The sequence below is a fragment of the Ochlerotatus camptorhynchus genome, unplaced genomic scaffold (genome assembly GCF_037179485.1).
Source record: "Ochlerotatus camptorhynchus isolate MF236.1 unplaced genomic scaffold, CSIRO-AGI_Acam_v1.1 ptg000467l, whole genome shotgun sequence".
NCBI classification, from domain to species: domain Eukaryota; kingdom Metazoa; phylum Arthropoda; class Insecta; order Diptera; family Culicidae; genus Ochlerotatus; species Ochlerotatus camptorhynchus.
This window is the reverse complement of record NW_027040953.1, coordinates 2,410,771-2,476,228: the sequence shown is the minus strand read 5'-3', so window position 1 is coordinate 2,476,228 and position 65,458 is coordinate 2,410,771. Positions and strand designations below refer to the sequence as shown.

The 65,458-nt window shown below is 41.5% G+C and overlaps 3 protein-coding genes across 3 annotated transcripts; all 3 read left to right on the top strand.

Moving 5' to 3' along the window:
- Positions 1-4,839: 4,839 nt before the first annotated feature.
- rempA (intraflagellar transport protein rempA) lies at positions 4,840-10,079 on the top strand. The gene is made up of 5 exons (XM_065235230.1): positions 4,840-5,240; positions 5,300-5,673; positions 5,737-5,958; positions 6,021-7,018; positions 7,382-10,079. Exons 1-5 carry the CDS (start codon positions 5,094-5,096, stop codon positions 10,057-10,059), a joined length of 4,419 nt encoding a protein of 1,472 aa, XP_065091302.1. The 5' UTR covers positions 4,840-5,093; the 3' UTR covers positions 10,060-10,079.
- Positions 10,080-12,666: 2,587 nt separating this feature from the next.
- LOC135712264 (uncharacterized) lies at positions 12,667-15,543 on the top strand. Its single transcript, XM_065235220.1, has 4 exons — positions 12,667-12,721; positions 12,870-13,214; positions 13,275-14,921; positions 15,119-15,543. The coding sequence occupies exons 1-4, from the start codon at positions 12,667-12,669 to the stop codon at positions 15,541-15,543; spliced, it is 2,472 nt and encodes an 823-aa protein (XP_065091292.1).
- Positions 15,544-18,723: 3,180 nt separating this feature from the next.
- On the top strand, positions 18,724-20,064 carry LOC135712263 (uncharacterized protein K02A2.6-like). The gene is made up of 3 exons (XM_065235219.1): positions 18,724-18,807; positions 18,885-19,010; positions 19,420-20,064. The coding sequence occupies exons 1-3, from the start codon at positions 18,724-18,726 to the stop codon at positions 20,062-20,064; spliced, it is 855 nt and encodes a 284-aa protein (XP_065091291.1).
- The last annotated feature ends 45,394 nt before the right edge of the window (positions 20,065-65,458 follow it).

Here is a 65,458-nt window from a genome sequence, read left to right as displayed (position 1 = left end):
ATTCTAAAGTAAAAATAAACAACAAAACGAAAACAAACCCTACGCTTGCACGGTAACAGTCTAGTACCGTTTTGTGAGTAAAGGTTAACCCATTTTTGATAAAGGTGGCTTTACTCATTAATGAGTAAATTATTTTAACAACAATGAGTTTCTGCTAACAGTAGCTAACAGTTACTATTTGATTGGCATAATGAATTACTCATTAATTAGTGGTGCCGCTTTTATTGACAATGGGTTCACTTTTACTCATAAATGGGTATTTGATTCTTACCGTGCACATGACAGTATACGCAACAATCAATACGAAACTAACGATTTTAAATTGGCTCAACTTTAGCAGCCTATTGGTCCCAAGCAAACGATTAACGTACCCTATTCTAGTCGAAATTCTAGTACTACGCAATGTTTGTTTTGATTCGCTATGAAAGCTTGACAGATAAAATGAGGGGTTATTGGTTTTTCCTATGTTTCGAGGGGTGATTCGACAAGCTTGAGACCGAAGATAGTACCAGAGGTGAGCCAAAAAGTTGAGCACGTTTCTTCGGGACCTACTTGTCTTAGAGTTACCTCTATGGTATACGCTAGTGTGTGTAAAATTATGTTATTAGTGTAGTGTTCGTAAGATCCTGCTTGGAGAACTCAATTGATTGTTGAGTTCGTATTGTCGAAAAAATATATAACTACAGAATTCGACATTGAAATACCCAGAAAACGATACCGTTACAAATGCTAACCATTTATTGAGATTTTATTTTAAATGAGTTCTATAAATTAGGAACAACAACAAACATTTGGCATCGAGAAAAGCATCGCAGAATATCTCGATAACCTAGAATTAGGAGAATGTTCAAAGTCCAGAAACTAACAATATACTTACTTACGATAGCTGCTAGTAGCATTCGCCATGAAAACAATTCCATATCTGTAAATTGTTTAGCATCAGATTTATTTATTTTGAGCATTTAAACTTTCACTGGCAGCGGAACAATCTCCCTTTTATACCTGCACCATTTTTTACTTTAGGAAAACTTCGATTAGAATTATTTATCCAGAATCGGGATACATTCTACTCATCATAACAAAACTAGTTTACCCAGCTTTTGACAACTCCTTACTGGATACAAGAATGGGTGCCATCCACCCAGTCACAGATTTATAACATGTTATAGCGGTATCTTGATGGTGGTTTCTGTGTTGCAATTATTTGTCAACCGTTATAACTGCTTAGTCTGGACAGTGCTATCAACAATAAATACGAAACTAACTATTTTAAATTGGCTCACTACTTGACTAGCCTATAGGCGAATCCAATAGAAACTAAGCGATTGTTTCAGCCTCTGGCGGTGAATAGGGTAACCCTGAAAAGAGTGATGAGAGTGAAAATTTATCCACCGCATGCGTGCTTGAAATCATCATCCACGTGGAATATTTTGTTTTCTGTATCAGGTTTGCAGTGATCCGGCTGGTGCTTCCATATATTTTTGATGAGAAAAATTAGGATTTATAAAATTGTACCAGCGGTTATGATCTTCCGGATTTTTATTGTGTGGTTATTTCAGCTGCAAATCAGTTCAGATCCGTAGATAATCGAAAAATAAGACCACTCCCGATGAAAATTTGCAAGTTGTGCAATAAAATGTTCATTATTTTGAGTTTTGAAAATCGTCATTATGATGTAAACAAATGGATTGGATGACATTTACTCTCAAAATCGACTAGCGCATTCTACATTGATGGTGCATGAAAAGAGTTTATTGGTCCCAAGCAAACCGACTAACGTGCCCCATTCTAGTATAAATTCCAGTACTACACTATGTTTGTTTTGATTCGCTATGTTGATAGATTGTTTGATTCGCTATATTGATAGATAAAATGAGGTGATCGCGCACGGTCAGTACCCTTTCCTACGTTGTGATTTGATAAATAAAAGACTATGATTTCGACCGTCCTGCCATGGCAGAGGCAGATGATACCATAGAGGTAACTCTAAGACCACTGGGTCCCGAAGAAAATCATTATTATTTTTGGCTCACTCAGTACCAGAACAACGGTCCCAAGCAGTCCCAAGCTATTTCACTCACCCCTGCATGTTCTGCATGAATCCACACACCCCTGATGTTATCTGTCAAACTTTCATAGCGAATCAAAACAAACATAGTGTAGTAATAGAATTTCAACTAGAATAGGGTACGTTAATCGTTTGCTTGGGACCAATAGGCTACTAAAGTGGTGAGCCAATTTAAAATCGTTAGTTTCGTATTGATTGTTGATGATACTGTGTTATATTTATTGTATTCGTAATTCAGAGACAGCACATTACAGATAAACAGTAAGAACAAGTGGTGGTATTGGTGGTATTGTTAAGGTTGATATAATATACTTAGGGTCAAGGCGGTAAATGTCGCTTGCACGAACAGAGGGGTTAGTCGATTTTTCTATATTTCGAGGGGTGAATCGATTAGCTTGGGACCGAAGATAGTATCAGAGCTGAGCCAAAAAGTTGAGCTCGTTTCTTCGGGACCTTCTGGTCTTAGAGTTACCTCTATGGTGGTATCTTGATGGTGGTTTCTGTGTTGCAATTATTTGACAACCATTATAACATGTTATAAATCTCCAGTCTGGACAGCGTTTAAAGCACTGTCCAAATAATCGCACCAAAGAAACCACCATTAAGATAGCGATATAACTACAGAGAACAAACGTCCAACTTCCACCTGAAACTTATGTAATGATAAGTGGAAACGTCGCCGTTACGTAGCGCTAGTATCTTCTGATTTCCTCTATAAATTTTCCACTTTCGACCAATTTGGCGCTAGTATCGATAAATTTTCGGTTGAAAATTACCACTCGGCGTTACCGGCACTTAGTGTCTAGTGTATGTCGAGGCGAAGTCGAGGCACAGAGAACAGACATTGAGGCTCGAACAATTTTTTTCTTAAAACTTGTGTAAAGATTCCTATTCGAATTAAGCGCCACTAACGGCGACTTCCCCACTTAAAAAACCTCTTTGACAACATGATGGCACTGGCGTTGCAAAACTTTCACTAGACACTAAGTGTTGGTAGCGCCAAGTGGCAATTTTCAACAGATAATTTATCGATACTAGCGCCAAATTGACCGAAAGTGCAAAATTTATAGCGGAAATCAGGAGATGCTAGCGCTGTTCTCTGTGGTCGAGGTGTAAGTTGTGCAACGCCAGCGCCATCATGTAGTCAAAGAGGGTGATCGCGCACGGGCGGGATCCCTACGTTGTGTTTATGATCGTTGTGATAGGTACGGAGATGAAACTAATAAAACACACAGTTTGCTTGACCGTCCTGCCATGACGGAGGTATTCGAGACACTGATATATTGTTTATTTGTATTCGTTTGTATAGTAGCTACAGTGGGTAGGGTAGTTGTACATGTAGATGACGTAGCACAAATAGAGGGTTTTTAAGTGGCGAAGTCGGCGTTAGTGGCGCTTAAGTCGAATAGGAATCTTTACACAAGTTTTTACAGAAACTTAGTTCGAGTCTCAACTAGGGTTGCTTCTACTCACTTGCTATAAAAACATATTTTTCGGAATTATGCAATCATTAGATGATATAATGATATGTTGTACTTGTAAGTAACGAGGAGAGGGTTAAAGCACGTTAAAGTATGTGTTTGACTCATAAAACCTGTCAATTTCGCTTTCAGAGCGACACAATAAGCGATCTTATGATTCGTGAGCGTTCACTCAGATTGAGCACTCACGAGTCGTAAAATCGCTGATTGTGACGCACCCTGTGACGCACTGAAAGCAATATTGACAGATTTTATGTGTCAAACACATACTTTACGTCCTCATCTTCTAACTTACAAGTACTAACTATCACTATACCATCTCATGATTTCATAATTCTGAAAAACATTTTTTTAATAGCAAGTGAGTGGAAGCAACCCTGGTCTCAACGTCTGTTCTCTGTGCTATAACATGTTATAACTCTGTAGTCTGTTCTCTAATACAACCCACAGCGGTGCGTTCCCGGAAAAAATAACCATAACATTTATATAAAACAAAATACCATTACAAGCAAATCTATTGCCAACAATCGATCTTATTGTGCGTTTATAGTACACGAAATTTTAACATATATATTGCTATTACAATAGATGTACAATACGTCCCATTTAGTAAAAGTTTTCAACAATAGAACAGCAATACAATTAATGGTAAATGGCTCAAGTTTGTTCGGGAAAAAGGCATTTTTCGAAAGGTTAAGATACATAACAACCCCCTTGTTCTATTGTATATTCCCACATTTACCATAAATTCTATGTAGGAAACAATACATTCTATTGTTATTTTATCTTTGTGGAGAATACGATTAATTGTAAACACAATAAACTCTATTGTATGGTTATTGTACCTCTATAGGTTCTTTTTTTACGGGTTGCTATTCAGGCTGCTAGTTAAAGATTCTGCTGATCACTTTGTTTACTTTTGCTTTGATTTGTTATTGTTGAAGTTTTTACAGCTTGATCAACACGGAGAAACTCTCAAAAACACCCTCCGACTACGGGGCCCTAAATGAAAACAATGACTGTCTTTTTTCAACTTCAGAAAAATATTGAAATGCTCGATGAATTTTCGCGTCTCCCATTCGAAAGCCTTTACTGTAAATGTGGCTGATGCACGTGCATTTGAGTACATGTAGTAGTGAGGTTGCTCATACAGACAGAGTGATGCGGCCGCCGATGAAAGATGTAAACAAGCGAGTGCAACAGGTGTTTCTAGTTCGATTTACCCGATCTAACGGTGAATAGTGAAAAAATCCAATAATTTTATTGAGTAGTTAATCTGTTGTTGTTAATTGCATTAATTGTTGATGGAATAAATCAAATTCAGATTCTAAATATAAATAAACACGACCTTGAACTAGAGACGCCATTCGGCCTTTCGAATGGCTGCCATGGAAACGGTTTGTGTGTAAACAGTAATGCTTTTATGAATGAAAGTACTGTTATCCGTTTCATTCCGAAGCTCCGACCTAACTAGCGTATGGTTTGATCGATAGAATTTTTCACTGTTTGACCAAAACCCGTCCTGGTGGATTAAAAACGAAACAATGACACTCTACTTCGATAGTAAAGTCCAGTTTCTGGACAGTGAAGCGATAAGTACCGTTAGCTGTTGGCATCCGAACGAGGCGATCTTCGCGGTTGCCTCGTACAGCAACGAACGCGGCGGATCCGTCACCATCTTCGACGATACGGTAAGTTCCGGTTGTTTTGCGGAAATAACTCATTTTGAAGGACGAACTATCTCACGCAGGGAATCCCGCTGCGGAACGTGACCTACCCGGTGCACTCGACGTCGCAAGCCACGGTTCTCACCTGGCATCCGGAGAAGAAGATTCTGCTGAGTGGTTGGGAAAATGGTGAGATTCATGCATGGTTCGAGGGGAAGCGGGATTTCACCACCATCAATGGACCGCACAAGTCGCCGATAATGCTGCTGGAGTTTAGCGAGAAGGGTGGACGGGTCATCACGGCGGATGCCATGGGAGTGCTGACCGGTTGGCGGTACGATGGGCACGGGCAGTTTTTGACCATGTTCAATCACGATTTGCGGGATCCGCTGTTGCATATCACCTTTCGGAAGTCATTCGAGAGCGCCAGCAATCGAGAACTGACCAATCTGGCTAAGTGAGAACAAGGGGGTCGTTGTGATGGTATGGATGATTGTAAGGAAAAAATATTTTTTTCTAGGGCGGCAGTGGCAGGGGACGAGGCAGCGTTGGACACTTTGACGACTTGGAGACCAAGAACGGCAGTTCGGAATTTGGGGCATTCAACATTGCAGGATAACTATTGCTTCTATGCTTGCACGCAAACGGGTGTGCTGTACTATATCAATCAAACCGGAACGTGTACGGAAATCGTTCGGGGGGAGAATATTCCGATCATACAGATTCTGTGGCATCCGAAGCAGTATGTAGTATAATTTGGTTGGTGAAATATGCCTTTCTTTGACGAAAACATTTTTTTTAAAGGGATTCCATTGTGCTTCTGTTGGAGGACATCACCATCGGTCACTACGAGGTGGATAATAGTGGTCAAATTATTGAACTGGATCGAGTTAAGCTCTCTGGCTCGGTGAATGTATCTGGCTATAAAAGCGCCATCACTTGGGTGGCGGGCGTTGGAGCCGCTTTGGCTATTCTTACTGGCGATCTATCGGTCAGAATATGGGACATTGAAAGCAATGACAACTACGTACTATCAATGGATCTGAACAGTGGGTTAGCTCCCGCTGGAAGTAACATTCTATCCAGAAATCCTGTGGTTGAAGTCTTTACCTGTGTTTCATACTGTAAAGACAACCAAACGCTGAGTGCGGGGACCAATCAAGGAAATTTATACACCTGGCGACGTTTAAATATCAACAGGTCGTACGACTATCCGGAGAACCAGTGGCAGCTAACGAACGTGACGCCGGTTCGGGGAACGATTAAAAGCCTCACCTGGGGCATTACGGACACAAATCGACCCTGTATGATGGTAAATTGCCTGTCGAATGTGTTTATTCTGAAGGAACAAGCATTGCTGGCCTGCCACACCCGAGCCTTGTGGGCCACCCAGAAAAAGTCAAACGAATTAGTACTGGTGCAACAGCAGAGCGCTTCCCACTCCACTGGCGGTGGCGAAGCCGAGCGGCGACGGACAACCGTGATGAAAAGCGATAATTCTATCATCCATCTTGCGCTGAGCGAGATAAATCTTGTCGTAACGAATGGTCGCACGGTGGCCGTCTATCGGGTGGGTGGCGGTGGCGGCGGTGGTGGTAGTTCAGCGTCGTCGTCCATGGTGGCTGCAAGCGGTGACGAAGACGCCGATGCACTATCCATCACGCATGCTGGCAGCTTCGGCGTTGATTGTGTGGCGATATACCTCTACGAGCAGAACGTGGTGGCCCTTGGGGCGGAGCAGGTAAAGATTTACTCGCTCAGCGGGGTTGTTCTGCAGGAGATATTTTTCAACGACAATGAAGGTAAGAGCAGTGTTGGGTAAGATTGGTTTATTTGGGATTGTTGTAGCTTAGCCTAATAAAAAAAACTGCTCGTACGACACAAGCATCACACATTGTGAATTGTGTAGGTGACCTTTGTTGCTAAAAGGAGAACACGACATTAGTTACACCCGAAATGGACTCAAAGAATATTTCAAATTTTCAAGTTATTTACAGTTGTCAGTAGAGCAAAAAAAAATACCAGCTTTGATTCCATTCCTCCGACTAAATACCGCTTTAGAATGAATACGATTGGCTTAAAAAATCTCTTAAGAAACGCGCTGAAAAACAGACTTTGACTCAAAAATCATTTTGAAATTCACCTTCTGAATATCCCTCCCACAGGCAAACCAATCGGAGCGGATCTGCTCGGTCATTTCCTGACCATTTTCACCCTGAACGGCTACCTGAAGTTGTTCGACATTTCCCGGCACGAAATGAAGCTGGTTCAGCCGCCGAAGTGCGCGTACGATCTGTTTGAAAAGTTTGGCGAAATAATTTCGGCCAAAGCGAACGCCACCGGGACGCACCTGGCTCTGACCATCGCGAACGAACAGCTCCTTCCAGATGGGAAGCTCTACCTGTGGAACTTGGAAAGCAACAACATCAAGTACTACGAATTTTCCAGCCGAACCGGCGGGGACAACGTGATCCAGCATCTGCCAATCAACTTCTTCTGGGACACGGACGATCCGCGGATGCTGGCGTGTGAAACGAAGCCCATCCCCGGACAGGGCCAGAAGGCAATGGGGAAAGGCAACAGTATCCCGGAGTCGCAGATAAATATACTGTTCGTCGACCAGAAGTCGCAAGTCAAGGAGCTGGAGTTGATTGAGTTGAGCAGCGGAGAGCAACTGATCAACCTGTGCATTCCGCAGGTTGTGATTTTGAAACTCAATCAAATCGAACGGATTCCCCTTAGGGATTTCAAGGGTTTGGAAGATTGCGACTTGACTACCAGGAATATGGTGCTGAATTTCAGCTTGAATGTAGCTCAGGAAAATATGGACCAGGCGTTCAGTTGCATTCGATCGCTCAAGTCGGACACGGTTTGGACAAATTTGGCCAAGCTTTGCGTACACACGGGACGGTTGGACGTAGCCAAAGTCTGCTTGGGCCATTTGAAGCGGGCCCGATCGGTGCGGGCTTTACGTAAAGCCTTAGAAGATGTCACCTTGGAGAACGAATGCAGAGTCGCGGTTTTGGCGATTGAATTGGGAATGATTTCGGATGCGGAAGCTCTCTACAAAAAAGTCGGACGGTACGATCTTCTGAACAAGATGTACCAAGCTGCGGGGCGATTCGATGAAGCATTGGAAATTGCCGAACACCTAGATCGGGTGCACCTGAAGAATACCTATCACAAGTATGCCGAATGGCTGAAGGAAAATGGTCAAACGCAGAAAGCCATTCAGTACTACGAGAAGACGAACAACTTGATGCACAATGTCAGTCAGCTGCTCATAGACGACCCGGCAGCGCTGAAGAAGTACATGCAAAGTACGAAGGATCCGGAACTGTTGAAGTGGTGGGCACAGTATATCGAAAGCAGTGGAGATATGGAGGGAGCCTTCAAGATCTATCAAAAATCGGAGGATTGGTTCTCTCAGGTGAGGATCTTGTGTTTCATTGGACAAGTGGGAAAGGCTGACGAAATTGCTCGAAACAGTGCAGATCGAGCAGCTTGCTACCACCTGGCTAGGTACTACGAAAATAGTGGAAAGTTTTCGGAAGCGATTCAGTTCTACACGCGAGCGCAAACATACGGGAATGCGGTCAGGATTTGCAAGGAAAATGACCTGCAGGACGATCTATGGACCGTAGCTTGTACGGCTCGACCGCGGGACAAGGCCTCGGCTGCGGGTTATTTCGAGGAGAACGGTGACTACCGCAGAGCAGTGGAGCTGTACCATCGAGCAGGAATGCTGCACAAGGCCGTGGAAATGGCTTTCAAGTCACAACAACCGGAGTCTCTGCAGGTCATTGCTTCGGAACTGGATGCCAACTCCGACCCGGAACTGGTTACGCGTTGCGCTGAATTCTTCATTGGTATCGAGCAGAACTACAAGGCGGTTCAACTGTTGGCGAACGCTCGGCAACTGGAGAAAGCTCTGCAGGTAGCCGCAGAGCATTCGGTACCGTTGACGGAGACTTTGGCCGAGCTTTTGACTCCCGCCAAGGAAGAGATTCCCGACGAGCTGCGAGTGAAAATTCTAATCAAACTCGGTGAGATTCTCCAGGAACAGGGAGACTACCATTCGGCTACGAAGAAGTTTACCCAAGCTGGAGACAAAATTCGGGCGATGAAGAGTCTGCTGAAGTCAGGCGATACGGAGAAGATCATATTCTTTGCGGGTATGTCCCGTCAGAAGGAGGTCTACGTGATGGCGGCTAACTATCTGCAGGCTTTGAATTGGCAAAGTGATTCGAAGGTGTTGAAGAACATTGTTACGTTCTACACCAAAGGGCAGGCCTACAACCAACTGGCGAATTTCTACGCGAACTGTGCCCAGGCGGAAATTGATGAATTCCGTGACTATGATAAGGCGTTGAAAGCTCTGCAGGAAGCGGGCAAGTGTTTGTCGAGGGCTACTCCGCCGTCGCAGAAGATCAACGAAACTCTACAGGGCGCTATGATGGATGTGAGGAAGGTGATTGACTTGCAGGATGCGGTTGAACGGGGGGAATTCTTGGCTGCGATCAAGATACTGAAGGTGAAGCTGGAAGAACAAATTGCTCCGCCGGTTCGGGTTTGGGACCTGCTGGCCTTGCTGGTGGAGTGTTTGGTGTCGACTAGCCAATACTCAGAGGCGTTGTACTATTTGAAACAGCTGACGCAGAAGAAATCCGACTGGTACCAGCAGGAGTTGATCGAACGGACGCTGCTGGATAAGCTGGTTGCCGAGACCGGGATAAACTTGGAACCGTACGTAAGTGCGGGCAGGGTTCAGCGGCCGCTGACCTCGTCGACGGTGACCATCGACAGCGACGAGGAGGAGATACAGGAGGAGTTTGACCAGTAGGTTTTCGATGGTTGTGTGGATTAAAGGTGTGAATTGCACGTTATTTGTAGGAAATGGATTTGATTGTATTGCTTAGTTGATGACAGCCATGTTCGAGCAGTTTCTTAAGCAAGCACCACACGCACAGTGGGACGAAATCAAACATGTGGGACATGGTCATTTGCGACGAAACTATTAAGTGTAGCATTTTGATGTCTTCTAGAATATGTCTTCATTTTCGAGTACTTTATTTGAGTGGTGATTTTTTTTTATATTTATATACACACAAATAAAAAGAAAATATTTTCTGTTAAAATTGATGAACATTTATGGAAACATTATAGATAAAGTCGTTTTAAGAAAGACAATTGTCTATCTCTCAAGTGGACGAAGTTATAGGGGGAAAATGGAGTACAAACGGAAGTACCCCCTAAAAAACCGTTTTTTCCCATAACTGTTTTGTTTGAATTGATCTATTTTTTAAATGTTCTACAAAGTTGTAGGTGTTTTGAAATCGCTATCTCTTCATTTAAAGGATTTACATCCCTATTTACAATTTTTAACACTATCTTTGAGGGGGTGTTGAACGGTTGTGAGATAACGAAACCTCTTTAATTAATATTTGCCACTAAAAATAATCATATTTTATTATCTAAATTAAACTGGCTGCACTTTTCGAAACGAACAACAGAAAATAAACTGAACATTGTATACGACGGACGCATTCTAGTGTTTCTCTCGCGAAAACCATCACATTCCGAAATCGTATTTTGAACCAGTGAGCTATCGTGGAACATTTTGGTCCGTTCTCCCGGATGACCGGAGGAATGGTGATGGTCCTCGCGATCGAGCGGTTCGGAAAAGTGTTGTTTAGCACCGTGTGCTGAATTCGGCCCAAGGCCAAGAAAAAAAAACAGAAGCGTGGTGCCCAAGGCTACAGCGAGTGTGTGCCCGTGGCATAGGTGAAATCGGTCCGAGACCGAGAAGAATAACAGTGGTGCTGAGCGCAAGGCTACGCCACTAGTGAGAGCGAGTGTTCGTGACACGTCGAAATTAGGTGCAAAGTCAAGAAGAACGGTGGAAAGTGGCCCAAGGCTACGCCACAAGTAACAGTGTGTGTCCGAGGCACGAAGAAAAGTGACGCCATTTTGGCTAAAAACCAAATCGAAACCGTGTGAGCACGAAAATCGCCATTTTGTTGGCTAGTGAAAACATCGTCGCAATCGAACGATGTAAACAATAATAGAACCTGCAAACAAAAAGAAAATAAACAGTGCGTCAGTGCAATTCATATTGCCGTCGGAAAAACAAACAGTACGTGAATGTCCCATTCGGAAACTCCGCGTGGAAACGTTTCGGGAGTATCTCGCCGGAATATTTTGGATGCTCTAACGGGTAGCAGCAGCAAAAATCTACTGCAGTCGGTTGCCGATCAGAAAACGGTGAAGAAGAAGAAAGAAGAGAATATCATCATGGAGAAAAATCTGGAAGTGCTATACGATCGGCGCGATATGCTGGTTGACAAGCTGTTGCGGATGAACGAGACGCTGCGAACAGAGCATGTCAACATTCATTTGCTCCAGCTCCAGTTGGAAACACTTCGTAGGTGTGCTGACGACTACGAGAGAATAAATGCGGATATTTGTGCCATGCTTCCTAGGGATGAACGTGCTGAGCAACGGATAGAGTACGCTACTTTCGAGGAGCTGCACAATCAGCTGTATATTTGTCTAAACACGAAGATCGATGCAGTTTCCTCAGCGACAAGCCAAAACCAGGTTGCTGTACCGCAACCGCCGGTGTACGTGCAACAGCAAGTGCCGCAACTACATGCACCATTTCCCAGTTTCGACGGGAATCCAGAAAATTGGTATAGCTTCAAGAGCCTGTTTTCCAGTATCATGGCTAGGTATGCGAACGAAACTCCGGCGATGAAGATTCTGCATCTGCGAAACTGCTTGACTGGTGAGGCGAAGGACAAGATTGACCAGGATGTTGTAAACAACAACGATTACGACATGGCCTGGAAAATCTTCAAAGATGCGTACGAGGATAAAAGATTGATTATGGACACGCATATCGATGCTATTCTCGACTTTCAGAAGATCAGTAAGGAAAATCGCGGTAAGTCAATCTCGAAGCTGGTCGAAGTTTGTGCTAAGCATGCTGATGCATTGAAGGGCCATGGTTACGTCGTGGAAGGATTATCCGAGCTGATCATCGTAAACGTTCTGTATAAGAAGCTGGACAGAGAGACTCAAGAACATTGGGAGTTGAAATTGGGCACCGGCAAGATGCCAGTATTCAAGGAGTTCATGGATTTTCTGAGGGAAATGGGACGCGTTCTGCAGCGGACTAATCGCTCACAGCAGCAAACGTCACAGCAGTCAACCGTCCTAAACGCCAAGCGTTGAACCAGAAGCAGTCAGCTCCAGTTTCGTCGAGATCGTTCGTCCAGACCACCAAGGAGAACTGCCCTTGCTGCAGAGAAGAGCATACTATATACAAGTGCACGAAGTTCCAGGAGCTTAGTGTGGGGGAGCGCAAATCCATCGTCACTAGGGCGAATTTGTGCTTCAATTGCTTGAAGTCCAAGCACCGAGTTGCTGACTGTCCGTCCGAACAAGGATGCAAAATCCGAGGGTGCGGTCGGAAGCACCACAGCTTGCTTCATCCCAGCGATGTATAGAAAGAATCCAGTGAACCTGAAAAGCCGCCACCAAAGCCGGTGGAGCAACCGGAGTCGTCAGGAAACAGTCCACAGAAAGAAATAGCAACCACGTTGTGCACTCACAGCGGTACGGTTAAGCGACACGTGCTTTTGTCTACAGCGGAGGTGTTGGTGGTGGGAAAAGGAGGTACCACTATCAAATCTCGAGCGCTATTGGATTCAGGGTCCGATAGTAACATCGTAACGGAAAAGCTAGCATCCAAGCTAAATCTGAAGCTGCATCAAGTCGATCTGCCTATCAGTGGCCTCAACGATATCCAGACACGAGTTAAGTATATCGTTAGCACGAACATCGTTTCGCGCGTTAATTCTTTTTCCTCGTCCATTCTAGACTCCCTGGTCGTACCGAAGGTGACATCCAACCTACCAATCACTGAAGTGGATTACCGATCCTGGCTGCTACCAGCAAACGTCAAGCTAGCTGACCCATCGTTCCACAACCCCGGTGAGATTGACCTAATCATCGGCAACGAGATTATTATTATTATTATTTAGCTTTATTTAGGAGGCATCGGCAACGAGATCTTCTTCGATCTGATCAAGCAAGGTCGTCTAAAACTGGGTAAGAACGAAGCGACATTGACAGAGACGGAATTAGGATGGGTCGTAGGAGGATCAGTACAGATCAGGAAGTCCAAGGAATGCTTGCGTGTGTGTCAACTGAACCACCAAGACGAGTTCGAGATGGCAAGCAAACGTTTGGACAAGCTATTGATTTCTTTGGCCAAGGACCCGGCCAAACGCGAACAGTACTTCGGATTTATGGCTGAATACCTGTCGCTCGGCCATATGGAGGAGATCACCGAGGACACCCGATATGGATACTACATACCACACCACGCCGTGTTCAAGGCCACGAGTTCCACAACAAAGGTTCGCGTGGTATTTGATGCCTCGGCCAGCACGACATCAGAAGTTTCCCTGAACGACACGGTTTGTGTGGGACCGACAGTCCAAAGCGATCTGCAGACAATCATTCTTCGGTTCTGCGCGCATCCGGTGGTATTAACGGCAGACGTGCCTAAAATGTATCGCCAGGTTTGGCTGAGCAAGAACGACCGCAAGTTCCAGAAAATAGTGTGGGTGGATAAAAACGGCGTACGCAAGGTGTACGAATTGAAAACAGTGACGTACGGGGTGGTTAGCTCACCGCATCATGCTACAAAAGCGCTAATTCAGTTGGCAACGGACGAAGGCAAGGATTTCCCGTTAGCTGAACAAGTGATCCGGTACGACAGTTACATCGACGATTTCCTAACTGGTGGAAAGTCTGCGGAGGAGGTGTTGAAGATCTATCGCGAGCTAACGTCGCTGTTGCAACGTGGAGGATTTGGCGTCCACAAGTTTTGTTCAAACAATCCCGAAGTACTGAAGGCAATACCAGAGGAGCTGCAAGAGAAGTTCGTTAGTTTTGAGGATACTGGAATCAATAACACGATAAGGACACTGGGTTTGATTTGGAACCCGCTTGAGGATTATTTTGCATTCTTCATCCAGCCGATCAGTGAACATACGTCGTCGACGAAGCGAATGGTACTGTCCGATATCGGTCGCCTATTCGATCCCCTGGGGTTCCTGGGACCGGTAATAACAGCAGCCAAATTGGTGATGCAGAATATATGGCGTCTTGGCTTGAACTGGGATGAAGAGCTACCGGAAGAATTGCTGCAGGAGTGGACTACGTTCAGGCAACAATTGCCTGTCGTCAACGAAATGCACAAACAGCGCTGTGTGATCCCCGAGAACGCAGTACGAATCGAGTTGCATGGATTTTCGGACGCTTCGATGCGGGCCTATGGAGCGGTCATGTATACCAGGTGTGTCACAGCGGATGGCACGATTAGTGTGAACCTAGTTGCAAGCAAATCGCGAGTGGCTCCACTAAAACCGATGACGATTCCCCGGTTGGAATTATGCGGAGCAAAACTACTGGCGGACTTGACAACGAAAGTGGTTGCTTCGATGAGAATTCATTTCGACGATGTGAAGTTGTGGTGCGATAGTTCCATCGTATTGTGCTGGCTCAAAAAGTCACCGTCGGCACTGAATCAATTTGTCTCGAATCGGGTGGCAACAATCGTGGAGTTGACTCAAGGTTATCAGTGGAACTACATCCGATCGGAGAGCAATCCTGCTGACGTGATTTCAAGAGGTGCATCACCGGTAGACTTGTTGGTCTACGATCTCTGGTGGAAAGGTTCACCACATCTACAGCAACTGGAATTGCAAGCAGGCGTAGCTGACGAGGTTCTTGAAATACCGGAACTCAAAACAGCGACAGTACTAGCAACTGTTATAGAGGGCATTGGAATCAGACTGGATCGTGTAAGCGACTACCGTAAACTACAGCGTGCCTGGGCGTTGTCCTGAGGTTCATCGACTACGTGGTGCACAAGAAGCGTGACGTCACAAGTATCAGCGCCAACGAAGTTACCAGTGCAGAACGAGCAATGTTCTTGGTCCTTCAAAAGGAAGTGTTCGGTGATCTACTGAAAGGGCTGAAAGCTGAATCAAGCAAACGGCACGGTCTATCCAACTTAGCACCGTTCATCGGACTGGACGGACTCATCAGAGTGGGCGGTCGGCTGAAATACTCGGCGATACCATACGACGGTAAGCACCAAGTGCTACTGCCGGCAAAACACCATGTCACGGAGGCATTGATCCGGAAACTACACGAAGAAAACCAGCATGTGGGACAAGGCGGACTGTTATCCATCGTCCGTGAACGGTATTGGCCCCTACGGGTGAGCAGTGGCGTCGAGGACGTATAGTGGCGACCCATCCTGGTGAAGACGGAGCCGTTCGAGTGGTCACGGTCCGGACGGCGACGAGCGAGTACAAGCGGGCGGTGACTAAAATCGCTATGCTGCCTTCTGTTGAGCCACAGGCCTCAACGGGGGGAGAATGAACGGTTGTGAGATAACGAAACCTCTTTAATTAATATTTGCCACTAAAAATAATCATATTTTATTATCTAAATTAAACTGACAGCACTGTACGAAACGAACAACAGAAAATAAACTGAACATTGTATACGACGGACGCATTCTAGTGTTTCTCTCGCGAAAACCATCACATTCCGAAATCGTATTTTGAACCAGTGAGCTATCGTGGAACAGGTGTATCTGGCAGGTTAGCTAATCTCAACGTAATTTCGTTCAGCAACTTATACCCTACTGTCACATCCACGGGGATGCCTAATGAATTTTCTAATAAAGTAGCTCAATGTTTTGTTTCGTTTTGCTGTTTTCATGACCATTTTTCCAAGTAGCTACATTAGGGTACAAACTTCATTCATCCCCATTTGAATACCTTCGTTGCTTTGACCTGATATCTCTCTTTCTTGCTTCTTGCGTTTCACAATCTTTAGCTACGTTTATGATGATTGAACTTGATAGCTTGCAGATCGACGAGAATACTGCAGCATCGTTCACAAGATGATCGCTTGATCCGGAATCTAGCTTGAAGACCAGTCGTTCGTCGTGACTTCGATTCTTCCCGAAACGAACGGCGAAACATAAATAACAACCTAGTTTCCTACGGTGGTGTAGGTAGGGATAAATCCGGATTGCTTACTAGATTACAGTCAGATTATTTGTGGATTATCAATTTCCTTTGAAAATTTTGTCAAACGCCTTACACAACAACTTCCAGTGGTAAAATCCTGATCCTTTGATGTGCTTAATTAAATTTAAACCAGTTTTTACTTGCTGTGGAGGTTGGGGAGGTTAAGGAAAAGTAGTTAACATAATAACACCTTTCGTCGTGTTGGTTGATCTTTCCGGAAGCCCCAGAGACGACATTATTTTACACCCTCGGGAGTGTCACCTTTCTAGTCAGACAGACAAACAGGCAGAAGTGCCACAGTTAGTGTACCGTGGAGAAACATTTGCCTTTCTTGCTCTAATCTTACTTTTCAAAAGGAAACCGAGCATAAGATGTTTGCCCAAGGCAGATATGAGTTGATAGTAGGTACCTGGTACATGGTAGGCAGTGGCGCCGAGAGGGGAACGAGAAAAGTTTTTATTTGTCTTAACAGCTCCAGTCTCCCCATCAATTTGCTTCTGTAGCATACTACTCTCCCCGGGTAGCAGTCGTTCTGATGTGGTTTCGGTTGATGATGAAAGTGGAATCTTATAAACAAGTTTTCTTATTTGATGAGAAATGTGAGATTGAATCCACCGCCGCCGGCGGTGGTGTGGCGGTTGGAATCAGAAATGCTGGGAATACTTGCTAAGGGACCCAAAGTGAGCAACAATACTCCTGCTAGCTACGGTCTGTTAGGTAGTTGGGGGTTTTCCAATTTTGGGAATCGCTGCACATGTTCTACTGGGCCCGATGGTTCACCATGAATCCATGAATGGGTTTCACGGACAACGAGAACTATGCGGGTTTACTCCATTAATTCCGCCAATTAGGTTCTTTAATTATGGAGATCGAATCATCCATAAATCCTCCCTACTGCTCCTGCTGCTGCAGTGCTTCAATCAAGAGCGTTGTTGTTTCCAGCATTATGGTTTTCATTGCAGCAACTGAAGCAGCAGCAGCCAGTTCAACGAAAAATGCAGCAAAAGTTCAATGAGAAGCTTTCGAGCTTCGAGTGAAACTATTCAAGCGGATCTCCCCCTCACTGAGTTTTCATTCCGATGTGATGTGTCTATCCACCTAAAAGAAAGATGAGACACAGATTAGAAATACCTATTACTATAAATAAAAATTAAATTATGTCACGCTATCAGGCCTTTTCTGCGCGGCTTGTGAGATTAGGTAAGTCGCTGTCACTAGCGCAGTGACAATGGTCACCTCGGGTGAGGTGAGTCTCCGTACATATCAAACGGAGTGTCACCTCACCATCACTTCACTGTCACCTCACCTCACACGCCGCGCAGAAGGAGTTCAGGATAAAATCGACAACTGAAGCGAAGTACGTGGCTTTAACGTGCAGAGTCAAGAAGGCTTTCTGCAGCTAATCACGTTTGTTATAATTTTAAAATGACAGCAGGGCTGGTAGCGAGTCACTTTTTATTGACTTGTGAAGACAAAGCTGAATCAAATCGATTGAAGAGTCCAATCATAGTAGTCTAGAAAATAAGTTGATATCAATAAACCCTGTTTACATTAGTTACTCGACACCTACGGTTGTCTTTATTTATCCTTTGTACCATCGGCGTACACATCAGAAGAATATGTTGCCTGGTAGGTCATGATTTGTAGCCATACGAAAGTAACAAACTGAAAATATTTTGTCAGTTTAGTTCCAACCACCGAAGAGACAAGTCGAAATATAATTAGCTCTTAAACCTAAAACTAGTTTCCTTCTCTTTGAAAACACAACATATTTTGGCGACGAGGTAAAGTTCCTGCGATTTTCCGGAAGTAACATCAAGCTCTGTTCCTGTTTTACCGTTAAAGCCCTCAAATCACTACGAAATCAAGAATGTCCGACAACTATCTGAAGCAAGCTATTCTCTGGCTGACGGAACTGATTGCCAACCAGCAGCAGCAGATTGGAGCCCTTCAACAGGTCAACGCCAATCAAGTTGGAAGCGAGAAGATCATCGAGTCACTCTCCACCGGAATTGACGAGTTTCTTTATGATCCAGACGGAGGACTATTTTTCGAATCGTGGTACGCTCGATACGAGGACGTATTCAAGGAGGACGGGAAGCTCCTGGACGATAAAGCTAAGGTCAGGCTGCTTCTGAGGAAAATCGGCACGCAATTCCACGAACGCTACGTGAACAGCGTTTTGCCGAATCATCCACGGGATTTTGTGTTCGAAGAAACCGTCAAGAAGCTCTTCGGATGCCAAAAGTCCCTCTTTAACGGATGTTATCAGTGTTTGCAGTACATCTAAAACGACGCTGGTGATTTTTCGTCGAATGCAGCGTCGGTGAACAAGCACTGTGAAGCGTTCCAGATCGAGAAGCTCTTCAGCGACCAATTCAAACATGGCTGAGGAGTGTAACCGCATTATCAACCTCAAGCAGGATACGAAGATGATCGAGAAAGGTTGCTTAGATAGATCTCAACAAGTACGAAGGAGAAATTACCAAAAACACCTTGCTGGTTCTGTGGGGATTTACACTATGTTAAGGAGTGTCCCTATCAGTCTCGTACCTGTGTGAACTGCAAGCGGAAGGGCCACAAGGAAGGTTACTGCTCATCATCCGAAAAGAAGCCAGCAAAGAAGGTCGATAAACCGAAACCTAAAGACTTCGTCAACGAAGAACCGAAAGTATGCCAAGATCGAAATCAACGACTCAACAGCGACATTGCAGCTCGATTGTGCTTCCGACATCACCATTATTTCCAAGCAGACTTGAATTGCCGTGGGTAAGCCTGTCATCAATTCTACGGAAGTCATCGCCGTGAGTGCATCAGGTGACAGCATCGACATCCTGGGTGAGTTCAACGCCGAAATCACCGTTCAAGACGTAACAAAGGAAGGCCACATTTTCGTCACAACAAACCCGGATCTCAACGTTCTCGGTATCGAAACAATCGATCAGCTCGATCTCTGGTCGGTCCCATTCAACTCGTTAGTGAACACCATACAACACAACTCAAACGCAACCATGCAATCCTTGCAACTCAAGTTTCCTGAAGTGTTCCAGACCTCGCTCGGATGCTGCACAAAATAACAGGTAACGCTCTACCGGAGGCCAGATTCTCGTCCTGCGCATTGCCTTAAGAGACCGATTGCCTACGCTGCACTTCCGAAGGTTGATGCTGAGCTCCAAAGGCTTCAAGACAACGGCATCATTTCACCAGTCAAGTTCTCCGATTGGGTTGCTCCCATAGTTGTGGTTCGCAAGTCCGATGTCTCCGTACGCATTTGTGGTGACTACTCTACAGGTCTCAACGTGCCCTCGAGTCAGATCGCCTACCTGCAGGTCGAAGTTGAAGAAGCATCTCGAAAGCTGCTCACTATAAACACTCATAAAGGACTGTTCCAGTACAATCGATTGCCACCACGAGTCAAATCTGCGCCTGGAGCGTTCCAGAGGATCATTGACAGTATGGTTGCTGGCAGTCTAGGTGTCAAGCTATACCTGGACGACCTCTTGATCGATGGAAAAACTCAACAGGATCATGATCGCAGCTTGAACGCTGTGCTTGACCGGATTCGTGAGTATGGCTTCCACTTACGCATCGAGAAGTGCCGGTTCTCTCTTCCGCAGATCAAGTTTCTGGGTCACATAATCGATAAAGATGGTCTCCGCCAAGATCCTGCTAAAACCAACGCTATATCCCAGATGCCACCACCGATGAATGTATCGCAACTATAACGTACCTTGGTGCGATCAACTAGTACGGACGATTCGTTGGCCAGAGGAAGGAACTTCGAGCGCCGCTTGACCATCTACTAAAGAAGGATGCTCCTTGGAAATGGACCGCGGACTGCCAAAAGTCGTTTGACCGTTTCAAAACCATCCTGGTCTCCGATCTCTTGCTGACTCATTTCGACCCCAACAAGGAAATCATCGTCGCTGGAGACGCTTCCAAGAATGGTTTTGACGCTGTAATCCTACATCGCTTCTCCAACGGCTCCGTCAAAGCCGTCGCTCACGTTTGGAGGTCGCTGACACCTGCAGAAGAAAACTATGCTCAAATTGAGAAGGAAGCGCTCGCGTTGGTATTTGCTGTCACCCGTTTTCACAAGATGATATTCGGACGAAAATTCGTGCTGCAGACCGACCACAAACCGCTCCTTAAAATTTTCGGCAGCAAGAATGGCATTCCCGTTTACACCGACAATCGTCTTCAGCGTTGGGCGCTAACGATGCTACTTTATGATTTCGACATCCAGTTCATTTGAACGGCTAGTTGATGAGCTTTCACAGCAAACCAGACGAGGAATACGTGATTGCTGCTCTCCAAACGGAATCTGAGGTGGAAGCAATTCTCGTAGATTCAATATCCAGCTTGCCGGTCACATACGATGGACCATTTCAACAGCGTGAAGAAAGAACCCGTTGACTTCCAGCTTGGCTGGCACCCTACGATCTCTTTTGAAAAAAGAGAGATGTACCATCGGCGTACACATCAGAAGAATATGCTGCCTGGTAGGCCATGATTTGTAACCATCTGAAAATATTTTGTCAGTTTAGTTCCAACCACGGAAGAGACAAGTCGAAATCTAATTAGCTCTTAAACCTAAAATTAGTTTCCTTCTCTTCAAGAACACAACATCCTTCCAACAGGTTATGGACCTTTGCTTGATTAGTGTGATACCATAGCAACCGAAAAACAAGAGTAAACATTTTCAAGTTCATGTTTCAAGAATTTTTCTGTTCATGCTGTTAATGTTTGAAGAAATTCAAATATCAAAGCAAAATGGAACGATTGGGCACTATCAAGCTTAATAGAACCAATTATTCAACTTGGAAAACGAAAGTAGAATTCCTGCTGATCCGGGATGACCTCTGGAAATGCGTAACTGGGAAACGATACTTAAAAGTACACATACTCAATTTATGGGTAAATTAAAAATGAATACATGTTACCCATATTCTCAGCGTTCTCTCATGTAGCGTATTTTTTAGTTACTCGAATATGTTTGTGTTTGTGGGTAACAGTTGCTCATTTGTGCGTTACTCGATTATCCGGAAGCTTGAGCAAAATTTCGCTCCGGATAATCGAGCCATCTTTTTTTTTTCGTTGCCGCTTATCAAGGACAGTTTAATAGATGATGAAAATTAATTACACTGGGCTTATGTGCTCAAATTGAACGTTTTAAAATTATGTACCTCCCTCCCCTTGGCTAGTTTTTTAACCTGGACGTTGGTGGGCGGGCCTAATCTTATGCTTCATAGTGAAGCGTTGGAGACGGTTGGTTTAGGTCCGGCATCGTTGGCTCATGCCGTGACAGGATAGCGTCATGAGCATGCGATGAGGATTACTGAGCTTCCCCTCTCTGATGAACCATTGCATAAGAGAACCAAAGTTCTAGCCTGAAGTGATAGTATCACACTTGTTACTCCTTTATTTGAAAGCCGCGTTGTAGTACGCTTACGTATAGGCACTGACGTTGGGTGCGATACTGGCGGGTTTTGCCGCAAATCACTCTTATTTTATTTATTTTTACGCAGATAGATTTATTTGGGTTTGCAAGGGAATTATACTATTGAAATATCTCAGAAAGTGCCCAACAGTGCTCCTTCTATTTGCGTGACAAGCTTTCATTGTTGTTTTCATTGAGGTATTACTCAGGGAACAATGTTAAACACCATTTTTGTACATGGTATTGCAACTAATCTTATATGTGCTTCATTTTGATTTGGGATAAGTGTTTGAACTATGGCTCGGGATTTCCACTGTGGCGTGCTTCTATTGTGACATAACCATACGTATTTTTGTGGTACGACATAGTGGAAACGTGTGAGCGTAGTTGCAGCATATACCCTATATAATTTAAAAATCAGCTAGGAAACTAACTTCAAAGTGAAGCATTTTAGTCACTTGAAGGTGTCACCTGGGGCGAACTAATATATATTAAATATAGGTCAAAGTCAAAAACAACTTGAAACACGTTAAATTTTAGATTACATTCACAAGTGCAGGTACTTAATAAAGCATGGTAGGTAGATTAGAGATTTCAATTATTTATTAAATTAGACTAGAGATATCATAATCATCAAACGAACTTAAATAAGAAAATTTAGACAGCCTAGTAGCATTAAGTGGATTTCCAGAAGATTAGGATGCGGAGGGTGCGCTTAGGGAGGCAACTAGCCTTTAAAGCAACTGGCAACTAGCCTTTTCATGTATTGTCTGTTTATTTTGATTATTGGTTTAAAATATCAATTTGGTATATATGTGAAAGGATGAATCAGTGGGAGATGGATTTTCGGTTTCTTTACATTTAGCATCACTATGTGTCATTTCCTCAAAACCCCCCAATAACCGACCTCTTCAATCCCTTCCTTTTTCCCATGGCGTTCAAGTGGTCCGCATAGACTATTCAGCCATTACCCGTCCTTTATCCTCGGCTTTGGATTGACTTGCGCTCCCATTGCCCCACCAAACGCTGCAAAATGAAAATGAAAAATGAAATTGAACGTTTTAAAATTATGTACCTCGAAATTAACTTTCGATCTGATTTTTGGCGATCAATTTTCATCTCACCCACACTTTTGAGTGGATCTATGAACACTCTAGGTGCTCATCTGATGCTTTAACACATCCACACCAAGTAATAAGAGATCACCTTGAAAACTCTACAGGATGTTTTTTTTAAAGATTTCAGATTGATCAGGTATCATTCTAATTCTCTCTCATGAAACACGACAGCCTAGAAATTATTCCAATGTCCTTAATGTGTTTTAAGATCTCCATAAAGTTGTCTTGATATTTTTCAAGACTTCAGGTTGGGGGCGACTCCGGCGTAGTGGTTAACATCCATACCTCTTACGCCAAAGTCACGAGTTCAAATCTCACCCCCGGACAAGTCACGAATGACCCAAGAGTGTTAAAGCGACTATAAAAAAAAAAAGTTTCATCAATTTCTATTGCACTGAAGATCTCATCTGTTCATCAATTCAGATCACATGTCTCGGATATTCTCTCATGATGCAAGGTGTGTGTGTGTGTGTGTGTCATCCTCTATCCCTCACCCAGCCGGGGGCGTTGGACAAGTAGAACTGCGAATAATTTGATCAAATCTCATGCTCCGTAATGGTGCCCTTTATGTTGTGAAGACTAGTACTTCAAAAAGGGTAACTTTTGAGGCAAGACAGGGTGTCCTCAACAAGTTAAGGGAACAGGATGCACTAGATGTCCACAACAGGTACAGCAAAACATCACATAGACGCCCTTATTCACACTAACTACTCAGGGGGTAGAAGGTCAAGAAGATGATGCCCTGTGCGTATTTAGTATGTAATATGTTTTATTTGGATACACAAAATGTTTGAAGCCATGCGTCATCTAAACCATAATTTGCATCACCACAAATACACTTGTCAACAATCTTCAACTGGAACGTACTCACCAAATCACTTCATCCGGGAGCACATTCCCGATGCTTCCACGCATATTTTTCTCTCCACTCCAACCACACAACAACCAAATATCACTTTTCTTTTTCAAGACACTCCGTGCACAAAGCAATGCACATCGCAAAACCCTAACAATAGATCAGCGCCGTGCTCATCACCGCGTAAATAAACAGAAATTAAAATTTTCACTCGCGATACCGCAAATTTTTGGTCCGGGAGAAACAATCAAACCACGCAGCGCCAAATCTTCTGATGCTTGCAATTTTGCAAACATGCTGAATCATGTTTTCTTTCTTGATTCTAATGTCGTTTTCGTTTTTACGGTGTAGCACTGGTGTAGTGTAAGCAGGAATAAGCGCAAGTCTTTGACAGATCAACATCATTTGTTTGTAAACAAAGGTGCATCCTATATCTACACCCTAAAATATTTCGGTGTACGGCAGTGTAGCACCGGTGTAGCTACACCGCAAAAACGAAAACGACATAAAACTTCTCGGAAAGCGAGAAAACCACCACATACGTACGGGAGGCAGAGTGCCAGCGCTAATCCGGCAAATGCACCCGAAAACTATGAAAGAGAATGCACGCACAATACAGAGAGCAAATTTAGACACAACCGTATCCAAAGGCGTTCGAAACTCCGCTTTTTTTTCGGTTAGGCGCCTTCCTTACCTTGAAGACATGAAGTCCGGTCCGCTTCATTGTCTGCTGGACGAACCAGACCACGTCCCGAATCGAAAGGTTCGGATTGCGCTTTTCTTCCGCTGTCAGCTCGCCGCTGGGTCGTCTGGGTCTCTTTGAGCGATTCTAACACATGGGACCCGGTCGAATGGTCGATTCCAAACTGTTTCGCGATCCACCTGTTGGGACTGGCCTGGATTTTCCACGACCGCTTCCATTCAATTCTCTCATGATGCAAGGTGACTCCAAAAATATTCCACAGACCATCAGGTGATTACTGATCTCTGTTTTATAGGCGTTTGGATGATAAAGTTTTGTTTTGAAAATCTTCAACTATGCAACTATGAAATCATATGTTCAACGATGCAATGAGTCAGCTGGTATGGTCCTCACAGCTCAGGATGGTACGGTCACCTCACCTTTCTATATCACTTTGTTTATCTCCACCAAGCACAACTTGGCTCAAAATGGCTAAAATGCATCCATGATTGTTGTATTTACCCTATGCTTCTTGATTTTACTCCAGTACTACGGAAAAAAGATACGGCTCCGGATAATCAATCTATTTTCTCCAAATAATCGAGCCCCGGATAATCAATAACATGGGTATCTTGTTTTAGTGTCCACGTAACCAATTTTGTCATTTATTTAAAATACGCTGTACACGCTAGAAACGAGGTACTCAATTTTTGCACTTATTTTTTGATTACCAATCTAGTACCACAGACAAACAGACGTAACTCTTTGAAAAACTTGTTCTTGAAAACATAGTATCTCAAAACATATAACCTCAGTAACGACATCTATCTGGCTTCTCGCGGAAAACAAGCTTGCTCGCTAACTCGTAAACAATATTGCATAAAATTTCTATAGAATATATAAAAACGTCAAAGTGATCCGATGCCAGCGCTGCGGCGAGTAGTTCGCGGAACTGATAATATTCAAATCAACCGTTAAATGCATGAACGAAGATACACAATGAAGAGTTACGTCTGTTTGTCTGTGCTAGTACAGCATAGCTTATGCGATGGTACAATTCATGGGTGGCTATATAATGGTCAACCAATACATTTTGCAAAACATATCGTTTGTTGCCGAGAAAAAGCACTTGGGATTAGTGATTTCCCTACACCACCAAATTTGCAAAACTAACATCGCATTACACACCATCTGCTAATTTGTTAATAACTTTTCACTGTTGAAATTTGTTTTTCTTTAAAGTAATTGGAAGATTAGGATCATAGTTTACTATAGATATGCAAAGAGTAGGTACATTTTAACATTAGAATCAACACCAATGAATTTTTACGAGATATGCAGCGAGCATTCCTCACTTCATTTTTACAACAGAAAAACAAATACAGTTTATTACTAGAACTAACATCTTTTTTTTTTAATGTGTCTATAACAAGCTTAAACTCTATTATATCTACTGCTTCAAAAAGAACTATGTTTCGTCAAATGTGTGCAAAGTTATTAGCAAATGAGCAGTTCGTGACCAAAACTGTGTATGCCAAGCATACCCACCTGGACACGTCTTTACAATCGCAGGGGATGACCACTTTTACGGATAGTCCGGATCTTTCGGTGGACCATCCCGTGGTTCCCAGCAGAGTCCATATTCCGGTCACAACTCCGAATTCATTCTGATTAGACGACCATGAGTGGTTTTGAAAAAAACCGTGGAGTTCTAGGCACAGTTTCAAGAGTTTACTACTTGTACGAAGGTTCCGGATCTTTCGGAGTACCATCCTGTTGGCCCGTGCGGTCATATTTTGGTCACAACTCCGAATTCATTCTGATAAGACGTCTTTAAGAGACGTCTTTTCGAAAATACCACGGAGCTCTAGGATTAGATTCATGAATTCACCACTTTTACGGATGTTCCAGATTTTGCGGTGAACCATCCCGTAGTCCCCGTGGTAACAACTTCAAATTCATTCTGATAAGACGTCTAAAGGTTGAACACGAAAAAATCCGGACACATTAAAAATGCTGCTATTAGGAATTTTTTGAGTAAATTTTTTAAAAATTTCACTAAATCAAGCTAAGACTGTATATAATCACACTACACTCAAAAAATTCCACACGTCATCATCATGTGTCTCACACTTAATTTTGCGCATATTGTGAAACACATCCATTTCATGTGTGAATCTTATTCTATGAACCATGCCTGAACACTATGGATTTGAATTGTGACACACTTGGATTCTATGTGCCTCATTTGGTGATATCAATAGCTTTGCACACCATAGTTCAATATTCTACAATATTCTACTTTATCGAATTCTACTTTACCGACTCTAAAAATGAATCGACAAATATATAAACAAAACTGCCAGAGGCCAGAGCTTTCACATATATTTTTAATGGGTCTGATTTGGGATTCGATCATGGACTGTTGGGGTATGCTGCTGCCGGAGACTTCGTTCGATCTCACTGTGCCACGGTTGTTCTCATATATGAGGCAGGTTGATAGGATAAAGTCACAACTCTTGTTTATCGATGTTTACCTTTCTGAGCAAGCAATTCACATCGTATTGAAATGCAAAACACTTCAAATCCATCTGTTTTGAACAGTAGCGTGATTCAATGTGCAATACACTTGAATAGATAGTGAAAGATTTTCAACATTTCAAAGTTTGAGACACTATAAATTAACGTGTATAACACATTGAACCAAGGTGAAATACACTTAAAGTAAATGTGATTGTGCATTTAGAAAATCAAGTGTTTAAACACTTCGATCAAACGTGCGAAATTTTTTGAGTGTAGGCATTGAATAGAGTTTTCCAGATGCACAAAAGTGTGCGTGAGACGGCGCGCTACCTTTTTAGGTAGTTGTGATATTGCGATACCTTTTTGGTTCTTCTGCTTCTTTATTTTTATATATGAATGTTGGATTTTAGTGTTCGTGAGATTGCGCTTGGAGATCTCTATGTCAGGATAAGTCCATTTGTTTACATCATGGCTTCACCGGAGCCAGCACGGTATGGACGACGCAACGTTTTCCAACAAATTTCGGGGCAGGAATTTTATACCTCGGTTGACCGGAAGAGTGCCCCTGAAGAATGTAAAATCAAAAAGGAGTCGAAATTCCCCAACAAGTTTCTTGTCTGGCAAGCAATCTGCAACTGAGGCCTTAAAAGCGAAACTTTCGTTACTTTTGGGACCATGAACCAGCAAGTTTACCAGGAGGAGTGCCTATGGAAGAGACTACTGCCTTTTCTGGAGCAGCATGAGATAGATTGCCTATTCTGGCCGGACTTGGCAAGCTGTCACTACTCAAATTCCACCAAACAGTGGTACAGGAGATGAATCCGGCCAATACACCGGAACTAAGGCCAATTGAGGAATACTAGTAAATTGTGAAGCACATACTAAAGAAAAAGGGTGTAACTGGAATTGGCCTGAAGGATTTCAAGCGGAAATGGAATTTAGCAGCCAAAAAAGTGGGGACAGGGCTCGTGCAAAAGATGATAGGCTGTGTACGAAGAAAAGTTTGAGCAATTGCTATTGGTAAGAAGAAAGACTGAAACAATGGTCTTGCAATAAGCATAATACCTACTACTTTAGAGGTATCTCGTGAAAACCACGGAGTTCTAGAACCAGTTTCATGAATTGACCACTTTTAACGATGTTCCGGATCTTCCGGTCGACCATTACGTGGTCCCCAGCGTCCATTATCTGATCACAACTGCCGAATTCATTCTGATAAGACATATTTGAGTGGTTTCGAAAATACCACGGAGTTTTCGAATCAGTTTCATGGATTTATCACTTTTACGGATGTTTCGGATCTTTCAGTTGATCCTCCCGTGGTCCCCAGCGTCCATTTTCTGGTCACAACTCCGAATTCATTCTGATAAGACTTATATGAGTGGTTTAGAAAAATCCGCGGATGTTCTGGATCTTCCACAGGACTAGACTTGTGACATACTGGTAATTGACTTTCCCCAAAAGATTGCCAACTATCTTCTTAACAACTTCTCCAAATACATCAGGAAGTTATCTCTTCAAATTGCCGTACAATCAGTGTTTGACCCCAATTAGCTGAAATCCCATATAGCGGAAGTGGCTCTAATGTTGGCCTATGGATCTAAGATTGGGCCCATCGCTAAAAATCTGCTATTCATCAATTTGATCTAGATGAACGTGTCATTGGGACGGTACTAATAGATATTTTTGGTCGCTATTGAAAATTTAGTCAATTTCTGAATTTATGTATGGGCCCAAATTAGGGGCATTTAGGCCGACATTGCATCCATTTCCCCTAGTACGTGTATTCGTTAAGTCCGGATTGACCGTATTATAGAAATCTAGTGGCAACCGTACTATAGGAATCCGGCAAGAACGAATCCGTACTATAAGAATCTTGACTGCCATTCCATTGCAAACCGATATAGTGGTTCTCATAAATTCGTAAAAAAATAGTAGTATTGTTCTTTATCCCAAAATATTAAACCGGTATTATTTAGTTTGTCATTAGGGTGGCCCAAAAAAATCGATTTTTTTTAAAAACTTACTATACCACTTTATCGTTTTGCTATGGAATGGCTGTATATAGGGGAAATGTATGTAATGTCGGCCTAAGTGGCCCTAATTTGGGCCCATACATAAATTCAGCAATTGACTACATTTTCAATAGCAACCAGAAATATCCATTGGACCGTTCATCATTGACGCGTTCATCTAGATACAATTGATAAATAGCTGATTTTTAGCGATGGGCCCAATCTTAGATCCATAGGCCAACATTAGAGCCATTTCCCCTATATACTAAAATTGTGGCAAAAATGATCCTCCCTCTCTCCAAATGAGTGGCAAAATGTATTCAAAGTAATTTGCATATTTATAGACCATACTTTTTTTGAGAGATAGTTTGAACATACTGACAGGTTAGCACATATCATCGGTAAGAGACGTGTGTGTGAGAAAATTTGCGAAAAAATCTAAGGGCACCGATGGGATTCGACACAATTCCCATTCAGTAGACGGGTGCATTGCCAATTATACAACGGTGACCTATATGGTCTATGGATGTATTTGACTAATGACATTTGAGTTTCGAATCCGTTCCCCACCCTTAAGCTGGGTATAGACAGGGCAAGTCAATTGATCAAGTCAGTTGAATTCAACTGACTTGAACACGAATTGAACGTGTAAACCATGCCATTCAACTGACTTGATCAACTCACTTGAATTGAAAAAAAGTTGAACCAGACTCAACTTTTCAAGCCAATTGAATTCAACTGAGTTGATCATTTGATTTGCCTAGTCTAAAACCAGCTTTAGATTTTTTCGCAAATTTTCTCACACACACGTTTTTTACTGATGATATGTGCTAACCTCTCAGTATGTTCAAACTATCTTATAAACAATTAAATTGACTGCAAAGTCGCTAAACCGTAAATCAAACTTTTTTTTTAGAACAACTCCAAAGTTGTAGAATTAAAAAAAAAATGTTTTCATATGTCAAGTCTGTACGCTGTTGGGTCGAATTGGGCATAAGGTTGGTTTAATTTTATCTTTGAAATAGTTTTAAATAATCTAATGAAAAATGGATCAAGTCTAAGATTGTGAGGCTTGAAGCTTTTTTTAGGATTATATTTAAGATACCAGGCTCTTAAATTTATTTTGAAATCCTGGGCCTAGAAACAAATATTTCAAATTTGAAGAAAATTTCAAGATTTTAGGACTAAGTGAAATATTTAAGATGTCGAATTTGTCTTTGAAGTCTTTGAAACATTTTCAGGTACTTCCAAGATTTGCTATAATACATTTGAATGCAAATTAAGAAATCAGTAAGAAGTCTTAAAATAATTCCTCTGGAATGCTGAGAAGAATTACCAATGCAAAAGAACCTTGAGTAGAAAAAGTCTGGAAGAATTTAAAGAAAGTTTAGAGTCTAGAAGTCAAAAAGAATTTAAGAGGCTGCTGCTGGTGAATTCTATGGAGATCTAAAAATAAGTTCTGAGTAGAATTCAAAAATATTTCTATGAAATGTTCCATGGGGATTGTAGGGATAAATTCAGATGATTTCAAACAATTCGTAAAGGATTCTCTGGTAGCATTCCAATAGAACTGTGAGGAGAATTCCATGAAAATTTTAGAGTTTTTTTTGATAGATATAATAGTCCTGAATAAATTGCTATTTTAGTACAAGGCATTAATGAAGTCTGTAATTTCGTCACCATTTCGTACTTTTGCTGAAATCTCATTAAAACTTATTGCCAAGCTGCTCGGCGGTGTCGGAATTATCTAGATTTGGCCAATACAAGGACATTCTAAATCCTACAGGCTATATTTGGAGAAATCATTTACTCGTCAAGGCTTTCCTGGACAATGATCGCCAGTTCGTGAGTACAGCGCTTGGAGACTGCTGTAAGCGTTGTGGTATAGTTATTTATTAGCAAACAATTTGCAAACTAGTATTGCGTCAATGTGAGAGTAGTTTTTAACCTCAAACATTGTATTTTTTACAATACTACAATACTACTACATTTTGCCAACAATATCGCCGCTCAATCTACACAGCGAGAACTATAAAAGAGCTGACCATCACTCATAAAAAAACAACGAATGAAAGAGAGCAATTCGAGTGTTGAAGTTTTGTTGTACTTGTACCATCAGCGCACAGCGTTTTTATAGAACTCTCGATGCAATTCCCATTGAAAAAACCACCTCTTTCTTTTCCCTCATTCCAGCAGATTCCGCCGATTTTTCCGATGAAAAACCAATTTAATCCCTCGTTTTCTTTCCTTGCTCCTGTATGCTCCGAAAGCCACGTGATCCCTCTTTGCTTTCGTCATACTTACCTACTATACAGAACAGCCGGACGGGGCGAGTTCAGGACTGACTGACTGCTAAGGAGCATAAAGAAAGCGGTGGTGGAACCGAAAAAGGAAAACTATTCCATAGTATTATTTTCAATTATTTTGGCATCAGATGTTTTCCAAACAGCCAATTATCGATACCGGGGATCGGTAGGTACGGGGAAAGCATCTTCTCAGCAGGAGATGTGAGTGAAGAATGGGGGCGTGAGTGCACTTTTCACAGGAAGACACCGCTGTCTGCACTTTCTGGGTTTTCAATCTCCTTCGACACAGGAGAGTGCGGGGTGTAAGTGGGCGTGATTGATACCATTGTTCGTCTGTTAAGATTACCGAATAGGTATTTTTTAAATTAAAAATATATTATAGGGTTAACTACCCCATTTCCGGCCTATTAAGCACAACCCGCACTTAGTCTTGCGTAATCTAGCGCAGTTTAGCATCAAACGGAATGTTATTATTACTGACGTATGTATTTACCTTTCCGTATGTACCGTAAGATTTGATAAAGAGAAACCAATCGTTGAGATATTGTCAAAAGTCTAACACTGCTTCTTGACGCCAAACTCGGCCTATGGATTCTAAACTCGGCCTAACGCATTGAAACGCCATTTAAACGCAATTTAAACGCCAATGAATTCACTTCGGCCTATCGGATGAAGATAAAAATTGATTCGGTCCGAGCGCTTCTTTTGTTTTTGGGAATAACTGGTGCAAACCTTCATATCACGCGTTCTCATTGACTTCGTTCCGTAGCTTATTAACTAAAGTGTCGTATCAAACGTATAATTGACTTGTTAACTCTGAAATCGTGGATTTATTTGAAGTTTTCTGCTCGATAGGCCCAAAATGGGCGATTAGGCCGAAGTAGTTCTCTACCCTATTGTACTCAAGAGTACACTGGGTAAAATGTGAATAATGTTGTAATATAAAGACTCCTTTGAAATTTGTGTTATGGAACTCATTTTTTCCCTATAATGAATGCCTGTGGTATATGAGAAGTTAAGATAAAATTAACATAGCAGGTAAAATGAACACTTAATTTTTTTAAGAAGGTATCTAGAAGACACATTGATTGAATTGCCTGTGTACTGAGTTGGTTGATATTTTTTATAAATAAGCCCTTATATACGCAAGGGCTAATTTTACCCCCACTTCTCCTACAAGTACCGTACAATAGAAGAGCATTTCGAGACAAGCATCAAATCTGTGTTTACTCACAATGCTTCGTCGCAGCCATCATCTCGAATAACGACGAAGCATTGTAGAGAGGCGTGCACCAGTAAAACGACAATCGTTACCGTATAGAGGAAATCTTCTTGCACAAAAAAAAAAGTTGTGCAAACAGTATCGTTTTCTTTCTACCAACGGGCAGAAAATGTTGAAAATCCTATCACTCCAACGGTCAATCAACACACAACACAGAACACACTGGACTAAAGTTTTATTGCCAACCATAGCCTTCATCGTTAGCGCCTCGCAATGACCGTTCACATTAGAGCCCGCTGAGAAAAGTTTGCCCAATGCAGAAACGAAATAGTTTTATCATCACCGTCATATGCAAAGCACCTACTCTCGCTCAACTTCAGCTTAAGGAATTTTGATCCTAACCTGGCCAACAGAGTCTGATGGGGGAAAAAAGAGGATACTGCAACATCACAGCAGCAGTAGCAGATGTTATGGCGGAAATGTGTGCCGGATTGTGTTTTCTCTGGGTGATTGTTTTTCTTTTGAAACCCTCTTGAAGTTCGTAACCACATCATATGTGGAAGGTATGGGGTACGATGGCTGAAAAATAGGAATTTGTGGTCAAATTTTCCACGATTCAAAAACAATGGAGGGTTGGCTGTCGAATGCAATTTGGTATTTGAGATACATATCTGGTCTATTCAATTTATTTTGACCATTACAATAGAACGACAGAAGCAGTGTGCGAAAAGGTACACTATACGAAACCAAGCAGTCAAACAATGCAAAAGTTCCCACATACTCATGCTAACTACAATATAATCTGCTGAGTATACTGTTCGCATTAAACCGAAAGAGAGTTGAGCTAATTTACATAATGGACTTATGGAATATCTTCTGTGCGGAATTGTAACTACTGTAGTAGGATGTTGTGCACACTAAAGGAGATACAATCATAATTTTTATGTCCAGTCGAAGCAGGTGTTCCTCGAAGGTGGTTAAATGGACAAATCATTGCATATATGCCAATGACGTATTGTCTGAAAATAGGCTTTATATAAGCCTCACACTTTTGCTAAAACTGATACTATATAAAGCGGACATCCTGCTACATTATCATCCATTCAATGAAAGTCGGAAAACTTGTAGGATCTCCCACCAATTTATTGTGCTTACACAAGTTTCATTAGTTTTACAACCATCCTCTGTCCTTGCCCCCCTTCACCGAACATAAACAATCGATTATTGATTTTCCAAAAACACGACCCATAGACACAAAATAACCCTTTCTATTCTGCCATCCATATGGCCTATTATGCTAGACAAACATGACTAATAAAATAATTTTATAATCCACCACATCAACCGCCCTCCCCCCTCCCATCCGGTAGGCTTGCAATTTAGCTTCCCTTCCATTTCCAAATCGATCCCATTTTCATGCTCATCATCATCGCCGTTGTTCAAAACTAATGGATGATGCTCGGCACTCGCAACCCATCAAACTTCGCCAACTAAGGCGGCCGTACATACTAATGATTCCGGTGCGACTTATCCATACACCCGGTACCTATGTATCTACATTAGGGTGCTTCATTTTGAAAAAAAAAAGGTTTAAATTTATTACTAGTTCGATTAAACACCCCAAAATATGAGGTAATGCAAAAAATGGTAAAGATTGATGAAGGTTTAGAGGTCGCGTAAATGGTTTGAAATTTTGTATGGGAAGTACTATGGAAGAATTTTATACATTATCCTAACTTTGGTTCTACTGGTGAAATGGTTGAAAAAAATGTAATATGTTGTTGCTAGGACAATGACCAAAAAGCCTGTTTATGTTACGATCAGTTTAACAGCCTATCAAGAAATATAGAAATGAAAAAAAAAAACAAGGAGCAAGACAGCTGTCCTCAGAGTAAATATATTTGCAGTGAGTAAATTTGAGTTACTCACTTTTGTATGTATGTATGTATGTGAGGTAGCCACCATCCCTTCAAAGATCTTGTCTTGTATTCAGCTCCACTTAATAGCAAGATCAATTTGAGCTACCGATCTGAATTCACAATATCGGTGTATGAAGGGCCACAAACGGAGGTGCGGACCTGTAAGCAGAGGCACTTACACGAAATCCACGGGAATTTAAGAATCAACTTCCAACTATACGATCCAACAAATCGAATAACGCAATTCGCAATACCTATTAAGCTCCATACAGGATGGTTTGTGTTAAGAAGGGCGCGTCAATCTAACTGAAACTGTTGGAGTAGAACTCACACCACCACAATCGAATCGGTAGGATAAAGAAAATGATAGTGTTTATTCCCTCCTAGACTCCGGTTGTCATACCACTCCATCGTCCAGTTCCAGGTCCCAGGATACCCTGATGCTCCCTCCCAACCCAGTATTTATTTATATAATGAAAACATATGTAATGGAGAAATGAAATATATCAGAACATTATATATGAAATAATGAATATACATATATAAAGATAAAATAGTTGATATTCTGCAATGAAAATAATAATTATTTTACATATAATAAGATGCAGCTCTATGTTTCCTCAGCTCACAATATCAAGTGGATGTTACACTGAAATTTCAAGGTTATATTAAGCAAATATATATTTTTATCTCTAATTACTAATAATGTAAGGATTTAAATGTAAAGTATAAAGTGTGACGTATAACTAACATGACTAACAATAAAATGGGATCACGAGAAAATAAAGAAAAAATCTCACCCGATATGTTGCAATGGAACCCATGACATCACGATGATTTCGAAGAGCTCCAATAGATATGCTGCCACTCCCTCTTCAAACGGTGTTAAAACAGCACTCTCGCCTTTCGGTTCTCACACACCAGTGCAAACCCCATCAACCACGGAACACACTCTAGCTGCTCCAACTAGAGGGATCTCAGCAGAGAAAAAAGGACTGCATCCACTTTCCATCACCAATCACTCGCGACACAACGGCTTCAGTTCGCCAGTACACTGTATGTAAGACGCACCGCCAGCTCCTCACCGGCCGAATCAACTCGCGACCAACTCCGAAATCAGAACCGAAAAGCCACGCGTCTAATAGTGGCCACGGCACACTTTGATTGCATTTCTGAAACACAACCTCAACGCACAAACACGACGGTGATAACATTCGTCAGGTTGGCAGAACGCCAGCACGCACAAACAAAGGGAAGACAAAATGCACACACAGAACACGGCACGAGCTGAACTGCTAACGTTGAAAGCCAAACGCGAACTGTAAATTTGAGTTACTCACATTTACTCAAAAATGATCAAATTAGTCTCGATTTTCCAGGCCGGTGACAAGGCCTACTAACAGCTATGTTTGACAGCAGGCAGCATGTCAGGGGCCCAAATCGTTTGTTTTGCTGTACTGGGCCCGCTGTCACCGTACACAATGTTGCCTACGAGCCTGCCACCCGGCTGCGATTTTCTGATCAAAGAAAATATCGTCTGACAGCATATCTAGATAGAGCTGGAAATAGGGCGTAACAGCGTTTGCAAACAAGGACTTCTCTCGATGATTTCGCGAAATTCATGGCTCTCCCTGGCAAAACGACATCACCATCAACTAGCAGATAACTTCTCCTACTTGATGGATATGTTGGTTTGTGTAGGTAAGCATTGAATTCCTCGAATTCAACGAGAGAAGGCATTGTTTACAAAGGCTGTTACGCCCTAATTCCAGCTCTATCTAGATATTTGGTTTTTAATATAAACACAATTTTCAAGCATTAAAAGATTCAAGGCAGACCAGGGATCGATTGGTTAAAGTGTTGTCGTTGAAGATTTTTGATGATGTGGTGGTGTTATTTCAGGACTTTACATGTTGGTAATCGACCACAGATTTGAGAAGTTTCTGCCCTGTGAACATAAATAGCTTCTCTCGCACAGTCTGTAAAAGATCCCTCTAATCCTGTTGAACTTATTTCAGACATGAAGAAATCCAACATAAATATTGAGGTATATCGTGATAAGTACAACTAAGTTCTAAAGCTTCAATAATGTTTATCTATTCGTTTGTACCGGCAAGTGCAGTAGCAAGAAACTCCTCGAGCTGGGTCTCAGGGGCTTACTACTTGGTAGTCCAAGGGACTTCGTGAACAATATGTGCAGTGTACGGTCACCTGACTAGAAATTTTTGCGGAGTATGAACTGAAAGATGTGGATTGGTTTTTATTGTGAAAAGACTGTCTATTTCTGATCTAGACGTTAGTTTTAAATTATAGCGATGAAACCCACTGGGAAGACGACACGGCCATGCTAAACGGCCGTTTGTTGAATAAGGTGTGCATGGCCACAACAAAATGGTTACCCGGACTCCGGAGTCACGGGGTGATGGGGTGAAGGGTCCTGCGATGCTCAGCGAACGGGCATCGCTCACTTTTAAACAGGCGAGCGGGTAGACCAGATGTGATTAGCTAGTGGAGTAAAATTAATCGTAGTGACCTGTTGAACACCGATTTCACCGATTCAGGACTTTTTCCGTACATTTGTCACTTACTGGTTGGCGAGTCTCGGACCTCCATTGCACTCTACGGTAGAAGTAACTTTCTTGTCACGGATATCTAATTGCCTAGGACCATTGTTCCTCGTGAAGGAGGACACCGCTCTCGAGCAGACGGCCCTAATGGCTAAGAAGAGATTCCCTTCCCGGTTGGACAGAGTGCGGCCTTGTCGTCGTCGACCGGCTTCGTCTGAAGGAAGCACTTGTGCATCAGGACCAGCTCCACAATTCGTCATACCAGCCCATCACCAAAACACCACACCGCTAAACAAAACCGACATTGCTCGACAGCCAACGAACGGTAGACGCACTAGTCAAACCGCCATCGTTGTATTCGCCGGTAGACCTGTCATCGCCAGAATCATTCTGAAATTTCAGTGAGCACTAGGCTGGACTGCACTTGTCGTAGTTGTCTTAAAAGTACGTGTCAGAATATCCAACACACCACACTACTCACTCGTAAGAGTATTGAGGAATGTTTAGACAATATAGTGGTTAAGTTGATCTGCCCCGGGTTTTAATTAATTTGAAAGCTTGAGTAAGCGAAGCCCCTCCAGTTTTCCCGGTAGTGCGCTGACTCTGATACACAGTTCGCAGAGTTTCATGCTGCTGAGTCGTTGTCGGGAAGAACATTAGTTTCGTACAGTATGAGGCAATGGTGGCTTACCTAGGGTCTTCAGGCCATCTACGCCGTTCCTCTTCTCCTCATTCCACTTCATGGATTGGGAGTTTGTTACCACTTTTTTAGATTCTACCACCCAAGATGTAGTCCTTTTTCCATATCAATTGTTACAGACATTCTGCTTAACTACCACCGCTTGCATACAACACCCATACAGTCGAAAGTTATATCTCTGAATGATTATAGATTATAAGTTTCCTTTTTTTAATTTATACTTATAGTGGTGGTTGCAGCCCCGATAATAAACAAATTCGCTATTACATCGAGGTTTAACATTGTAAACTGGAAAGCACGTCAACTTACTTTGCTTGACAGCATCGGTATCAACATTGTTTTCAATATAACAATCAGGTTGCTATGTTGCTGAAATGGAAGCTATTTATCGCATTGTTGAGGAAAGGGGAGTCTTCATGAAGTTCAAATCAGAGGAAGCGATGCTCCATGCTCTGACATTCAATTCGGAGGATTTAATCTTCCACTATGCGAATGGAACGACGGCAAAGGTACGCATGTCGCATGCTGGTGAATTCATTCAATATGTGCGTGTGTATGACTTGCCACCAGAGGTACCCGACAACGAGCTGAATAAAGTGCTAGGGAAATATGGAAAAATTAAACGCAGCATCCGGGAGAAATTTCCAACTGATCTGTGCTTTGAGGAATATACAGGGATACACGGTATATATATATGGATGTGAAGAAGGAAATCCCCACGTCATTAGATTTCTTCAATCGTAAACGAAATATATTTTATGATGGCAACAAAGATAAATGTTTTCTGTGCAAGGTGGACGGACACCGGAAGCTTTAATGCCCCAAGCGGAAGGCTTGGAAGGACCCGGAGAAGCAAATTAAGGAAATAGGAAAGCAGCAAAGTGAAAGAAGGCAAAACAGTAGCAGTATGTATGCTGGTGTAGTGAAGGAAGGGGCGTCGTTATTCATTAGCGACGAGGAAACGGACACGGGGTTGGAGATTTTGAATGATAATAACGAAATGGACGTGACGACCCCGACGACCGACGAGAGTAGCGGAGAGCATGCAACGGGAAACGACGTTCAGAAGCAGCAGCAGCGATCACGATTCGGGTTCAATGAAAATGAAGAACAAATTCGGGAAAGAAAGAAGTTGCAAAATTGGTACCATGTTACTCTGCTCCGCTAAGTTATCTTTTTAACATTTGAGCCTGCCAAATAAACGACATGAAAAAAAAAATAGGTTTAAGCTGCTTTAGTGAAGGCAGTAGGAAATCACAAACATTTTTGCTGAAATCTTTCCTAAGACGGGTCCATTTAATTTATAGATAAGGTAGGAAATGGACAGCCACACAATTAAAAGAGTCAAGTTATCTTTCGTGTTTTTAGATTCACGATAGGGCCTAGGGGAAGGACAGCTCCAAGTATCAGCATCAATACCGATGGTGGAAATATTAAATATTTTATTATGTGTGATATTTGCGAATCTTATACTTAGTCTGACAGTTTTTGTTTTGTTTTTAACTATTTTTGGTTTTAAGTGTACATTTGACATTCGTTTAATCAAAATGGATTTTACACGTGTAAGTTACGGCTTACCTGCCAGCCTATAGCTGGCCCGATTTTACCCCGGCGGGGCGGCTACGAGCTGAGTACTTCCCCCAAAGACGTTCGGATTTGGATGGATTGAAAGGAAAAAGAGAAAGCAATGTGAAATTTAAGACGTCTATTGACTAATCTGGCCTTTCACTTTTTCTCCTCGTTGTCCTCGGTGTCACTCGGTGGGGCCCTTCGACGATAGCGGCGGCGGTTGCTGCTTGTTCACGTTGGCTCCAGGCACGGTCTGTGCCGAGCGTCTCCTACTTCACTTTCAGCTGCCTAGCAGCAGTCCTTTGCTTTTAGCGGGGGGGATGAGCAAGGCTCCTTTTTATCGGAACTCCCCCAGCGACGATGGTGATGAATAAACAAACCAACTACTCGCCGTAGATGGTCCCGGTAGTCACCGTAGTACACTACCCAGGCGAACGCTCCTTCGATTCGGCCTGCTTCGTCCCTCCTTGGCTCTTAACTGCGGTGGCGAGACTGGCTCTACTGGCTGAGCTACCGCAGTGAGGACGGTGGGTGTTCGGGGATCCTTGGTGGTTAGCCGGGAAGCAGAAAAATCCTTGAAGTTAAGCTTCCCTTGGAGGCGATCCAACACCCTTCGCTTCTGCTGACGAACCACGGCACTTTTCGGGGAAACGACGTCACTATCGCGCAACGATGCTGGGAATTATCCCTCCACGCTCGTTTCCACTTAAACGGACGGGGCAAAAAACGCGTCGAATTCCAACCGTGGCTCGGAACTTTCTCTCCTGTTCGTACTGGCTTACAATCACGGACAATACAACAACCGCCATCGTTCTCCTGCAACCGTGCTTGACTGTCATGCTGCTTATGTTTTTCGCCTTCTTTTGCAGCGGGAGGAGAAACGGTACCTAATTTAATTCTAAACGCGAGACAATTTAAATCGATAATTTTTACACTACATTCTAATCCTGACAACATTCCCACACGAATAAAATCTAGTAAGAAAACAACAAACTAAATTTTTTACAAATAAAGCAGTGGTGAGTATGTTGCCGACCGTGTGACCAAAACAAAAACAATTAATCATGTTTTGTTATTTTTCACATCATCCACATCCAGAGGGCCAGTCACTTTCGAATGTATGGGAATGGTAGGAAACCATTTGGAAATGCATGGAAATTTTCAGTTTTTATTCATTATCGTCTTTATGGGCAGTTTTAGATGCACAAAAATTGCACAAGTACATTACTATGGTGATAAGGTAAACACTCGTTTATTTGTTTCCTTCTCTGAAAGCATGTTTAGTCACAAATCGTGGATTTTCTGATATTCTCCATACTGCAAAAATGATTTTCCTACCACTGAAGGGGCGACATCTCTCGGATCTTCAGTATAGCTACTACTCAAATCATATAATTAATTCATAGCAGACAAGTCACACGCTCATGGCAAACACGTTAAAAGGGTGGGTTATTAATTGTCACCCTAGACGAGGGTTGCACACGAGAGGCAAGTCATTCCTCCCAAGTAACAATTTTGGTTTTAAGAGGGTTCTGGAGACCATGATTTAGACTTGTAGCATGCTTCAAAACCTCGATAAAACTTGCAATGTTACTTGGGCTTGATGATCTTGCTGGCCACCGCCACCGAAATCCGCTCCTTGTTCTCATAAATTCGGCATTCTTTGGTAGCTGATCTCAGTACACATAATCGGTCGCACTTCCGTTCCCAGGAAATAGTCATTAAATCTATCTCTATCTCTATCTATATCTATATCTATCTCTATCTTACGCACTTCAAATCGACCAATCACGAGCTGATTCGCGTTTGACAGAAAAGTGGTTCGTTTTCGCCCCCGTATTGTCTCTTCTTCTCTTGGATATCCACGAATTCTTCATCGTCTGCAAACCAATGTGCTGTCCTCCGATGGAACGGGAATCGACTGACTACGCCGCCCCTGTAAACGGAGTCCCAGATTGATGGTTCCGTAGTCGAATTACGCTCGATTCGCCATGAGCCTGCAATTTGGAACCTCCAGTGCCTAGTCCAGTGCCGTTTTTATCATCAAAAGCCGAAGCCGAAAACGATCGGAGCCATCGAAACGAACATCTAGGTAAAAATTATGATACATAAAGCTGCAGTAAACATAAACAACAACGATGAATCGTCATTGAGTGTATGCGTTAAAACTAGGTACACTGGTATTTTTTTTACTCTGCAGCTTTCCGCTTGACAGTTAATATCATTAATATTTATACTACTAACTACAATAAAACTACCAATTTGAGCAATTTTTACACCAAATATTACTTCAGCTCAAGTTGTACTTCTCCTAGGATAGGGCACGAAGGGTTTCGGGAAATGATGGACTTCCGGTTCTAACGATCTTGAAGTGTACGCGTTTGTTCGTGGTCGTTTAAAGTAGTTAAAGTATGTAATTTAAAGTGATGTCAAGTGTATACATTAATTAAAGATTTTTGTTCGTTCCCATATGCAGCTAGTAGAATAATTGCGTGTGTAGTAAATTGTGTACGATCGGGAGACAGGTTATCAAATTACAGGTGAATTTGATGTGCTCAATATGTGCTGTCGATATCCGTGCTTGTGCTTGAGCTCACTGGTCTGGTGTAGCTGTATTTTTTTAAGTCGTACGTACATACTGACAAGATCATATGGTATTCGCAGGGCTGGTAGCGATCAATGCTGTGAAAAATAGTGATTTTAGTGACCATGTTGAAGAAATAAGTGACCAAATAGTGACTTATAGTTATAAAAAACTTACTAAAAAGTGACCCAAGGGTAGAAAATTAGTCGTCCTGATGGCATACAATATATGTAAATATTTGATGTTTTAGACTTATTCAATTAGATTCTCATAAACATCTAAATATGTAAGATAGGAACCACTAAAGTGAAAGATTCAATAGAAAGTTTATGACTAAACCTCAAAACCTCCAAGCTTCTACTATCTGGAAAACCGCTTTTCCTGAAAATACCTGGAAGGGAAGTGTCAGGGAATCTTATCATTATGCAGGAAATTTAATAATTTTCTTTCTAAGATTAAAATAAAATAAATTTTAAAATGATAAATAAAATAATATTCCTAGTTATTTTCATTCACACATTGAACTCTGGATTAATCTTCATGTGAAGCCTAAGCCTAAGATAGTAAACTCCAAGCGAATGTTCATGAGAAATCTGCGTTGAATATGGAATGGACTATTCTGAGGTCTTCAGGACTACTTGAAAGTTCCCAAAATATTTCTGAAGTTAATTAAATTGCCTTGAAGTTCTTTTGTAGTTTGCGAAACTAGCCTGATGCTCGCAATACTTCTCATCATTGTTTTAAACTTCTCTAAACTTTTTCGGACTTCCTAAGGTTTTCACAATTTTCCTAACGATAATGAATCTTCTCTAAAGTGTTAAAAATTCATTTAATTTCTCGGAACCTTTTTTAAAATTTATGTAATTTCCCTGCTCTGGAGTACCTCTGCTCAGAAGATATCTGTTATTTCTTGAATTTTGTTGTTGTTTAGAGCTTTATTAGCGAGATCAATATCTTTCTCGAAGTTCTCGAAACTTCTGTTAAGTATTTGCAATCTCATGAAGCTTATTGTACTACCACCGATGAACCGACATGCCACAGGAGCATTTCGTTTGTCCACAATTCGAATTGTCAAACGAGCGATTCGAACTTTCAAACGGGCGATCAGTTCTGTTAAACGAGGTGAGACGCAAACCAAGGCAATATAAATTATACGTGGGTTCGTGTCCTTGCTCATGGTATGACGCGATCGGATGAGTAGATGTCGGTAGTGTTCAACGTATTTAAAATATGGCGTCTTGGGCACGAATTTGAAAGTAGCTTGTATGAGCTGAGCTGTCACGTCGGTTCGTCGGTGGTACTACTATGAATTTTATTGAACTGTTCTAAAAATGTTTAAGCTTGCGTGAACTTCTGGACTTCTGTGAAAAACTCAACAATTTTCTTAACATCTCTAAAGTTCTCTGAAAATCTGGGAACTTCTTGAAATTTCCCGCTAATTTAGTGAAACTAATGGAACTGAACTCCTCTGAAATTCCCATTTGTTTTTGGAGCTTTACTAAACTAATTTGAGATGCTCCCGAAATGTCCATAAATGTTCCTGAAGTTCTCGGATATTTTCTTAAGTTCCATAGACCTTTATGAAGTTCTGGAAATGTTTCTGAAGATCTCTGTACTTCTTTGAGTTCTTTGAAGTTTTCGAAGTTATTCTGAAATTTCAGAAACTTTTTTAAGCTTCCGCAGAGAAATAATAAATATACTTCAATGAACTGAAGTTCACAAGGTTTGTCTAAAGTTAAATTTATCGAAACAAATTCATAACTTTTTCAATAGTCTAAAGGTTCCTGATGTTTTTAAAACTGCCCAAAATATTTCTCGATTTCCTCAAACGACCATTTACTGATTTGAAGTTCTACAATTTTTCTTAAGTTTTATAAAGTTTATAAACGCTTACGGAATTTTGCTTTAAATCACTGCCTAGACATCTCTCTATGCTTATTTTAATTTCTCTAGATTGATCAAATTTTCCGGTAAATTTTCTGATATATATTTATAATTTCCTGATGCATCTAAAGTTTTCGAAATATCCCATAGATCTAAGGAACTGCTTGTAAGTCGCTGCAAATTTCCTTAAGTTAATGTCCTTATGTTATCTGATCGTCCTCGAAGTACTCGGAACTTCACTGAATATAATGAAACAATCTAAAAATATCTAAATTTCTTAGACGTTCTCTGAAATTTCTTGAAAATATCGGTGGTTGCTAAAAGTTCTCGTTTTTTTTTTATTGATGGAACTTCGTTGATGTTCTCTTATCAACTTAGCTACATTTTCACATTTTTTAATTTCTGGAAATTTCCATGATATGACACCCTTGAAATACTCTCACATTTTCCGGATGTTCATATAATTTTTATTGCGTTCCAGAAATTTTCTCTGAGCAAACCGAAGTTTCTGGAAATTCCGGTTTCTGCAATTTGCTTGAAATTTTTTGAACTGCCCTTTAATTCTCTGATATGTCTTGATGTTCTCGGAGCTTCCCTAAAACTCTCAACTCTAATGAAGCTCTCGGTTCTGCTTTAAAATAAATGGAATTCTCGTAAACACCTTCATACTTCCCTGGAATTCTCTGGATTTCTGTGAAGTTATTCAGAAATATTTCTGAAGTTTTCATAAATTTTCTGAAGGTCTCTGTACTAAATCTTTCGGAACATCTTATGGGTTCTTGATTTTATTTCAGCGCAGCATGGAACTATGCTGAATTTGTCTAAACTCACGCATATAGATTTTTAAACCAATTCAATAGTCTGGGCTAAAGTTTAAGGGACTTCCCCTTGAGGTCTCTGGAATTCCCTAAAGATCTCTAGATCTTACATTTTTTAGATCAATATATATTGAAGATTCCACATTTTTGTTGGTACGAAACGTCACGACATTAAAAATGTTGTGATCTTAGACTTACTAAAATGAATTAAGTGTTCTAAAGAGCCTGAATTTATTAAAGAGACGACATGTCAAAATTGGAACAATCGATTGTTTGTCAAAGTCATAGGAAAAGTCATTCCAATCGAACAAAAGACCTGTCAAATGGATAAGATGTCACCTCTTTATAAAATCAGGCTCTTTAAAGTGTTCAACTTCAACATTTAATGGATTTGATAGTAGAGCTGTTTATTTACAGCTGATTATCATGTCTTAAAAGCGTTTGCTTTAAAAACATATTTTTAACGCATTTCATAAATAGCATTCTTATTATAAACCTGGAAATTATCCGCTAAAGTTATGGAAACATCTGGAAAACTCAGAGAACTTTATTTAGCCAAAAGAGTGGACACCCTATAGATAGAGAAGAACGATTAAAGGAAAAAAACTCTATACAAGGTCATCAACTTCGAATTGTTCAAAAAATAGAATTAAATGTAGGCCTATTCAGAAGAATGATCAATCTTGAAATAAAGTCACGTTTAAAAAAGTTAAAATAGTAGCTTATTACAAGAAAAAGTGACTTTAGTAACTTGACCCTAAAAAAAGTGACTGACTTGAAAAAAGTGACCAAGTCACTAAATAGTGACTCGCTACCAGCCCTGTATTCGGTCATTGCGAGAATTTGTATGTACCATTTCAATACTGTTACTCATTTGATCACAAACGTTTGGTTGCTGGGTACATTATCAATAATAAGCACCGTTCGGTGAGACTTGATAGAGTTCGAATTTGAAATCTGTGTTAGGGAAAGCGCTTTTTGCAGGCAATCGGGGATGGATTGGCTTGTTTAGAATTAAAATCCATCCGATATTGACAGAGTTATAAGAAGTCAAAACCTGACCACTTTTCGTAACGCAGTCGATTTTGGTTTTTTGAAATTTCACCCCCAATATGTTGCCGAAAGTCGTAATCCTACGTCAAAAAGGCATTTATGATGAACCAATCTTAAAAAGTGAGCGGTACATAAAAACCTTGACGTTTTAGGGCCAAATCTAGACCAACAATTGAAATAGGCGGAACGACCAAACGTAAACAATGGCTTTAAACGCAAATTCCTCGAGAATCAAACCACTCTCACGCAAACTAACCATGTCATTCAATAAAGGAAGTTTGTTCTATCAGATGGTGGTGTTGGATTGTTTCGATGTGTTTTGATTATCGAGGAATTTGCGTTTAAAGCCATTGTTTACGTTTGGTTGTTCCGCCTATTTCAATTGTTGATCTAGAAATCAACTCAGTAGACCATAAACATGGTAAAATTTTCCAGTCCCAGAAAATAGTTTTGTGCTGTGTAATTTGAAGTGATTTCCATGAACAATACCAAGGGTATCGAATTAAGACGAGACAATCCCAAAGGAATTTTGAGAAGAGTTGTATGGGAATTCAGAGGTAAATTCATGGAAGCATCATAAAACATTCCAAGAGAATGAATTTCATTAATTTTTGGAGTGTTCTGCAGAAAATTTCAGAATTGTTATAAAGATATTTTCAAGTGAAAATTCTTGAGAACATCCCACAGAAATCCTGCAACAAAGAACAGAACGAATTTTCAAGTTGGTTTAAACATAGATACATTTTGATTTATTATGGCCCATTAAACCTTGTGATCTCTTTGTTTCAATCACATTTGGTTTTATGCTTAATTTAAATGAATATCGCATAACCAGGAAAATTTCCGAAACTCCGGGAAAAAACCGAGAAATTGCTAATTGAGATTTGCTCGTCACCGTGTTTGAGATTCTTCAAATTTTTATGAGTTTTCTCTGAATTTCTGTAATGGTTCCCAGAAGTTTTCTGAAGTTCCTTTAGGTCTTCTGAGGTTCTCTGATCTTATTAATGATTTTCAAAGCTTTTCTAACGTTTCCTGAAAATGTTTGAAATTCATTACACTTCTTCGCAGAATCCCTAAAACGTCGCCGAAAAGCCTTTCTGGGTGTGTTTTGTCTACTGGAGCCACCTAATGAACTAATTGTTTACTAAAGAACGGGATTTTCATAAACCTATACTCAGTGGCATTTCTTTTAAAGGCATTTCACTTAGCGAACGTCTAATGTATATGAACACCGCAAAAGGCTACGAATGTTAGTTCATATAAGCTTCAAAGGGAAATGTAGAGTATGTTAGCATTTTGACAGGAAAATCACGCCCTTCATTGGAATATACCTACACGGTAACCGCAAAATACCCAATAATGACTACAAAGTAAGCATTTTCGAGGGAAACTGGGACTACGCATTAAATGAGTAAAATTTTACCCATTTATGAGTAATTACAACTACAAAAACAAGTAGTAAGTATTCATTTTTGAGTAACAAATACTCATAAATGGGCAATATTTTTACTCATTTAATGGGTAGTCCCAGTCTCCCTCGAAAATGCTTACTTTGTAGTCATTATTGGGTATTTTGCGGTTACCGTGTAGGGCATAAGCATTCAATCACTGTTTCGTTCGCAAATATACACACCAAAATTTAGATTCAAGTTCCAGCAAACTGAATAGATCAGTGCACGGCGCCTAACCTCAATTTTGGTTTGACATTTTTGGGTGGTTTGTTTTGGTTGCTATCTTTTTTGTTTTGATTCCTCAGTGGAATGTATTTAAGTTTCAAAAACAGTTTTTTTAAGTTTCACAAAATAAATCTGGAAAAAAAAAAATACAATGCAAACAATTGGAAAACTGTCCAGCTACGCCAACTCTTTGCCTGCAAGCAGTAGGAGAAGATATGTGGAAAAAATAAAAAATCTGAACTTTGCTGATCCTTATACGATGCAACTCAACAATAGTGAGTTCCCCACCAACGTTTCAACGGGACATGTAGTCAACTACCTGCTGAACCATATTTCATCGACTTCCGGAAATCACGTGACGGATCAACGAAGCATCGAGGCGTACCGAAAATTTGAAGCTGGATTCGTTCAAAGTGTTCTTGGTCGAAAATTTGGTCGGTTTTATGTAGTTCGAGGACGGATAAGTGCTAATGGATCTCCAGTAGAACTTAAGATTCTCCGTATATACTCCGAAGTATCTGAAGACAACATAGAAATTAACAAAGGAACTTTATTTTTAGGTTGCTCATTCCATGCGATCTGACAAGGCTGCTCTGGATGCTTGGATCATTGTGCAGAATGATGGAACCATAGAGTCAGGACACTGCAATTGCGTGGCAGGACTTAGTGAAACTTGCTCTCATATAAGCACCTTGCTATACGCTCTAGCAAACCTTTATTTTATGACCAACACGTATAAGGTACGCAAAGATAGTTCATTTAGTTGACCGTTATATTACTAACATTAAACTCACTTTTAGCTTAGCGTAACTGAGCTCCCGTCGTATTGGGCCAGGCCAGCAAAAAAGATAAAGGACGATCTGTACCATCCGATCCAAAATATAGATTATGGATACAAAATCACAAGGATGGATGATATTGTGGTGCGAACAAACCGAGATGATTTTATCAACTTCATGGTGGATGTACACGGTGTTGGTGAAGATGCTGCAATGCTCAAAAATTTTTGTGATGGCTCCAGCTTCACTTGCGCAACGTGTTTGAACAACTGTATACCAGATGAAATTATTTTAAACAAAAACATTTTCCTTCAAAATTTGTTCAACCCTGCATTGGAAGGAGAAGATTTCGAAGAAATAATGCGAGCAGCAGCAAGCGTTACATTGGCCATTTCCGTTGATGAAATCGAAAGAGTCGAGTAATTGACACAGGCTCAGGCCAGTTGTGACTTGTGGCGATGGGTGAGAACTGGCCGCGTAACTGCATCCTTGTTGAAAGAATGTACATGTGCTTCAAATGTAACTGTCGCATCTAAAATGACACTTTTGAAGAAGATTTGTCACCCAGAAACCATTACTGCAAAATCTGAAGCAATCACATACGGGCGAAACAATGAGCCTCGGGCTAAAAAAGCATTTGAACGGCTTTTCAAGAACCACCGAAATGCAAAATTCCTTGAATGTGGAATGTTCATATATCAGGAATATCCATACATGAGTTCAACTCCTGATTTGATAATGATTTGTGATTGTTGCGGGAAATCAACCGTTGAAATTAAATGCCCATTTCGCTTAAGCAAAAAATCACATCTCAATAATCAGCTGCAAATCAAAATTCTCGTCGAAGGATCTCATCCTTTCATCGAAATTCTAGACAATGAATATACGATGGTGAAAACGCACGAATATTATGCACAGGTGCAAGCCCAGATATTCATTGTGAACGCAGATTTTGGACATTTTTATGTATGGAGCAGTTCTGAAGAATTATGTTTGCGCATAGAAAAAGACGAAGCATTTTGGATTGCAGCATGTGAAAAGAGTACGTCTTATTTTAAAAATATTATCTTGCCGGAACTTTTGTCAAATCATTTTCTAAACAAATATAACTACTAAATAAAGTTTAACACGGAATAATCGATTTATTGAAGTTGCACAAAATACAACAAACTTTTACAATTAAATCCACAATATTTAAACCATTCTGAAAACGCGCCATTGAGTCTACCATTATTACTCCTGAGAGAACCGTATACTTATTTCTAATTAAACCTATAATCCTTTCAACATGAATCCGTAGTGTAGTTATTTGTTTATCGGTTTCTAATTCTGATGGAAGAAATTGGGTCTTCTTGCGCAAAAATGTAGGAATGTTTAATGATGCCTTTTTTTCTTCAATAAGATCTTTAACATTGAAGCCTTTATCAGCTAGAACTACATCTTTCTCTTGAAGTAAATTCAAAAATCCACTTTGTTTTAATATTTCTCGGTCAGAGCACCTGCCCGCAAAACCATTTGAAATAAATCCAATAGTTCCATCAGGGTGAACCGCTATAAAAAATTTCACAGTTTGTGTTCTTTTGTAATTGCTATAGTGAGATGCTGCAGCTTTAACATTTCCTGGTGTTTCACAACGCACTTCGAAGCAGTCAACGATAAATATTCGTTTATGTCCATATTTTGCTACGAACTCTGGGGGTGTATGACGAAGCAAGTTGTTCAATGGTGTCGGCTCCAACGCATAGTGGCAGCATTGATAAATTATGTAAAGTGTTCTGTGGTAATATTTACTGATTGTGTTAGGACAAACACCGTAGTCATATGCCAACGTACGGATCGGTGTATTCAGTCGGAGCTTTGTTAGTGTCATAACAAAAATTTGATCCTTACTCAAAAAACAGTAAGGTTTTTCCAGCGACGGAACAAGAAAATTATAGTTTCTTCAAAACCTGATAGTTTTGCACTCCGGTATAATAGTTGCATTTGACGTCATTAACGAGGAAATCCAAATCTCTTTTGCCCATTGCCAGCTGTTCCGTCAAATTGAAACAATGATTTTGAGAAAGCGCCAACTCTGTTCGATACATCTCTAATCTTTCAGTGGTTTTTGATGATTCTGTTGAGTGACAAAATTTAAAAAGAATTATTAAATTAGATTATAAAATTGACTGCTCTAAACACCCAGAAAAAGATGATATTTTACCACTGTCAACTGTAGGTTGTGCTGTTACATCGAGTGTTCTTGGCTCGATTCTTGGTGAATTTGAACTTGGTTCTCCTAACTGCTCAGTTTCTTCTTCGGAAAACGTTAGATCCTGGCTGAAGAGTGTCGCCTCGTTCAATGCACGAGAAATATCAGACGGATTTGAAGCCGGTTCTAGAGTTGCTTCAAATGATGGTGATAGTATCACTCCGGCATCCGTACTTATCCCTTCTCCATTCTCAAAAAAATCTGAGGTGTTTCCATTTGGTGCGGGAAGGTTCAGTGTAGGTATCCAGTCCAGATCGTTAACATCGGTTGGTCTGGCGGGTTCGCCTGTTACAAAAGCAAAATAATAATCATACAATGATAAAATCATACATATTAAACGTACCAGAAACGAAATGTCGTCCGCAAACATATAGTCCTTTCCATCTGCAGGTTCGTTCAAGGCCAAGCGCAGCAATCCACCGTTTCCGTCGCTCATCGGAAAGTCGTTCCAAATAGCAATTATTGCTATTTGTCTGTGGAAACCGGAAAATTCTCCACTTTTTCAACGAAGAAAACCGCTTACAATTTAGCATGACACAAAATTTCGTCATTTTTGCACTTCTTCTGCTATTCGCTTTTGCGAATAAGGAATCAAAACAAACCACCCAAAACTGTCAAATCTTGGTCGGACTGAACAGAATGACGTCTCCGTGCACTGATCTATTGCCGAATTGGTTCCAGCAAAACCACATTTCACCGACCATCCAGCATTCTGAAATGTTTTGCTGGATACTCAGTTAATTGTATTCGATCTGTCAAATGAAATACCAGTTCTAGAAAATTCCAATTCACTCGTCGTATGATTGGTTACCAACTAAAATATTCGCAACTAATTTGCTTAATTCTAGCAAATTTTGCTCTTGGAAATGATGTCTAGTGTACCACCAACAAGTAAGTGCAACATTTTTCAAGTTTATTTGTAAAAATCCATGCTGAATTCAAGAAAAAAAAATATCGTTTTTTCCCTATGTTTGCAGCTTGAATCAAAACCGCAAGATGACAGGATCAGAGACACGTTTGTCTGCTTTACTATAGAAATTAATCAAAAAATGCGTGTACCATGTACCAGTACCATACCATATATGATAAGCTTTGAATAAATAAAGATAGAATGATTTCGTGACATCCAATGAATTCCAAACTAAAAATTTCCATTCCCTCCCACTGTAAATTAATTGCTCCTTCTATTTGCTGAAGCATCAGCAACATTTTGCTGGGTTTTCAGCGATGTGCTGTCACTTAATTGACAGATCATTTTACTGGTCATCCAGCAACAATATTTTGCTGGAAGGATTACTGAACTTCCAGCTCGGCAAAATCCAGCAAAATGTTGCTGGTTTACGGCAATAAAAATTGGGTGTGTAGGGCAATATTAGAGCTACGTTTTTGTGATTATTGGTTTTTGGGGAGTGGTTCAAATTCCGTGGGACGCAATTTGAAAAACTCTGCTCTAGTGAGTAATGAGTGGTGGGGGGCAGTGAGTGCGTGAGTTTTGAATTAATCATTGTGGGTTCGTGGCCATCGTTTACCATATTTAAGCAGCATCAGCTGCTAACCACCGATTTGTATATGTGTTTATAGGAAATCTGGTTTTGTTTTTCAAAACTAATCAAACTTTCGGTGTGGGATTCTTTATGTTTATGTTTGTCTAGGACACATGCAAAAGGTTTGCCGTCTGCGTTCTGAAGGACTCATGCTTGTCAGCAAAAACGATTCAATGGATTTCTCAAAGATTTTTGTAGTTTGCAGTATCAACATTTGAGCTCAGATTTCCATCGATTGAAGACTTCTTTCCGTTGTACTTCCCGATTTCCAAACCAAACATTTCACGCCAATCAACAATTTTCCTGCACAGCTTCAGCAAACTTACGTGAGACAAACATTCCCCGGCCAAGATCCTGCCAAGAAATTCAAGACGACCACATTTTTATTGGCCCGATGCGAACGTACATCAGAAGCAAGGTATCTGCCTCTTCTTCGGGTCAAAGCTGGACTAGAGAAGGACTAGACTCCCTGCCCTGGACTTGGGAACGAAAAACCAACAATCATCAGTCTAGTCTCGTTCCATTTCGATACATTCTGCTCTCCACACCCCTCCCCTCCACCCATCGAACCCAATAAAACCAGCCGGAGCACGTCTCAACTGCTTCCTGCTCCGGATCTCACATCGCATGCATACCGAGGAAACCTACAAAGAAGAAGTTCTGGGTGGGAACGGTCAAGCAAACCGGTTTGTGGAGAGATCCTTTCGGATTATGTGAACACGAGCAGATTGTTCGGTGTGTTGCTGCTGTTGATCCGAACCGGAGCCCCAGCCGAAAGGCCAAAAGGCGAGTGCAAAAGGAACTCTGAAAAACACAACAAATGACCGTACAATTGATTTAAGTTAAAAGGATACACCTCTCCCGTTCGCAATGGGGGGAAAAGTGATGATTGGGGTTCGGATCCGGTTTTGTTTTTCAAGTGGGGCTCGGTCGACAAGAGGAAAAGGAAAAAGGATATCATCATCATCATCATCTCGAGATGGAAATAAGTTTTCCCAACTCGACTATTTCGGTTCAGTGAGAGTGCCAATAAAGCTCCTCTGGCTGGATTCTTCTTCTGGCTGGTACAGAAGGTATGTACCTCTGCCGGGAGAAATTTCCAATTGGCTCTTCGGACGGGGGTGGGAGTGAATTCAAATCATGTTCATTCAATATACGTGCTGCTATAAATAAGATTCCGATCTCGAGATCCATTCAATTCTATCAAGCGGTAAAATTGAATAATTGGATGGATTATGTCGGTGCGGTGCTGTGAAGGAGTTAAAGTTGCTGCTAGGTGTTCGGGTGGAAAAAGTTTTCCATGGGAGGGAAACTGGTGATGCAATGCACTGAAACGAACACACACACACATACATGGCTGACCGGCATGACCGGCAAACACGCGAGCAGTTAAAGTGGATCCCACCGTCTATACGAAAGACTTAAGGCCAGCGCACAATAGATACGTTTTCGGGTTTTTTGACAGATAATACATGGGCTAACTGTCAAAAAACCTGAAAACGTATCTATTGTGCGCCGGCCTTAACTTACTAAACAAATCAATACCATTGGAACAAACAATTCTCGACTACTTTTTAAAAGGGACGTATCTGCTTTTGTAAACAAAGATTCAAACGTCAATTTGTCGAAACTCTAATATATCGGAAAGGGTAATGTTTCCCCACCAAGATGGTGTTGTTACTGTGCGTGGGAGTGCTAAGAGTTTCGAAAAATTGGCGTTTGAAACGTTGTTTACAAAAGCAGCTGCGCCCCTTTGAAGAAGTAATCGAGAATTATCTAATAAAATGAAATTCCGGAAATGAAGAAGGATGAAGCAGCGTTAGATACTATGATTTTTTTTCAGGTGATGGGTCATTAGGGCACTAAGTTGAATCATGGGGCCGAAAATGTTATAGTTCTGGGGTAATTTTTCAATGGTCGTACGCAACATTTTGTCTTAGTTGAAAAATTCGACTCGGAACATGTTTGAACTTATTTTTATTCTTATTTAGAAACGGAACAATTTTATTTTAAGTGACATCCATCACATAAATCTCCACCTCTCCACCTCCACAGAAATCGTTGTGCTTGACGATCCTTCAGACGAACCACTTATCACAACTGGCAACGACGTTATCAGGTCCGGTCCCGTCAACAGTTTATCGTTAAACGACACGCCATGTGCTTTCGCTGCCGCATTTCAAACCAATCGCATCTGCCCGGTTTCTTCCGGATTCACCACGCAATTCAAGGGTAGGTACCATTCCATTCCCATCGGCGTCTCTTTAAATTCCCGCTCGGTGATGTGATGCGCGTAGCCTTTGGCGAGATATTCCTGCAACTGCTTCTGCAAGTTCTCTCGCACCCCAAGATTTCGTTTCAGCCGAGCTTCCAAACTTCGCAACCGCTTCAAGGCCATGTCGAAGCTTTCAGGGAATCGAACGTCATCTTCCTTCCAGGGTAGTCCGGTTTCAAACCTCTCACCAATTCTCTTGGTCGTCTTTTCCAGGATCTCACGCGCTCTGCGATCCTCCCTTGACTCCAATCGAATCGCCGAAGTTCCGACCTCGTCCATTTGATAATTCCGCTTCAACGTTTCATCCAGCTTCTTATCTGCCATGCTAAATTCTTCACACAAACAACAATGATGTCCCAAGAAGTTTACACCCAGCCGAGATTGCAACGAACTGCAGCTGGCTCACCAGAATCTCCAACTCGGGAGTCCACGTTGTCGGGAGGTGAACTTTGTCGATTCCTATCAATACCTTCGGTGCAACTAATACGTAACTGGGAATCTGTATGTCCTTGAGATGTTCGAACTGCTCCTTCAGTTTCCGGGAATCCATCTGTTGTGCAGGGAGATCCAGTTTGTGCACCGTGCAAGCTTCCATCAAATCGTAGCGATTCTGCATCGGTTTCACCGGCCCATCAGCTGACAACGATTCCACAAAATCGATATCCACGATTGTTATGGACGATCCTTCGTCGATTAGAGCAAGTGCGTTACCCCTACAGGGGAACAAATACTGAAATCTCTCCCCTTCCCTACTAGGATTTCGAAGTCGGAAATAATTCACGTCCGAACCTACGCGACTACCGAAACCTTTCTCGAGTTGAAGAATACTTCAGTATTTATTCCCCGTTAGGGGTAACGCATTCTGGTGACAGCGCGGGAAGTAGGCCCTCGTGGCTCTGCACAAGCGCATCAATCTTCTGCTTGCCGTTATACAGCGTCACTGGAGTCATCCTGAATAGCACTGCACGTTGCTGCTGACGATGCATTGCGCTCGAACTCGCGAGGCTCCTTCACTCGGACCTCTGTGTAGCTGAGCATTGTGGTACTACTGAAAATCTTCCACTTTACAGGTTATCCGGATGCGACAAAAGCGTTGCCCGTGGTCGTACAGACAAAGCGGACACAGGTTCAACCGCTTCACTGTTTTCGACCGCTCCTCCAAGCTCTGCTTCAGGAACTCCTGGCAATATCTTCCATAATGTCCTAGCTTCTGGCAAACCAAACACTTCAGTTCTCGTTGCGGCGGCTTACTTTGCGACCTCTACTGCAACTGATTCGACGAGCTCTGGTCCGTCTTTTTCTTCGACTTCTTCTGGCTGTCTTGGTTTCCTCAGTCTGTAGCATGAACGAAAGCCTTGATCTTCTCCTCGCTTCCAGTGCCTTTTCCACCAGACTCTCCATGAAACCACCAAACGTCTCCAAATCGACCGTTCTAGCGCGACGTTTGTAGTCCACCCACTCCATGGCATAATACGATGGCAGTTTTTGAACTAAACTCTGCATTAGAATTGGGTTCTTTAGGTGGTCAACCAGACGTGCTGTCTTGAGATGCTGGGTGAATTCTTCAGCCGCGCTTCCAAACTCGATCACCAACTCCAAACTTTCCGAGCAGGGTGCTGCTAACTGTTGAACTTTGGTTGCTAACCTGGTTGAGAGAATTTCCGGGTTCCCGAATCTCTTCCACAGCTTCTGAATGATAAGCGGCACGTTTTCTGGCAGCAACAATCAGTTCCGAACCGTTCCCAATGCTCTACCCTTCAGCGCGTTTTGTAAGCGAACCAGATGCTTGGCGTTTGTGAATCCACACGACAAGTTTGCCGCTGATGAATATCGGACACTCTTCGGCTGCTCCGTAGATCTTGGGTAGACTCCATGGAAACACCTGTCGGGATGCTATTTGGGGCCGTGTTGGTCCACAATTACTTCATCAGCGGAGTCCCCGTCACCAAGGATTGCTTGCAGTACATCATCATCCTTCTCAAAGGAAGGGCGAGGCAGTCCCGAACTCAATGCACGCTTGAAACTCTTCTTAGTAGGCAGCTTTGGTGCTGACTTTGGAGACTTTTTTTTCTTTCAAAAGTTTCTTGAAGCGATCATACAGGTCCTGAATATCGTGTTCGGTAGACCTTTTTAGTGGAACCTTAAGAATTGCACCCAAAATCTTCGGGATCTGCTTATCCGGTTATTTTTCCACGGTTCTGTTCGTCGATTTATCCACATCTTCGGTCACTGAATCCAATTCATCTTCAGCATCCTCGTTGATGATCATCCTCAATTCGATCCATCTTTTGAGCGCTTCTTTCCGTCTGGCAATCTGCTTTCGTTGAAGTTCCAGAAATTTCCGTTGGTTTTCCTCCTCGAGTTCGTCCAACTTGTTTCTCTCCTCCAGTTCGCGAAGTTCCTCAACGCACGAGAACGTGTCAAGACAGACTTTGCCGACGGTTCACTAGCACTTTTCCGAAGTTCACTTTTACCATTATTACTCGATTTACTCGCCTCTACGCGCATGAGTTGACTATGACGATGATTAAACGATTTTAAAAGCTCATTCAAGAACTTTGCGTGGTCTTCTACTTTTTATTTTCCCACGGAGTACGCCGGAAGAGGGACGCGAACATCAAAGACGCACCCTAGGCAAGGCGATCGGCCATTCAACAGCCCAGCAGTTAGCAACACGTCTTTCCTCCCGTTGGTGACGACCAAAGGGATACCGACGCTCGTACCGCGTCGTGCAAGACCACGAGTCGATGAATCAGACGCACCGGTTCATCCGATGCACGTAGCACGCATCTAGACTTCCGGCGGTCTCCGCTGTCGAACAACGCAGAAGTAGCAGAGTTCACCGCCACCCCGTCCGTTCATTCGTCGAACGCGCGGTGTCCATCACCAGCATCATGAAAAGGTCGTGAGTACATGTACTATATGTTGTGAGTGTCCATGCGCATGTGACTCCAAAACGTAACCATTGCTATGCACGGTTACGAGGCGTACGAACATAAACCGTACTTGCTCTAATCCGATTTTGCGCCAAGTTCTTTCCGGTGCAAAGCAACGAATAAATGAACGTGAATTAGGTTCATTAATAAGCACCCAAAGCCAAGCACACACACCCGCATGATAGGAATAGGGATCTATGGAAAGGTAGAATGAGAGTAGATAGGAGACAAGTCTGAAGAACAAATGAGCACTCTGTACTGTGGTAGGACAATATAAATGGATAAAAGCTCCACTGTTTTTGCGAACCTTACAAATGTATAGAATAAAGCTCTGTAATATATTTCAAACGTATTTTTGTAGTTATCGCTGAGAGTAGATCCCGATGAAGTGATACTGTCTGAATAGGTATTCATGTTGCTGGGTTTTCGTTAGCATATATTTACTTGCTAATTTAATTTACTGGGGAGGTTGGCTCCGAATCCAACCGAGCAACTCTCTAATTGTATACGTATTGGTCCGAGGGAAACGAGACGGTTTACCTGTGATGAGAACCGCCGTGCTAGCCAGACTCGTCGCCGGCCGACAGTTGATCGCACGCTCCTAGTAGTTGCATTTTGAAATTTGTTGCATGTTTTTGCACTCGAACCATTTCAATCAGCCAACCTTCTTCCCGCCCCAAAATTTGGGAAAATCAGAGCCTTCCCCTGAAAGGTCTCATACGGTCGGGCAACCCTATCCCTGGTAGGTGGTCTCCTTCGGGAGTGGCGCTTAAGCCACTTTTACTTGAAAACGGGAAGCCTGCATGGCTGACCGGTTACAACCATTAGGCTAGTCAAGTAGTGAGCCAATTTCAGATCGATAGTTTCGTATTGATTGTTGTCTATACTGCTACCTGCGGCATTAGCAGATGTACTCACGAATCGATCTATCCTCACCGATACAGGTCGAGCAGAACCATATGATCTCTGCAACGATTCATCGCAGTCACAACACGGGTACTTGTAGGTAGCCATTGCATTTTGAGCATGTTGCTCGCAGTCCTTCGGATCGAGCATAGAAAACGATTTTACGAAGTATGCTTACAGCGATACTCAAGCTAAAATTTTAATACAACAATAATTAAACACAGATGCACTTATCACTAATAACAAACAAGTTACATTCAGTGTTCCTTAGCACAAATACTCCTACTCTCACTTTCAACACTCCTATCGTTGGTTTCTAGCCATTAATTTATTAGCAACGTTGGTTGTTGTAACCATTAATTTTTTAACTTAAGTTACCGTCAAAATAAAAACAAGCTCACTGTAAGTAGCACAAAATACACACTATTAATTAATCTACACAATATTCACAAACATGTAACATTTGCAACAACTTATTAAAGACGGACAATTTCCTTCACTTGACTGGACAAAATCTATCACAAAATGCAAAATACACCATTTTTTTTAACTGATTCAAGTCAACAATAATAAAACAGCGATGGCTGATCCCACTACTTTATCAGCTGCATGCTCATCTTATCTGCCGTCGAGAACTGTCAGTGGACGGGCGCGTTCACGGTAGTTACCCATTCGAAACTGGGTGCTCACTTTCCCCAACGGCAACCCTTTCGCAACCGGGTGCTCGCTTTTACTGACGGCAACAATAATGTGTTAGCAGGATTATAATTTATTATTTAGAAAGCTAATTTTTTTTAGAAAGTTAATTGAAAGATAAAGCATATTCAATACCTTGATCTATTTAGAGAGTGTTGTGTTGTATTCCTTAACTACAAGGTCTTCTTCGACAATGAAATCCTCGGCTGTAGCCTGTAGCTTATTCTAAATCGATGCTTTTAGTCTGCCTGTCAGCGATCGGTAGTCGCCTTTTCCTCTTTCTCAGTTCTCTTGGAATACGATAATGCTGATTTTCCCAATGCTTAACGAAGTTCCCCGTCATCCACCTCCTACTTCTTTCGTTAACTTCAGTCGCTTTGTCTTTTGATCTGATGCACACATTGGACACAATACTTCTCCTACTAATTGTCCATCTATGTCGCTGAACACTTCCGCCTTAAAAAAATTGATTTTTGATACAAACGTGTGATACCGTGTATCATCGATTTCCGTGTAAAAAACAACAGAATTAAATTTGTTTAAAGTGATAGACATTTGCTTTTGAAGGATATGAACTACATGGACCCCATAGAAAAGTTGCAAAAAGGTACCAATAAAGAAGTGCACCACTCTAAAAAATTAAGCATATTAAAATGATCGAATAAACCAAACATATGGTCCTCATTAATTTACTCCTTCGCATTGCAGGAATCGTCTTTATCATTATTGAGAAGAGAAGGGACTCAAAATTCAATTTGATCTTGCTCAACAGTTCGTTTGTATTCAATCCATCGTTCATCATCAATTCATCGGTTGCCTTTCTTTGCCCTGATAAGCCATCTTGATATATTGTTTGCGCAGTTTGTAGCAAACAACCGCATTATGCATGTATTTTTCTCCGCTGAGGAACTTGAACTTCTCGTGGCTATCACCAAAGCCCCCGTTTAGTTCTTCATAGTTGACGTCGGGTCTTTTCTTGAATGACTCTGCCATCGTCTATACATATCCTCTTCTTATTCGAGTATAACTTCAGGTTTCAAGAGCTCTATGGTCAGACCACCTGAATATGCCAGGACGTTCAACATCTTTTGCACCTTTACAGGAACCTGACCAAAGTGTCGTTGAACTGTATCCCAACAGGAAATAAAATATTAAATAAAATGAGTGACCTAAATTTCAAATATCTACACGCAAACTAAAAATAGCAGCTGGGTGAAAATTACGAAGGAATCACTACTTTCCATGTTGGACTTTTGTGTTGCTCGAAGTCGTCTCCTGCAGCAATCAATGTTTAAGGGCAGATTCCATAATGTTATATTTTCCTAGGTTATATTTTCCTATAATGACAGGTTCTTGTTATAAAGCACGAAGAACATCTCACATATACAGCAGCAGGACGAAGTTGCCGAATTATCAAATAATTTATTTTTAAAAATGAAGGTCTTGGTCCACTGAACAACTTTGCCAAAGGCAGCAACTTCCTAGATGTCGAGGATTTCAAGAAATCACATGAACAAGGAAATCACAAATTCAAGCACACTAGTGCCTTGTAGTGAGAAAATTCCAAACTTCTGTCCACCAATCATTAGGTCTTAATCTACTGAACAAATTTGCCCAAGACAGCAACTTTCTAGATGGCAAGGAATTCAAGATATAACACATACTAGGAAATCATAAATTCAAACACACTAGCGCCGCGTAGTGAGAAAATTCCGAGCTTCTGTCCATCAACCATTAGGTCTTAATCTACTGAACAAATTTGCCCATGACATTAACCCTCTATATGTCCAGGATCGCGAGATATTCCATGTTGGTCCCTATTAGGTCAAATCCCATATGCTACGTGTATGTACTCCATTTACGCGATTCCCTCGCGTAAACGGAATCATTCGAGACCAACATAAATGGAATTCGTGTAGACCGAGTTCGCGTTCTTCGGGGGAAGAGTGTACTACACATTCGGGGTAGTGGACTAAACCGAGAAGGAGCGGATAAAGGACGTAGAGGAGGCCAATCGGCGGGCGCTGCTGAAGCAAAAACAATTGAAAGAAGCAAAGGAGCTGAGGGCACGGATGAAAGCGGAAGCTAAACTCAAGTCGCCTCCAAGGAAGAGTAAGCAGAATGCATAAGTAATGTCCCTCATTAATACGTTATTGTAATTGTTAAATTATTGAATGATTCTCGGCTCCGTGGAGTCCTTTTGGACATCTGAGCCTGATAAATAAACTAATTGGAAAAAAGTTATGATTTTTTTGAGAAAAAATAAGCCTTTTTAAAAAGTTACTCTTGAGAAACAAAATCAGATTTAAATCAAAAATGCCACCTTGATCGTAAACAATCATGTCGACCCATTTTGCGATTTGGGCTGGAAATGCTCTATAAGGAAATTCAACGGAAATTTTTCTCAGTCCAGAACTATACTAATGACTGAGTAAAACCTCATATTGGAAATGTTTTTTTTCTGGAAAATCAAGGAAAACTTTACTCAGTCTATGAGTAACCTACGAGGCAAGGGGTATTCAACTCTGCACACCTTAATCTGTGCCAAGTGCTTCAACTGTGCCGAAAGCCGTGCCTACGCTGTGCCAAATAAGCCGAAATCTGTCAATCGAGGCGTCAATATCCCATGAGTTTGGCAACTCTGAATTTAAAAACACTTTTGTGCTCGTTTATGTTTACGTCGGTTTCTCGGTGGGAAAATGCCCAGGGTAGAGCGCTACTTCGTCGTAATCGCCCATTCCCGTTCTATCGATCAGAAAAGATCAATAATATCAATGACTTCAGCGTTTACAAATCAAAAATAGGTTTGTTTCTATGCGTTAGTTCATTAGTTACAACATAAATCCTGTTAGAGCGCATTGTATGAATATTTACGCTCATTGTTCTCAAAACAAAAGAAGCGCTCCTAGCTAATCCCCTTTTTCTACGTTTATCCGTAGGACGAAGAAAATCTAATGGCGTTTCAATGCGTTTGGACGGAATTGAAACTCGTAGAACGAATTTAGAATCAAGAAGCAGTATTAGATTTTAAAAAATATCTCAAAACTTTGTGACTCTTTATCAAATCTAACGGTACGTATGGAAAGGTGAACAAATTTTGAAGTCATCTTTGACAGAAATATTCCATTTTTAATTAAAACTCGTTCAGAAATGAGCGGTAAAGTGCGCGTTGTGCTTAGTAGGACGGAAATTAGATCAAAAACCCTAAGTATTATATGGCTTGAGAACTACGAACTCAATTCAAACAATGCTTTTTTTGTCTCCAATTTCTCAAGGCCGTCCGAATCCACATCCTGAAGATGACTCAAATTTTCCAATTGTGCGACCAAGTGACGTGATGACACTCTCCCGAACCTTGGCGATTGGCTGCGGGACCGCGAAGGTAATGCGTCTGTTCTGAAGCTAGTCAACCGAAAAGAGTTCCACGGGGAACGTGAAGCCAAACGTGCCGACGAAGTCCGCAAAGCAGCTGAAAAGGCTGTAACGGTATTTGCCCAGCGAGAAATCACCGATGGATATGTCCTACGCCGAGGCGGACGAGTTTCGGCCTTCGGACACGAGCAGAAGAAGCACTGTTAGTAGTATTTAGATTCATCGAACATCGAGAAGTATTTGGATTCGGCTTGTGTTTGCCAGTTTTAAATATTTAACTTATTGTGATAAGATGGAACCTAGTGCAAAAAATAGCAGTGATAAAGTCTTTCCGGTTTTGCTTGAGGATTGGCCGTTAAGTTTTTAGTACTTTGTAAAAGTACGATGAATTTTGCCAAATTATGTCATCGGTGCTGAAAGATTACCTTTTAGAAGTATTTTTAACACACAGGCAGTGTCTGCTTTTGAACTGAATATTAATAATTCAGAGGATTACAAAAATTAAAAAAAAACTTGTGGATTTTATATTTGAATCGCCCCTTAGCCACCAATCCCCTTTTTTTTAATTTTTTATTTTTTTTTTATTATGGTCACTTTAACGCTCTTGGGTTATTCGTGACTTGTCCGGGGGTGAGATTTGAACTCGTGACTTTGGCGTGAGAAGTATGGATGCTAACCACTACGCCGAGGTCACCCCCAATCCCCTATTAGCCCGGGCGATATGGGGATGATTGTTCATTTAAATTTAAAACCTTTTACGTAGCGTCATCCATGCATGGTTCCTGAATTCCGCAATTCCGCAATTCAGCGCACAACGGAGAAATAAAGGGAAACGTGACGGATTTTGCGATCTCTTGCTGCATACTGGAAGTTCTACTTGGAAGCATCTGTGGTGATGGACGAGAACAGCCGGCGGGGAAGATTTGGGAGAATACGGATTTATTCGTGCCACTCAAGAGGACCGTGGCACAGGTTGCGGGCATCCTTGTCGTCGGATTGATTGCTGCGGTTTATGTACCTACCTGTTCAGATAATAAATAAACATTAAAGGCTAGAGAATATAATAAATATTATACTGTATTTACCATGCAAAAGAACCGCTATAGGTCACACTAGACGATCTCCTGTAGTAGACTCCGAGACCATTCGATCTGTACAATGATCGGTTCAACTTCGCATAGGATTTTTTTTTAATTTTACTTTTTTTTTTCTTTTTTTGGCTTTAGCCTTTAGTTCACTATTTCTCTTTGAAGTAAACAAAGCAGTTACCATAGTAATGAGAACGGTTTGCAAAACTCAACAGTGCTGCTGTTTATTGATTGTGTTATACTTGTCAACGTGTGCCCTACGTACCGATCAGTGTACCATACTGTTTCGGCACAGATTACCCCTTGCTTCGAGGCGTTTTGGGCTGAAAATTCTGGAGTTTTTGTTTCTATAATCAGTTGCTGATCTGGTCAAAACCAGGCCCAGGATACGATTTCTAGCTCCTTGGCAAGTTCACTTCATCGTCAGTTCATTCGTCTCATTGTTGAGCCGCAGCGCTGAACTTGACTATTGGCCACGATAAGCCTTCAAAAATCTTGTTCATTTTCATTTGCCGTTTGATTTTATCATTGTGGATGGTATTTTATCTAGGGGAATTTACGTATTCTCGTCAGTCTAAGCAGCGTCCGAACTTCTATTAGCGATTTCTCAGCGTCACACACATACATGAGAGGTTTGTTTGTTGACATTTATCTGCTGCTTGCTGTTCTACCTATTCCAATCGACAGAATTGATCAAAACGGGTTGAACATGTTTTTACAACGCTCCAAACTTCTCAGGTGAGTGTGACTATTATTCGGCACCCTTTCCATTTGAACTGCGTGTTAACCAGCTGTTCTATTATCGGCAACTCGAAATCAGCCGTATTTTGTAGTGTGTATATTTAATTTAAAGAAAAATATGGCATAACAGGATTGCACAGTCGTAAAAATGTAATCTGATTGAAGCTGAAAAGTAAAGGAATCGGCTTAATACATTCAAGAGTTTTGATGGGAAAATACTGCGAAATTAACGTTTCAATTTCGGTTGCCGAAAACAGTCAATGGGTGCCGAAGCCATAATTTACCCTATTCTGCCTTTTGCCTTTTGACGTTAGTTTATACGGCCGTTGAATCGGTTGAATCTGTGGATATGATGTGGTGAGTATAACCGTGTGGCATCATTTTTCTGGCATTAACTTTTTGTGATTTGCTGGGGGGGGGGGGGGGGCATACTGTCAAATCAGCCTACTAATCATACTTGTATTAAACTGGTTCCAAACGTAAACAAACGCTGTAGGTTTCTTATGGCTTGTTTACGTTTGGAACCAGTCATGCGCGTTATGCGAGGTAGGCGACGATTGTTCGTATTTGACAGCCACCTCCCCCCCTTGGTGATTTGTCAACTAGCTTTACTATTGGCTATTTCAACAATATAGAATTTGGGTAAACGATTTTTAGCGTGTCCTGCCTTGTTTACATTCGGCAGAAATTGACTCAAGCTATTCCTTGGAAAACCTGAAACCGAGTAAATGGACGTGAAACCGAATAAAAGGATCCGAAAACCCATCTAGGTAAGTGCCCAAATGATGTTCCAGTTCCGATCCCCATAACACCCTTTGCCAAGACGTCAAAAGAAAAACGACAATTCGAACTGGATGCTGAATCTATTCCGGATCCTCTCCCTTCTCCCGACAACAAACGTAGAAAGAGGACCAATGTCAGAAACAACAGATTCCACTGAATTGGAACCCCCGAAAACTCACCCCGACAGGCCTTTTAGAACCCGGACTAGAACACCACCATCCACCCCATCCACAGACCAACCTTTATCGACCCCGGAAATAGTGGGAATTTACATGTCCTGTCTGCAGACTTTCCTTCTATTTATATGCTATCCATTTTCTGTTTTTTTTTTCGCGCTTTCAAATACTAAAATAGTTTAAAAATAGTTTGTTTGTTTTAAAAATGAAAAACATATTTAAAATTAACAAATTTATGCTTGTTCACTTTGACAACAAAATTTTTTCACGTTTATTTGAGGCTCGAATATTTTTAAAATAAACGTAACTTTATTTTTATTTTAAACATAGATTGTATTGACTTCAAAAATGGAATACGTTTGCAACAAGCCTTTTTTTATTTTTGTGGCCAGAACAAACAAACGTTTAAATTTACCTCAAATATGTTTGTTTCGACGATAGATTTTTCTGCTTATGATTTGAGCAGAACAATTTTCTCCTGCAAACTCACGGCTTCTTTTTGAGCATCCTCCAATAACTTTCTTCGCTTAAACGCTGTCTGTTCATTCAAATTTTGTAAGTTTTCCAACCCGCCTGCATGAGCAACACCATCATATATCAGACGTCGCGCTACGACTGACTCTTCCCTTATGTTTTCAAA

Bases quoted from the DNA above. Each gene is read 5' to 3' on its own strand.
- LOC135712264 (XM_065235220.1), top strand. From the start codon at position 12,667: ATGCAAAATCCGAGGGTGCGGTCGGAAGCACCACAGCTTGCTTCATCC. The intron at 12,722-12,869 runs GTATAGAAAGAA...TTTTGTCTACAG, and splicing joins GCTTGCTTCATCCCAGCGAT to CGGAGGTGTTGGTGGTGGGA. The intron at 14,922-15,118 runs GTGCATCACCGG...CGTAAACTACAG, and splicing joins TGCTGACGTGATTTCAAGAG to CGTGCCTGGGCGTTGTCCTG.
- LOC135712263 (XM_065235219.1), top strand. From the start codon at position 18,724: ATGGCTGAGGAGTGTAACCGCATTATCAACCTCAAGCAGGATACGAAG. The intron at 18,808-18,884 runs GTACGAAGGAGA...TGTCCCTATCAG, and splicing joins GCTTAGATAGATCTCAACAA to TCTCGTACCTGTGTGAACTG. The intron at 19,011-19,419 runs GTATGCCAAGAT...ACAAAATAACAG, and splicing joins TCGTCAACGAAGAACCGAAA to GTAACGCTCTACCGGAGGCC.
- rempA (XM_065235230.1), top strand. From the start codon at position 5,094: ATGACACTCTACTTCGATAGTAAAGTCCAGTTTCTGGACAGTGAAGCG. The intron at 5,959-6,020 runs GTATGTAGTATA...TTTTTTTTAAAG, and splicing joins ATTCTGTGGCATCCGAAGCA to GGATTCCATTGTGCTTCTGT. The intron at 7,019-7,381 runs GTAAGAGCAGTG...TCCCTCCCACAG, and splicing joins ATTTTTCAACGACAATGAAG to GCAAACCAATCGGAGCGGAT.